Raw genomic sequence first — 69,620 nt, 5'->3', positions numbered from 1 at the left:
AACGTGGTTCAAGGGTGCCCACTCTCCCCTACTGCGCCTGTACCACACGTTAGTATCCCACGATTATTCGATAAGTACTAAAAGAGTACTGGTGGGAGTATTGGAGGGAGTACTGGTGGGAGTACTGGAGGGAGTACTAGAAGAAGTACTGAAGGGAGTACTGAATGAGTATTGGATGAGTACTGTGAAGGAGTACTGACGAAGTCAGTATGGTCGAATTTAGTAGTACTTTGAGTACTTATGTTTCCAGTACTTTCACCAATACTTTTTTCAGTATTAAAATTAGTACTACTTTTTTATAAGGGCCTAGTAGCTTTTTTAGCTTACTTATTTAATTTTTTATTATTTTGTATTAATTTTTTATTAGTTATTTATTAGTTTTTTATTTAATAAATTAATTAAAATTATTAAAAATATTATTTATAATTATGTAATAAATTAAAGAAAAATGAAATAATTTTATTAGTATAATAAAAATAATTAATTATTATTTGATAATTTAAATTTAATTAAATTGTGATTGATTAAATTAATTATTTTTATATAAAAAATTAAATTTTAGTTTAAAAAAAATATTTTATTTACATTAAAAAGATTTTGAAATTAAATAAAACAAAAAATTTAATATAATATATATATATATTACTCCAAAAGTATTTATGAAGGGGAGGACCCTGCAGGTACCGAGATTTTCTCGAAGAAACAGCTGCCCTGAACTTTCGGCACACTACTTTTTGAATTTATGTTTATATTCTCAGGTTTTCTTTAAATTGTTTGAAATTACTTTCAAAACATAACTTGTAATATCAATCAATCATTCTTTATTCACTCCCTTTCCGGGGTTGGAAGGCGTTTTTTTCCAGGAAAAACGTTCCCAAAACCTTTACATACTTCGGAAACTTACAGCACATAACCTCATTGGCGCTTTGAAGGGACGTACCCAACCCTTTACAAAAAAAAACTCTTTACTATCCCCTCACGTCCTGACTATGTGCGGCTTTACAACTATGTTCCCCTCCCTTCGTCTTCCATCCGGCCCTCTTCCCCCGCCACCCCTGCTTCCGCCATCTCTCCGCCTCCCTTCCATCTGTCGCTGCTTTTTCCCCTTCCTTCTGTCACACTCCCTCCTCTAGCTCGCCACCTTCTCTCCTTCTCGTTCTACTTCGCTCTGAAAATACAATGCGTTATACCTCCATCTTACTTCCATCTCATCTCTTCCCCTCCCTTTCCCCTGCTACTTCTCTCTCTGTCTCCCTTCCTCTCTCCTATCCATCCTGCATCCCTCTTACTTTCCTTCCTTCCTGCCGTCCTCGTCCTCGTCTTCGTCCATTATGAGTTTCTCCTCCATTTTCTTCGCGATCTCCTTGTCCATAGTCCTTTTTGTTCTATCGTCCTACTCCTCTCTCCTTTCTATTTTCCTTTCTTTCTCCACTCTTTCTCTCACCCTCGTCTCTACTAATTTATCCTCATCCATCTTTACTTTAAACCTGCTCCCTTCCTTTCTCCTCGCCTGTAGTACCCTCCGTTTATCCTCCTCGCTTCCCAACTTAGCTAATACCGTCACCCATTCCCCTCTCTGACCTATTACGCTCACTTCTTTCACCTCTACCCTTACCTTTAAGTCTTCCTCAAACATCTCCTTTACCCTCTCCCAATTCGTTCCCTTTCCAATCCATCTCTCTTTCTCGACCCTTTAAATTACGTTTCTACAGCCACCACGTGCGTTTCTTTCCTGTTCACCTCGCTCTATCGATTCCTTCCTTCGACCCTTCGATCTCACCGCTTGTCCGCCGATACACGTTGCGAACGCGTTGCGCATCCGCCTTGCTCCTTTCTGCCGCTCTCGCCTCTTGTGCCATCTCCTCGCCTCCATCGCCGGGCCTGCCAACCTGTCCCTTTGCACGTCCTCTCCGTCGGCATACCGATCTTCCACCTTACCGACTCTCCTTACATACGCTCTTATCCTCCTCATCTGCGTTCCTTCGCACCTCCACCTCATCCACCGCATCTGCCTGCTCTTCTCCGCCTTCCTCTCCTTTCCCTTCACCTCCTTTCCTTCTCATCCTGAGACCTGCTCCCTTCCTCACATCTGGTCTCCGTCGACCATAACCTCTTTCTTCGGGCTCCTCTTCTTCAACCGTTTTCTCTTGTCCTGCTCCACCTCTTTTCTCTCCTCCATTTCCTCCACCTTCTTTCCACCTTCTTCATGCCTTCCACTATTCCTCCTCCATCCTTCTCCTTCCTTCACCCTTTCACTCTGTTCTTCCCTTTTTCACATAACTTGTAATAATTTTAGTATTTAATTGACAGTAACATTGGTAAATAATAATAAACTTTTAACGAATAAATTTTTAGAATAAGTTATGAAAAACAATCATTTCTTACAATGAGATTTATATAGGATCGTGAATTTATTATTTATTAATATGTTGAATATATTTTCTTTGACATGAAAAAAATATTAATTGAATTAAATTTTCTTACCAAAACATAGATCATAAATAGATGGAGTAAATAAAAGTAATTATTAACACATCTATAAGAAAACTGTCTGTTCGTTAATATTAATAAAGAATATAATTGTCATGATTTGTGTTTGAGATTGCGCTTGTTTCCTTGCTGGAAATCGCATTAATCGCATGTCAAGTAGCCTTCAAGAATAAATTGTCGACGTTAATGTTCAGTATAGCATGGATCTTCCATCGCATCGGAAAGTTCGCTAATTGTTAGCAATAACACAGCCACGGCCGACCGGGCGCACAAATAAAGTCAAACAACAACGCTTTCACTAAGGAAGATCCATGCTATAAACACCGCAGTCGAAAACAAGTAACGATCGCTTCGGATCGACACTTGAAAACCGTGACGTAAGCACGGTGACGTAGGCCGCCGGTGGCCAATCACCTTCCCGAAATTATTCGTAACGAGCCTGGAGGGAGTTTCGCCTCGGAGGTGATAAAGGGATCGCCGCTGCGCCGCGGAATCGATTTCGTTCGAGAATCACCGCCAGTACACCGCTTCACACCATTCGCACTCGCTTGCTTCAATTCACCCGCTTAGAATCACCGCTCGTGCAAATCGCTTGAACGCTACTTGCAAACCGCTTAAACGTTACTCGCAATCCGCTCTCGACCCCGAATTAGCTTGCGCTGCTAAATTCTCTGCTTTTCGCTGTGATAGATTCAGTGCGCGCTATCACTCACGGCTCTGAACTCTGTAAATAATTGTACACATTAGACTTTGAATATACTTTGTTTTATTTTCGTGTACTTCTGGACTTGCTGTTTTATTTGTGGTCGTCTTTTACCTCGCGCTATCTCGCGCTACCGCGTGCTCTCGAACATTTCTGGTCCTTCGAGCCGGATTCGACCGGCAACCGCTAACTCGGGAGTGCTTCCTCAACGGACGACTGCAGCCATGAGCATGGATCAGAGCGCCTTGTTGAACGGTCAGCACGACATCCACAGGCGCATCGCCCACGCGATGACCAATCTACGGAAGCAGGGTACAGAGAACATCACCCTCGACGCTGTGAGAACTCGCCTCCGCATTCTCGACGACTTGTGGGCCAAGTTTGAGTCAAACCACGATCTCATTCGGGCATGCTACAGAGATCTCTACACCGAGAGTGAGTACTTTAAAACCGATTTCTTTGACACCGTCGAGAATGCGTACGTGCATCAGCACAGCTTGCTCACCACCTACGCAAGCACGTTGAAAGCTGCGTTGCCCCAGGTGCCAGCTGGGCCAGAGCAGGGTGGCGAACGCGCCCCCAAGACCTCGCTACCGCGTATCACGTTACCTTACTTCTCGGGCGCGTACGAGGAATGGCCGTCGTTTCGGGATCTCTTCCTATCGGTCATCGGTGAGAACTCGTCGATCTCGAATACGGAGCGGTTCCATTACCTCCGATCTTGTCTGCGAGGGCCCGCTGAAAAATTAGTGCGTTCGTTAACAGTGACCGGAACCAATTACGACCGCGCGTGGGCCATTTTAAGTAGACATTTCGAGAATAAACGGGAGTTGATACGCTCCAACTTCGCCACGTTTACCGCCGTGGCGAAAATGAAGGGAGAAACCGCTGACGAGCTGAGCCGCATCTTCAACGCCGTCACAACCGCCGTCAATGCTCAGGAGAGCATCGGGAGGCCCATCGAGTCCCATGGAATGGACCTCTTCAATCACCTGGTTGTCGAGCTCTTTGACCAGCGCACGCGACTCGAGTGGGAATCGTTCATCTCCGACTCCGTCGACCCGCCGGAGCACGAGAAGCTCACGGACTTTATTGCGAAGCGTGTCCTTACGCTAAACGCCGCGAAACCGAAACCCGCCGCGAAAGCCTCCGATTCCACTCGGTCCGCGAAGACCCACGTCGCGAAACAAGGGTCTAAAGACAGTGCCAATCCGCAGTGCGCCCTATGCAAAGGAAAACATTCGTTGATGACGTGCAACGATTTCAGATCCAAGTCCGCCACCGACCGAAAGACGGTTGTCGAGACCAGCCGATTGTGTTACAATTGCCTCAGCAATCACTCCGTCGCGAAGTGTCAATCCGCGAAGAATTGCTTCACGTGCAAGGCTCGGCATCAGACGATGCTTCATGAAGCCTACGTCCCCGCGTCGCCGTCCGCCGAGGTCAGCGCGCTGTCCGCCGTGCGTTCCGCTGACGACCGCAAGGCGATCCTCTTCGCAACCGCGCGAGTGACCGTCGCTAACCGCCATGGAGACCCTCATCCAGTGCGAGTCCTCATCGACCAAGGGTCTGAGGTCTCAATTGTCGCTGAATCTCTCGTGCAGCGCCTGCGCCTGCAACGATCTCGCTCCGCCGTGTCGATTTTCGGAATCGGGGGGTCGAAATCCGGGGCAACCCGCGGGAAGGTGACGGTGAGCCTTACGTCCGTGACAACCGGAGCCACGATTAACGCCGTCGCGTTCGTGCTGCCCCGCCTCTCTCTTTACCAAGGCTCGACGACGAAGAGCCCCGCTACGTGGCCCCATCTCAAAGGGCTGCCTCTGGCCGATGCGCGGTTTTCGGCTGGAGACCCGGTCGAGCTACTTCTCGGAGCAGAAGTGTGCTCCACCATCCTCGAAGAGGGCATTCGCAAGGGCGGACCGCTAGCCCCGATCGCGCAGAAGACAGCCTTCGGGTGGATCCTGTCCGGTGGCTGCGGCGCTTCAGCCCTCCACACGCACGGCAGCTTTCAAGCGACGGCCGACAACGAGTTGGCCGATCTCGTGCGCCGCTTCTGGGAGCAAGAGGCAGAGCCCTCCGCTCCCGCCGCCCTCACGCCGGAGGAACAGAAGTGCGAGGACTTCTACGTGCAAACGCACGCCCGCACGGAGACGGGACGGTACGTGGTCCGACTGCCATTCTCCAAGGAGCCAACGACGTTGGCTGAGACGCGCCGACCGGCCAAACGCCTGCTGACCGCAATGGAGCGGAAATGCCAGAGGGACCCCCGGTTCGGCGAGCTCTACCGCCAGTTCATGCGGGAGTACGAGGAGCTGAAACACATGGAGTTAGCTTCCGTTTCTCCAGACCACGAAGTTAAACCTGAGTGCTACCTACCTCATCACGGAGTGCTCCGAGAGCCGAGCACCTCCACCAAGCTCAGGGTAGTATTCAACGGGTCACAACAGACGCCGTCCGGCGAGTCGCTGAACCACCACCTCCTCGTGGGCGCCAATCTGCTGCCCGCTCTGGCGGACGTCTTGATGCGCTGGCGCTGGCACCGCTACGCCTTCGTTACGGACATCGAGAAGATGTACCGGCAGATCCTCATCCACCCGGACGACAGGAAGTACCAGTGCATCCTTTGGCGTTGCACCCTCCTCGCCCTCGTGTGCGCGTAGTGCGTACTGGCTCCTCACGGTAACGTACAGTCTCGCGTGCGCGCCCTTTTTGGCCATTCGGACGTTGCGCCAGTTGGCCCACGACGAACAATCGCGATATCCACAGGGAGCGAGCACGCTGCTCGAGGACACGTACGTGGACGACGTTGTCTCGGGCGCGAACACTTTGTCCGACGCGATCGCCAAACAGACACAACTCCACGGGCTGTGCACGGCGGGCGGGTTCCCGCTTCGGAAATGGGCCGCGAACTGCGACGAAGTGCTGTCGGGAATTCCTCCCGAGCACCGACTCCACCACGAACCGCACTCATGGGAAGACAAAAGTTTTTCCACTCTCGGGCTATTGTGGCACCCGAGCGAGGACACGTTCGCGTTCGCGATTCACCCGCGCTCGGTCGCAGAGCCCACCAAACGACGCGTTCTCGCGGAAACCGCTCGACTCTTCGATCCGCTGGGATGGCTCGCTCCCGTGGTGATTTGCGCGAAGATCCTCATCCAGTCCGCGTGGCTCCAAAGACTCGATTGGGACGACCCGCTTCCCGCCGCCGACGCGCACTGTTGGAGGAGCTTCCTCGAGGAGCTGCCTCTCCTCTCCCGCTTGCGCGTGAACCGCTGGCTGGGCAGCGGAAACGAGGACGCGAACGTGGAGCTGCACGGCTTTGCCGACGCGTCCGAGCGAGGGTACGCCGCGGCCGTGTACCTCCGCATCACCCGGAACGGCACCGTGGCCGTGTATCTGCTGGTCGCGAAGAGCAAGGTGGCCCCGGTCAAGCAGGTGACACTGCCACGGCTCGAGCTCACTGCCGCCGACTTGCTCACATCTCTCACAGATCACACTCGCTCCACCTTGCATTTGTTCACAGCACCCACTTTCCTTTGAACAGACTCGCAGGTTACACTGCACTGGATCCGCGGGCACGACTCCCGCTGGAAAACTTACGTGGCGAACCGCGTGGCCCGCATCCAGCAGAAGCTTCCGGACGCTCAATGGCGACATGTCCCCGGGCGAGACAACCCGGCTGACTGCGCCTCCAGAGGAATCGCTCCAGGCGACCTGATGGACCATCCCCTGTGGTGGACTGGACCCGCCTGGCTCCGCGAGGACCGAACCCAGTGGCCGAGCGAGGGTCGGGAGATGTCCGACGGAGAGCTGCCGGAACGACGAGTCGTGGCGCACGTTGTCACAGAAAAAATCGAGGCCGAGCCCGAGATGCTCCTCCGATTTTCCTCGCTGCACCGGCTTCTACGAGTCACAGCTTGGTGCTCTCGCTGGCGACGCGCCGCTTCCCGCACCACCGCACTCACGTTGCAATCGGAGGAGATTGACGACGCACTATTCCGCTGGCTCCGCGTGGTGCAAACACTGCACTTCGCCGCCGAGATCACTTCGATTTCCGCAAACCGCACCGTTTCACCTCGAAGTCCTCTGGCGAGCCTGAGTCCATTCCTGGACGACCACGGCGTTCTAAGAGTTGGAGGCCGGCTCAAGCATGCCCCGCTCTCCACCGATGAGCGACACCCGATGATCGCACCGCCTTCCTCGTGGCTCACTCGATTAATCATTGAGTCGTGCCACCGTCGGACGCTGCACGGAGGAGTGCAGCTTACCCTTGGCCTGCTTCGACTCCGGTTCTGGATACCTCGGGGCCGCTCCATTGTCAAGCAGCGATTGCATCGCTGTGTCAGATGCACCCGCTGGCGAGCCACGACTCCTCAGCCGCCAATGGGCAATCTTCCGAAGGGACGAGTCACTCCAGCACGCCCCTTCCTCCGGACCGGCCTGGACTACGCCGGCCCGATCCTCATCCGCACGAGCAAAGGCCGCGGACACCGAGCGCACAAGGCCTTTATCGCCGTGTTCGTGTGCCTCTGCACCAAGGCTGTGCATTTGGACGTCGTCTCAGATTACACGACGGAGGCCTTTCTTGCCGCTTTCCGGCGCTTCATCTCCCGGCGAGGCCTTTGCGAGGAACTGTTCTCTGATTGCGGCACCAACTTCGTGGGGGCCGACCGAGCTCTGAGAGAGCTTCTCCGAGCTTCTTCCGCCGACGGCCGTCGCCTTGCTCACGCCGCCGCCACGGAGGGCATTAAATGGCACTTCAACCCGCCAGCCGCACCGCACTTCAGCGGACTGTGGGAAGCCGCCGTGAAATCGACGAAGTTTCACCTCCGTCGGGTTATCGGAGAGACCACGCTCACGTTCGAGGAGATGAGCACCTTCCTCGCCCAGGTCGAAGCCTGCCTAAATTCCAGGCCGCTGCGAGCTTTGTCCGACGATCCGGACGACCTATCCTCTCTCACCCCAGGACACTTCCTGATCGGTGCTCCTCTCCTGGCTGTTCCCGAGCCCTCCTTGACTGACACGGCTGAGAGCTCACTTTCCCGGTGGCAACACCTCCAAAGGATGCGCGATCACTTCTGGTCTCGATGGTCGCGCGAATATGTAAACGGGATGACCGCACGCCCGAAGTGGCTCAAACTCGAGGATGCGCCTGCCGTCGGATCTCTGTGCCTGGTGCGAGCCGAAAGCACACCACCGAGCCGATGGCCACTAGCCCGCATCATTCGATTGCACCCCGGAGACGATGGCATCATTCGAGTGGCGACAATTCGCACCGCCACGTCAGAGCTGGTTCGACCACTATGCAAACTCGTGCTTCTTCCCGGAGCTGAGGACCAGCCGACGCCGGAGGATGCGTGAGCCCATCGACACTCTCCGTCGCTTAATTAATTTTAGAGGCCTTCCGCCTGCATTCTCTCTCGTTCACGTCGTGTAATCGTCCTTCATCGGCCCTCCGCCTCAACTTCACCTTCCGTGCGACACACAAATTCACTTTCACGTATCACTTCACTTCTCACATGTCACCGAATTCGCGTTACGTGCATCGCGAATGTTTATGTGTCTCGCTCGAGATTACCACGCGTTGTGATACTGCGCAGCCGCGCCGCGCCGCCATTGCTCGCCAGCACCACGCGCCGGAATCGCGATCACGGTGAATCGATCGAAAAATCGATATCCTGCCGCGACGTCGGTCGCACCGTCGAGCGCACCATGTTTCGTCAACACTTGCCGAGGCGGGCGGGATGTTTGAGATTGCGCTTGTTTCCTTGCTGGAAATCGCATTAATCGCATGTCAAGTAGCCTTCAAGAATAAATTGTCGACGTTAATGTTCAGTATAGCATGGATCTCCCATCGCATCGGAAAGTTCGCTAATTGTTAGCGAATAACACAGCCACGGCCGACCGGGCGCACAAATAAAGTCAAACAACAACGCTTTCACTAAGGAAGATCCATGCTATAAACACCGCAGTCGAAAACAAGTAACGATCGCTTCGGATCGACACTTGAAAACCGTGACGTAAGCACGGTGACGAAGGCCGCCGGTGGCCAATCACCTTCCCGAAATTATTCGTAACGAGCCTGGAGGGAGTTTCGCCTCGGAGGTGATAAAGGGATCGCCGCTGCGCCGCGGAATCGATTTCGTTCGAGAATCACCGCCAGTACACCGCTTCACACCATTCGCACTCGCTTGCTTCATTTCACCCGCTTAGAATCACCGCTCGTGCAAATCGCTTGAACGCTACTTGCAAACCGCTTAAACGTTACTCGCAATCCGCTCTCGACCCCGAATTAGCTTGCGCTGCTAAATTCTCTGCTTTTCGCTGTGACAGATTCAGTGCGCGCTATCACTCACGGCTCTGAACTCTGTAAATAATTGTACACATTAGACTTTGAATATACTTTGTTTTATTTTTGTGTATTTCTGGATTTGCTGTTTTTTGTGGTCGTCTTTTGCCTCGCGCTATCTCGCGCTACCGCGTGTTCTCGAACAATTTGACTATGTATTGCCATTTTGGCAACGTTTACCAAAGATTTAGCCACCTTTCAGCGGAGGTAGAATGTGATTTTTAATCAAAATAGTGCATACACTGCTTGTAGACAATAAATCAGCTTTGTAGATTAATATTCCACGGCGGAAAATGCAAAACTTCTCCGCGAACTGCAATGGCCCGGAGCGCAGCGGCCGCGGTCACGCGCTTGCATTCCAATGCGTCTACCGAGGCTTTAGCAACATGAAACGATCGGTAGACTGTATTTTTTGGATGTCTTATTCAATAAACTATTCCAGAAAAAAATTTTAGCTTTGTAGATATAAGTCAAAAATGTTTGTTTTTTCGACACTTTGCGTGGGTGGTAGACCTGACATGACAACGCTTCCGACGCGGTAGAATATTAATTTCCGGTATGTTTTTATGTCATCTGTGAGTATGTAAAATTTCAATCTTGTAGATATAATACATTTATGCAATAAAATTATAGAATGATTTTCGGGAATTACAATAATAGAGAAAAAGGGGCTATTAGGGTCTAACGCGGTTCTTCGTGCGTGGAATCAGTTTATTCGTCCTCTTGGAGTACATTGAAAATAAACGTTTCGGCTCATTTTTGAGCCATCCTCAGCATTAACAAGCGATTTGCCGTACGTTCCCCTTGTCAACTGGCGAGCTTACAGACTCGAATTAACGTGGACCAAATGATCCTTATCTGTAATTTTTATAAAAAAGTTAGATGCAATAAGAGCGAAAAAGCTTTATAGACTGACCAAAAGGTCGAGGTGAACGTGGGGCGTGAAGCCGTATACAATAAAAGTAGCGAAAGGACTTATCCGTCCCGTCCACACGTTACGCAGCAATGAAATGACAAAAATTTGAAAAGAAGGAGCGTGTCACAAGTCACGCCATCGATAACGTTTAACATAGATAGTTGTGTCAATAAGATAATGGATTGTTATGATATCTGGTCTAAGTACCAATGACAACGCCAGAACTCGACACGTCACCGAGTTCAGTTAGCCAGTGAGAAGCGTTCATGGGCATAGTTTACAATTTATTTAAAACGGCTATATATGCATGGTGTAAAAATTCGGTGTCATTCTGCAAATTAATACTATTTCTCTGTAATTTTATATGAGTCATTTCAGAGACTAATCTTCTGGATAAATATCTTACTTTATCAAGGATTTCCACGTTCTCCCAATCAAATTCGTGATCCAAATTTAATCTGTGTTCCGTGATGACAGATTGTGTCATGGTATTTCTGTGAATGTGGTTACAATGCTCTGAAATTCGCGTTTTTAATTGCCTCTTCGTCTGGCCTACATATGAAGCGTAGTTTATGCAATTTTTTGCAACATGTTGTTTAATTTTTTACTCATTTTTGCAACACTAAAAGTTTGGTAGACTTGCACTTTTATCATTGATACTGTCTAAACTATCATGGGAAAAAAATCTAGCTTTATAGATATTAACGCGAAAAATCTGTCGTTATCTCCCGAGCTATAACTAAGAACCAGCGCGGTAAATGATGCGCGAAAGTTTTATTTATATTTTTATTTTACATATTTTCCAACCTTTGACTGCGTGCCGACTAGATTTGTCAGACTTGAAACACAGCTCAGGTTGAAGTAGTAAAATCCCCCCCTTCGCCTAATTAAATCGATTCGATTTAATTTTTGATGCTATATGGATCTAAATAACTGTAAAGAAATCATTGAGAAAAATATTACCTCAGCCAGGGTTCGAACCTGGAACTTCTTTCATTCCGTGAAGGTGTCGTACCAATTCGACCACTGAGGCATGTGGTAATATTTATCGCAATAAAAAAAATATATAATAAATAAAACTTTCGCGCATCATTTACCGCGCTGGTTCTTAGTTAGCCCAGTTTATTCGTACGGATTTTCTATTGGAACCTATACTTCGAATTTTAAATCACGCTGGCTGAAAGTACGCGTAATATTACAACTAATAATAGGTTATTGCCCAACAACATGTCGATGGGATGAAAGGGCGGCAGTGCTGTCTAGTGGTAGAGCGCCAGACTCGTAATCTGAGGAACCAGGTTCGAGTCCACTAGAGCCATGTAAACATGGAACGTTTTTCCGAAGCTGCGCCCCTCCGTGCAAGATAGGCTCTTGTGCGGAGCAAACTGGGCTCCGTCTTTTGGAAAGAGACGTTAAGCCGTTTGTCCAAAAGGGTTAAAGTGAGAGGAGAAAGGGTAGTAGTGTAAAGATTTGGGTAACGTCCCTTATAAAAACGACTTGCAAACCCTGCGGGAATAAGCAATAAAGATAGTTTATGAGAGAGACTTACTGTGTTGAAGCTCGAGTCTGCTCGAGGCCGCGCGCAAGTCCGTGCGAAGCCACGGTACCTCTGTCTGCCTTACAAAAAAATCTATAAAAAATTCCCAAATTTTCTGCGCAACTTCGGACCGGTCTTAAAATTTGTCTAATACTCCCCAGAATATTGCTTATAAATTTCAAAAAAATAGAAAATGGGGTTTTTGAGATATTCAAATTTTTTTGTGTTTTTTTACTCTATTTGTTTAACAATATTATTATAAAAATTTTGAGTAATGTTTTTAAAAACTATGATTAAAATAGCGTATTTTATGATCAATGAATTTTTTTCTTAGATGTTGTCTAATAGGCGAGAAACTTCATTGAAAATCTTGCAGTCCTCATTTTGCGCAGACTCTATTTCGAAAACGCTACATTTATTATAGAAACGCTCTTACATGGGTATAGTACTCGTAAAGACCTGCTAAAGAACGAGCATATATATATGTAGGGGAGACCAGGGCGGAGTTGTCACTACAATTATCTCGAATCTGTATGTTGTGTGAACTCGCCTTTAATATTGTAAACACTACTTATGGTGCCCATGTGACCAACGGAGTTTAGTGAGATTATATGCCATGGCTAATATTTAACAAATCACTAAAAATGGGCTCATTTCCTGCTGTTTGGAAACAATGTCTTGTTTCTCCAGTTTTTAAAGGAGGTGAACGCCAATTTGTTACAAACTACCGTCCTATTTGTAAGCAAAGCATAATGCCTAAGATCTTTGACAGCATTGTGGCTTGCAAGCTTGGAGCGCTTTGCAAAAACCTTATTATAATTGTACAACACGGATTTGTTCCTGGACGATCCACGACTACAAATCTGGTAAATTACTATAATTTTTTAGCGAATATTGTTGAGAGTGGATCCCAAGTTGATTCTGTTTATACTGATTTTGCGAAAGCATTTAACACTGTGAATCGTACTCTTTTATTAAGTAAACTGCGAGCCTATGGAGTCGGAGGCTCTCTCTTGTGTTGGATCTCATGCTTTCTCTCAGATAGAACACAAAATGTAAAATATAAAAACAGTATATCTAGAAATATAACTGGCTCTTCCGGGGTGCCGCAAGGTTCGCATCTTGGCCCCCTTTTATTTATTTTATTTATTAACGATATCGCTATGTATATTAAATATTGCCTCTTTTTACTATATGCTGATGACTTGAAAATGTATCGAAAAATAAATGGACTTGCAGATGCATTATTGTTGCAACAGGATCTGCACAATCTTGAGGTCTGGTGTAAGAGAAACTGCCTTCGACTCAATGTTTCTAAATGTTTTGTTATACATTTTACCCACAAACATAACCCACTTCTGTATGACTACATTCTTGATGGTTTACCACTCTCAATAAAGCATAATGCTCGTGATCTCGGAGTTTTGTTTTGCGCCGACTTATCATTTAACAATCACATTCAACTTATTGTTTCATCTGCGTATAAAACACTTGGCTTCATCCTCCGCTGGGGAAAGTATTTTGTAAATATCTTCACTTTAAAACTGTTATATTGCGCGTTGGTTCGCCCGAAATTGGAGTATTGCTCCACTGTATGGTCTCCCTATTATAAATGTCATATTGAAAAGATTGAACGCATACAGCATAAGTTCTTACGCACGGTAGCCTACCGCATGGGAAGTCCTATGGTTATTACCTGCCATGACTATTATCCCATATCAAGAAGATTTAATTTAATCACTCTAGAGAGCAGGAGATTAATTTCTGACCTAACATTAATTTTTAAATTATTAAACAATTTTATCGATAGTCCTGACCTATTAAAAAATATTTATTTAAATATTCCAATCAGGAACTTAAGACAATCTCCCATTTTTTATGTTGAATATCACCGTACTTTATATGGCGTAAACTCATGTTTGAATAGGATGATTATCTCGGCAAATAATTATGCCAACTTGGTTGATTTCTTCGGCGGCAATGTGTCTTCTTTTAAGCGGAAACTCATTTGTTTACTCTCCTAACATTACTTATTGTTTTCTGACTGTATTTTTTATCTATTTTGTTTAAATTTTTATAAACTACATTCTCTCGTGTATATACTAAAGGGTTTTTTACCCGTAAATAAAGATTATTATTATTATTATTATTATTATGTTGTGATTTTCATTAAGGCAAACGTGTTTTCGGAGGTCAAAAGTAAAATTTTTTGCGGGTCGAAAATTTTAAATATGTTAAATATTATTTTCTCTCCGAATCTCGAGAAAAGTAATTCTGAAGAGTAATGCATGCTGAACACGAATTTAGTGAAATTTTTTTATTTTCGTTAATTTCTAATATTTGTAACAATGCGCCCCGAAACGCATCGTTCCCGGCGAGCATCAGCCGGATGCCGCCCGGCCGAATATCCGCCAGGCGAGACAAGGCACGGTGTACCCTTTATTAATTGTAATATCTTGCGTATAAGTCCGCGAAAGGACTTACCGCGGGAACCGATTCTGTTTAAAGAGAGAAGGAATACGCTCGTAGAACAGAGCTCCGCGAACGCTTTATAATCCTTATTCCGTAAACACACACACACACATGCACACTCACACAAGCACGCGGGTACACACGCGAGAAACATACACACCATAGAAAGAAAGAGAGGGCCGAGCCCTACGCGTCACTGCAGAACGGTCCACAGCGGTCGCACGGCAAGGGGACCGATGCGCACTCGTTAACGGCGCAGACCAGATATCACTCCGCGCTGCCATCGCGAGAAGACAGGACCGGGCAGAGACAGAAGCCATCGAGTCTCCATTACGATAACACGTCCTTAATCTTCCGAAATACATATTAGCGTTATTGAGGATAACGATACCGGTTATACACATCCCCGAGTTCTACACCCACGGAATCAGGATCCGAGAGATACACGAAGTATTCCATGCAACGGAGGGGTATTACTCGATATTATTATAAAGGAAGGAAGGAAGGAAGGAAGGAAACAAAGAAGGACTTTCTTTACGACGGCCATTACCACATCACGTCGTTGTCTAGTCCTTACCGGCCATTATGGCTACAAGGAACATTACTCATGTAATATATTACATGCTAATGTAACGCGAGTCGTTGTTACATTACGAGGTAAGTCATCGCATTCTGTATTATATCAAAGGATCATTCGACTGAGCTTTATGATTACTGTAATATCATTACAGTAACTCTCTCGATCTTTGATTGCAGAATTTTGGTGACTGAGAAAATCATCTATCGCGTTGAATGCATTCATTAACGAGTCACTTTCGATATTTATCTTCGAGTTGGTTTTATTGTAATTAATAAGTCCTCGAGGCATTAAAGTATTAGATTCTTAACTTAGATACTCAACCTCTTAATAATTTAGTTCACAAGATCCTCATGTAATTTCATAGATAGTCATATTAGAAAGAATACGTTTACGAGCATGCGTATAATATTCCGTTTTAGACATAAGCATTTTCGGGTATCTATTTACCTTGAATTATGTTACAAGAGGATTAATGCGTAAAGACCATATTTATAAATTCACTTTATATTACATACAATTAATATTAGAGTCGACCTCCAATTTATGTTTAATTTATTAAAAAACTATATATTAGTCCGTTGTTTTTAAGGAGCATTCTTCTTATATCACCCTTGATAATAATAGCATATTATCTTTAATATAAGCATTGATCCAACCTATAAGAGAATTATTTGTTTAAATATCATAAATGTTCCATCATCTCACGCCTGTAATTCGATATGTTTAACGAAGTTCTTAATAAATGTATATCGTCTGAGAATACAGTCCACTTAACCTAACGAGAATTTTAACGTCTTCTTTTCAAACATTAGTCATCTTTTCAAACAGACTCGGAGCGCCGAGCGGTGCCGAAAACGGCCGAGAGCCGCCGAACGCGATCGCGGCGTCGCTCGGGGTACTCGGATAATACCCGATCGCACCGCAATCTACCCCGGATCTCGCCGTCGCCGTCGCTGTGGGAAATTAACTCTCGTCTGATCCCAGGACGGATCCACAATCCGCTGTAGACGTGATGAAGGTAAAAGGTAGACCACACAGAATTAATGGTTGGAAAAGAACAGGTTTATTACGAACGTTAAGAACCTTCTCGGTCGAGCGCTGAACAAGGTCTCTTCTATCTAACGCTGCACGCAGGCAGCACGCTAACAAGAAAAGGCTCTCGATTCCCCCACTCTACGCTAGGGAGAAATGGCGGTAGCAATTCCCCACATACTCCCTCCCGAGTGACAACGAATTAATGCTACTATTTGAATAGCTTGCTTGTTAACCTAAATATATTAGTTAACTTAAACTTTGGTGTACATTGCTTCGTGAGGAACATAAACTTTTTGAGTACTTATTTGAGAGGCGAAGGTAACTTTCTTTTTAGGACGCGCGTATGTCCTTAACGCTGGTTGTGCCACGACGGACGGATTGAGTGATTGTTTGCACGTTGGCGTCGGATTAGCTAAGTCGTCGTGTACAAAGTATGCCGGTTTTAAGTTTTCTACGGACACGCTGCGCTCGGTGCCGTTTACATTTATATCGAAAACGCGGTCGGAAACTCGCTTAATAATACGGTGCGGCCCTGTGTACGGACGTTCGAGAGCTCTTTTAGTGCCTCCTACGCGAAGAAAAACATGTGTACACGATTGTAAGTCCTTGAAGTAGAATGCACGTTTTTTATGTTTGTGTTCTATTGGAACGGGTTTGACCTTACGCATGTGTTCGCGAAATTCTTCGATAAATGTGCGGGTTAGGAGTGAAATCGTCTGGAAGTACGAATTCGCCCGGAATACGCAGGGTTGTTCCGTACACAAATTCCGCGGGCGACGCTCCGGTGTCGAGACGGACTTGAGTGCGTAAACCCAGTAATACGGTTGAAAGCACATTAGTCCACTTTTCGTTTGCGTGACACATAATTGCGGCTTTAAAGGTTCTGTGCCATCGCTCTATTAGACCGTTCGAAGCAGGATGATACGCTGTAGTGCGAATGCGCTGACAGCCGATTAGTTGTAAAAGGGCTGTAAATAGTTGCGATTCGAACTGACTGCCCTGGTCGGTGGTCAATGTTTTGGGCGCACCGAAGTTTGCGATCCAATTATCATAAAACGCTCGCACGATTGTTGTAGCCTCGATATTCCTTAGAGGGACCGCTACAGGCCAACGCGAAAATCGATCGATGAGCGTAAGGCAATATTTGTACCCGTCCGACTCGTACATGGGACCTATTATATCCATATGTATATGTTCGAAACGGGCGTCCGGTGCGACGAATTTATTTGGAATTGTTTGCACGTACCGTGAGATTTTTTACTGTTGACAGTCAATACAATTTTTGCACCATTTTGCGATGTCACGATGCATGTTAGGCCACACGTAACGTTGGCGAATAACGCGATCTGTGACTTTGGCACCTGGGTGAGCCGTGTTGTGAAATAAATGGAATACGCGTTTGCGAAGAGATGCCGGTATGTACGGTCGGATGGCTTCTCCGGTCATCTCACAATAGAGCGTGGTATGGGTTGGACCCCATTGAATCCGTTTCATTGTTAGCGGAAAGTCCGGTGTCTCGCGGATAACTTGTAGTTCTTCGTCGCGTTCCTGCTGCTCTGCGAGCTCGTTTAATTCGATTTCGGTTGGCAAGCGAATGGTTTCAACGCGAGAAAGAAAATCGGCGACGACGTTGTCGCTACCAGATATGTGCTCGATACGCGTGGTAAATTGTGAAATGAACGAGAGTTGCCTTTGCTGTCGCGGCGAGGCTTTATCCGAACGTTGTAAAAACGCGTAAATGAGCGGTTTGTGGTCCGTAACTATTTTGAAGTCACGACCCTCCAAAAAGTATCGAAAATACTTAATCGCTTCATAGATAGCTGTTAATTCGCGATCATAGGCGCTATATTTTAGTTGCGCTGGACAAAATTTGCGCGAGAAAAACCCAAGAGGTTTCCATACGTTGTCAAGGCGCTGTTCGAGAACTGCTCCCATGGCGTAGTCGGACGCGTCACAAACAAGACGAGTTTCTGCCGCTTCCGCCGGGTGTGCCAGCATAGCTGCGTTGGCTAAGTTCACTTTGCATTTAGCAAAAGCTTCCTCCGTGACAGGAGTCCACGCGATTAATCGTTTATCGTTTTTGCGCGAGTCTCGAAGATACTCATTAAGTGGCGCTTGAAAGCTAGCCGCGTCGCGCAAGAGTCGACGATAGAAGTTAATACTACCGAGAAAACGGCGCAATTCAAGAATAGTGCGGGGTTTGGGAGCGTTGAGAATGGCTTGAACTTTCTCGGGGGATGGTGCACAACCCTCGCTATTAATAATGTAACCGAGAAATTCCATTTCAGATTCTCCAAACTGACACTTATCGACGTTGAGTCGTAACTGATGTTCTTGCAGCCGCTGTAATACAATTCGCAGATGCTTTTCATGCTCCTCCGGCGTTGAGGATGCTATGAGAATATCATCAATAAAAGCGAACACAAATTCCAGGTCGCCAAGCGCACAGTAAATTTTACGCTGGAATGTTTGACTGGCGTTTCTAAGGCCATATGTCATAAATTTATACTCAAAGAGTCCAAACGGCGTGATGACTGCCGTCTTGGGAACGTCTGCTGGCGCGACCGGAATTTGGTTATATGCTTGGTGGAGATCGAGCTTGGAAAATATAGTTTTTTTACGAAGGTTGGAGGAGCAGTCGTGCAAATGCGGAACGGAAAACCTGTCCGGATCGGTAACCGCGTTGAGACGACGATAATCTCCGCAAATTCTCCACGAACCGTCTTTCTTTCTAACCATATGGATGGGACTAGCCCAGGGGCTACTGGACGGCGCACAAATGCCGAGCTCGATCAACCGCTTGAATTCTGCTTTGGCGATTCTTAATTTCTCTGGGCTTAGTCTACGCGGACGCTCAGCAACGGGTGGGCCTGTTGTAATTATGTGATGCATGATTTCTTCTTTGTCAGTTCGAACCGATTGCTTAGGCCCGATAACCTCCGGAAATTCAGCTAAAATTCGCGCAAATTTCATGTTCGGGTTGATCATGCTGATAGGTAAGCTTGAAACCGTTTTAACAACGCCTCGAGTAAACGCGTTATTTATTGGGTCGTGTGACGTGACATAGTCACGTCCTCGGCCCGGATGGTAGCTCGGCCGAGGTGGGCGTCAAGGGTGGTGCTCCACCCGAGCGGGCGAGGCGTTGGCGTTACCGTTAGGCTAAATCATACCATTTAAGACTTACAGGTTATGAGCGAGGGTGCGGAGCAGCTGGCCAGGGATTTTTGTAACGGCGTAAGGTCGCACCGCGGGATTATTGCAGGTGGACAGCCGGAAGCTTACCGAGGAAGGACGGCCGACGGTCGGGTCACGCTGGGGCCCATAGCCGGGACAGCGAGCACCTAGCACGGAGAACGCGTAGCCGCACCGACGAATGGCGGCCCGGGATACGGAGGAACCGAGAAGGGGGACGCCCCGACGAAGGTCCCCGTCCCGAGATAAGACCACCACCAGAGTTCCGCCACCGGTCGACAGGCCACGGCCCGGCCAGCCTGGTCGTCGACGGATCGGTCTTTGAGTCGCGGCCTGGACAGCCGGACTCGATGTGGATTTGAAACACCCGCCGGTAGATGGAGGCGCATGCGAGAGGCGCCCGGGCGGGCGCAGCAGACGCATAAGGCGCAGCAGGAGTCGGGCGCGGCGGGCGCGCGAGGCGCGGCGATCGCGCGAGGCGGCAGTGGTGCAACCCCGGCGCGCAGGCGCGCGGGCCCAGCGTGGTCCCGCTGGACCGGAGAGAATTACTGTCGTGTGAGCCGCCATAGCGAACGGTACCATCCTGCCCCTGCGAGCGATTTCGGGATCAGGCTGCCGGCGAAGGAAGAAGGACGATTGTAAAGCCACTGCTCACGCACCTAAAGTAAGATCGCCGCGATACCGAGGCCCTCCCGGGAGTCGCGTTGTGCCGCGAGAATGTGTTATCCGTGTTCGAGTATCGAGAAGAATACCGCGGGAGGGCCCGGCTGAGAAAGCGAAAAAAAATACTGCCCGTCTCGGGGATTCGGATGCGCGGCCGCCGACAGTCAGCGTCTCGTAATTTGTGTGATTACCGCGTTAATTTTTATGATATCGTTTTCGTGAACGGGAAGATGCGCCGAGCGTAATCGAGCCGTTTTGGGCGGGGTGCTCTTCGCACGACCGGGCACCGTATCATCGCGGGGCCGTAGCGTGGCCTCCGCGTGATCGCGTCGCGGCGTGCGGGGCATCGTTGTGTCGTATTGCGGACCTCGCGAGGCTTCGTGCAGGAAGGCCGAGGTCAATCGCGGGGTCAATTCGGGACTCGCGTAATCCGAAGGGATTCGCGGTCATTTTTGGGAGATTATCGTGTCGTGTGTCGTTGCGTTCGTTGTAAGTAAGTGTGCGTCGATGCCGCGAAATCCGGCGTAATGTTCATGTATCGTTCGGCGTAAGGTATCGCTCGCGTTAATGTCTCGGTCCGCGTAATGTTAATGTATCGTTTGCGTAAAATGTATCGCTCACGGGAGCGTATCATTCTCGTGTCAATGTGTCGTCTCGCGTAAAGTATCGTGTCGCGTTAAAATATCAGTTGGCGTAGAGTATTGTGTCGCGTTAGAGTATCGTTGCGTAAGGCACACCCCGCGTTAATGTATCGTCCCGCGTTAGAATATTGTTCCGCGCTAGAGTTGATTCGCGCTCAGTCATTATTGAGTGGCAACGAGATACTTCGCCGATCTCGCGAAGCGTGGCGGGACGCGCTGTGACCGTCGTCGGTCCTTTGCGGAAGATCATACTCTATCCTGTCTTCTTCTCTTTTCTTATTAAATATACTCGTTACCCTTGTTATTTAATTTGCTTTATTTCTTTGTGTGTCGATTGCGCTGCGCTCCCTCTCCTCCCTTCATCCGAGATCCACCAGCGGTCTCGCTTATGGACTGCACGCCTGAGATACGTTAGGCTTTCGCGTGGGATTTAGATTTAGAGTAACGTGGTGCGCGTAACCGCACCTGGCGCCCATTATCGTTTTGGAGAAAAGTGTCTGTTCGAGCTACCATCTTGCTATAGAGATTTCGGGAAGCTTAAGATTAAGCCTGAGATAAGGCAAAGCGACGGCGCGCTCCTTTTCGGCCGGCAAGACCGAAGGGACATCGTCGTCGTCGTCGTAGTCGATAAGCCTGCGATGCTTAAGATCAGGCAGGAGACCGTAGTGTTTGATCAGATCGGCCCCAATGATTGGATACGGTACTGATGCTACACAAAATTTCCACGTGAGTGGACGTATGCCGAGGTGCAAGGTTCGAAATGACTGCCCATACGTATTGATTAGAGTGTCGTTTGCTGCGTATAATTTAAAATTACTGGGAGTTTGCTTGCCGCCGCTACCGACTGGAAGCAATGAGATTTCTGCGCCCGTGTCAATAAGAAATTGTTCCCCTGTGAGACGATCGCAAATGTGGAGGCGTACCAATAAATTGGGGCCTGTTTCATTCGCCTCCATTTTGGCAGACCCAACTATTCCCCCTTCTCATTTTCTTTCTCGTTTGTAATGGCTTTGCACTTCGGCTACGAACACGGGGACTTATCGGTGCCCTTGCATGCGCGCGCCTTATCTCCGAAGGTTCTGTGAGGCCAACAGAGTCTGGATCTGCTTTTAGAACGCGCGCGATTTTGACTCGAACCGCTGTCGGTACGTGACCTGCTCGATCGTTTGACTAATGTCGAGAGAGCTGCGAGTTCGGTAGCAAGGCGGTCGACCTTGCTTTCTAAGTCGGATGATTGTGATTTTTTAACGGACAATGTTGATTCATTAGTAGACGCAGCCGCGCAGTAGGTAGACTCGCTGGATGTTTCGGCTATCTTGTCGGCCATTTTGGCTAGCTTGTCCAATTCTGTATACTTGGAAGTTGCTATAATTCCGCGCGTGTAAGGAGTAAGATACTCAAAAAAAATTGTTTTCAAAACCGCGTCGTCACAACGTTTGTCCGGATTCAGATTACGTAATCTGCCGAGAATGTGCGACGATTTGCCAGAGGTCAAGACCTGCCCCTTAATTAGCTGACGCAGTTGACTTTCGGCTGACGCTGAGAAGTTTTCAATTATGCGCGCCTTTAATTTGTCATACGGTTCATGTTCATCAGGCTCTGCGATGAGATCTCTACAACAAGCGATAGCTTCCGCATCCAGTGACATAATAACGTAATGTGCCTTAGTTTTTTGATCGGTTATACGCGTGGTTTCGAACGTAGCTTCGACTTGAATAAACCATATAACCGGGTCTTTGATTAAGAACGGTGGAATTTTCGGAACCCGATACGCATCGACGCGCGGAGGCCCTACACCGGCTTGCTTTTGCACGTTTTAAAGCGCGGCCCGCATTTGCGCTAGCTGCTCCTGCAACTCTTCAATCGTGGGGGGCGGCATCGTGGTGCGTACGCGTTGTGCGGTTTGTTCTTAAATTTATCGCTCGCGAGGTCAATAATTTCGATCGCACTCGGTAGTGACGATAACGATGTCGCGTTGCGCGATGTTATTTTGCTCGAAAAGACGATCGCGTCGCGTTGCGCTGCGTTCTACTGTTTTAGCGACGTTGGACGCGCGAACTAGAACGAGAGCGTTGCCTGGGCGGCAACTGACATGCGCGGACTTGCACCAACACGCGCGAACATAAGATGGTTCGAAAATTCTGAGACGCAATGGCGGTACGCGCGACGCGCCAAACGAAAATGTTTTTTTTTTTTTAGACTGTTCACGAGCCGAACCTCCCGGTTGTACCTCGACCGTTGAAGACACTGGATCTACGGCTGCCGATGACGACGATGTCCTCGTATGCGCCCACTGCTATTGGCACCGCCGATGAGACGTTCTCAGCTACGATACGGCGTGCCCGTGGTGGATGGCTACGTATCATTCGTAGCGGCGTACTAGGCAGCGATGCAGCACTCCCGTGCTGGTGGATAGCCACGTATCTGAGTGGCGACGTCCTCTGCAGCGGTGCGGTATGCACGTGCTACTGCCCGCCGCGCGCTGTCCCGCGCGCCGGCGCCTGCTTTCGATGATAACGTCGTGGGCTCGCGGGAACGCTCGTTCTTGCCAAAACCTGGCTGTGTATCGCCTCGTTTTCCCTGACGAAAGCGTCCTGGTTCCTCCCTGCTCGCTGTGCGGTAATGCCCAATCGGCTACCGGCAGAAATCCGGCGACTTCCTTCCTGCCGATCACGTCGGAGTCACCAATGTGGGAAATTGACTCTCGTCTGATCCCAGGACGGATCCACAATCCGCTGTAGACGTGATGAAGGTAAAAGGTAGACCACACAGAATTAATGGTTGGAAAAGAACAGGTTTATTACGAACGTTAAGAACCTTCTCGGTCGAGCGCTGAACAAGGTCTCTTCTATCTAACGCTGCACGCAGGCAGCACGCTAACAAGAAAAGGCTCTCGATTTCCCCACTCTACGCTAGGGAGAAATGGCGGTAGCAATTCCCCACATCGCCGATACCCCCGCCGCCACCTGACGGTGCCGAGGGGTATATAAACGCCGGTCTTTTTAAAAACCGATCCGACCGATTTCCCGCTGCTCACGGATCCCGAAATCCTGAACTCGAATACAACCAGGAAGTAGAGAGTCTCTCTGGCTCCGCCAAGTGAAGCATCTGGGCGGTTGATTCGATCCTATACGATAAAGCATACGATACCGAAGTGAACCAGGGTAAGAGAGAGAGAGAGCTACTCTTTACTCGCCAAGGATCTTGGCCACCCGGTACCGCATCCAGCCTGACGTATCGGTGCGCCAGGGTTTAAAGAGTCCTTCTATATACTCGCTAAGGATCTTAGCCGCACGATACCGTCTCCTCGCACGGTCCTTACCGCGTACAATTATCACCGCATTCAACCGCGTTCAGCAATACACGTACTTCATTTCGCAAAGCCAAATGGCCGTAATCCGCTGCGCTGTACATATCGTTATCACGATATTCGCGCTTTCCATCGCCGCGATCTTTGTACATATCTACGATATTCACGCCCTCGAACTCCGCGATCTCTGTATATATCTCCGCTACGCTATTCGCGCTGTCGATCTCCGTGATTCTTGTACATATCTCCGCTACGATTAATATATCACCACTACAATATTCGCGCTTTCGATCTCCGCGGTCTCGCTGTACGACATCCGCGTATCTCACTGTACATATTCCGTTGCGATATTAGCACCTGCGATCTCCGCGATCAAACGCATGTATTCTCGATCTCATTAAAATAAACCTTGTTACTTTTTTGTTTTAACCGAGTCTTGTGTCTTCCTCCGCGCCTACTCCGAACCCTGACCAGCCGCGAGCTAGATCCGCGCTTCGAGAGTTAGGTTGTTTTATATTTCATGACCGATCAAACTTAAAATCTGTGTACGGGGCGAAGTCGTCTTCAAGCCATATCATGGAGGCTTCGGGCGAAAATCAAAGTCGAAGAAGCAGCAGTGGTCGCATTCCGGCGAGGACTTGGATAATATGTGCTGCGTGTGCTCAGAGATGACAGAATAGAGCTGACGAGAAATAGTGCGTTTCGTGCGAGAGTAGGGCACATAAGTGTGTGCGCTTTTTTGTAATTATTTTCCGCCATCGTGTTTTTAATTAATGTTTCAATTTTTCTATTAAAAAATGATTAATAAAATGTATCCTATTATGTTTTATGATCGGAATTATAAATTTTTATTTAAAATTCAGTCCGAGAATGGAGTGACGACTCCGCCCCGGCAATTTTGACATTTCAATTTTTGCACCTTTGTCGTTTTCACTCTATACTAGTTGAACAAAGTGACGTAGACCAAAAATATCCTTATACATTTTGTAGTCAAGGGTTCACTCTTTACAACGGTATACCACATTTTACTAAAATTATTTGTTTTGTTGTTAAAAATCGGCACCGAAAAAATAGTAACGATTTCGCCCCGGTCTCCCCTACTGCTAAAAAAAATTAGGGAATCACTTTTTATCAGTAAATTTTTGCCGATTTTTAAACTGTAATTACTAGCGAATAATTAACGTAAAAAAAGTTCAAAAAAAGATTTTACGGGGCAAACTTTCTACTATAAGGTGCTTTTGTTCAATTTTCACTCAGGTTAATATCAAAGGCGTAGTCAGCTTTGAATAACAACGTATTTAAGATATCCAAAATTTTGAAATTTGCAGATTTCCACCGCCTAACAAAAAAATTTGCGAACATAATCATTAATACCTTCTCAAAATATGGACTTTGCCCTTTCAAATTAAAAAAAAAACGTTGTCCTATGCCAATTATTTATCGAGATATTGCAATTTAAAGTAACCCCTGGTTTTTTACGATTTTAGCACGATACCTGATGTGCACCACGGACATGTTGCTCGGTCAAATTTTGCACATCGTGTATGTATGTGTATATGGAGTGTACATGTAGCGGTTTTTTTTTAGTAAAAAGTGTTGCCATTTTGTCGCCATATCACGCGTATCGTGCAATCTTGATCTCATATTGATGCATTTTTTTACATCAGATTAAGAAGGCACTGGGTCAAATTTGGAATAAAATTTCTCAATCTGATAAAAAAAATGAGTCAATATGAGAACAAGATTGCGCAAGGTAATACGGCAAAGAGATGACAACACTTCTTACAAAAAAAAACCTCTACGTGTACACATGTACACTCCATACACATAAACATAGGTACACATGCATACATACATGATGTGCAAAATCCGACCGAGCAACCTCCCCGTGGCGCATCAGGTTATGCAAATGCCGGCGGTATCGTGCTGAAATCATAAAAAAACAGGAATTACTTTAAATTGCGGTATTGCTTCCTCATGGAGGAAGCTTTGTTTTCGTAAATTTCGTATATGAACCTTTGATTGCGTATAAAGTTGGGTCTAACCAATCAAATTTAAAAAAAATTATATATGAAATAGGGGTAGAGAAAAAACCAAAGAAAAGATTGATTTTTAAGTTTTTGATGCTAATATGTTCAGAGTGTTCTAATCTTTTTCAAAAAAGGTAAAGAAAGACGCCAAGTACACGCGCAATGTATTTTGTAAATTCAAAAATCCAACCTAAGTGGTAGCTTTAATTTCTTCCTAACAAAATTATTATACAAACAAATTTGTGTTACCTAACTCAACCCAAGTGACATGTATTTTAAAAAAAAATGTGAAATCTTTAAATATCGCCAATTGCAAAGAGAATATATATATTACTTTGAAAAATAATTGTTGTGCAACTACTTTAAAAAAATATAACCCAAGTGGTACATATCTTTGTGTTCCCATTCAAGGGTCTTCCTATTCCAACCCAAGTGGTAGTAGCTTTAATTCTCCTTAACAAAATTATAATGTTACAAAGAATTATTTTAATCACAAAGAATTAAAGAGGTAACAGTACAAAATAAAAATATTTAATTAAAATAAAAGAAATAAATTTTTCTTGTACAAAAACTTGGCGCTGCTTTTTTACTCCCGTCGCATTCTTCCCTAAATTATGTTTACTGTTTTTTTATTTAATCAAAAATTTTAGTACTTTATGTTGAACTGAGCCTTCTCATATCCTTTGCGTGATGTAGTCGTGCTGAAATGGGACAGGTTAACAAATCTATGCTGTTATCTTTTTACTTTAGTTTTTACACTCTTTGGTTTATTTCGACTTGTAACGACTTGCACGTGAGCCGGTAGAGACAGAACTGAACTGAACTTAAGAAAAGTATATAGAAATAAAACTCGACTCTCAGAATGCAAAACCCGGCCATAGACTATAATAAATTAGTGACAACAATGCCGTTGCCGAATCCAGCCACTAACCAGATCGACCCTAGCGCCACGCTTCAGTGTGATTGTTATATCCAAAACTCCTCCTCAATCACACAAGACCGCAACCTTCTCGTAATGTCTTGAACCGATGTGCTGGTAGTGGCTTGGTGAGTAAATCGGCCAGCATAGCCTCTGTTGGACAGTACTTGCATTACACGTCCCTTTTGTTGACGAAGTCCTTCACAAAATGATACCTAGTATTGATATGTTTGGTGCGGTTTGACAGCTTCTCCCTCAATGAGTTTGAGGCAGCTCTGGTTGTCCTCGTAGATAGTGATTGTTCCGCCAACTGGATGCTTCATGTCATCTAAAATTCGATGTAGCCATAAAGCCTCCTGACAAGCACTGGACATAGCAACGAATTCCGCCTCGATTGTTGATAGTGCCACACACGTCTGCTTCCGACATGCCCAGCTCACGACTCGACCATTGACCAGAAATATGTAGCCACTGTTTGATTTCCGGTCCGCCTTGCTTTCAGCCCAATTTGCATCTGCGTAGCCGAAAACAAACTCCTTGTTTGCTGCCTTGCCCAACGTCAGCTTCAATTTCGAACTGCCAACCAGATATTTGACAACTCGCTTAAATTCGTTCCAGTCACGTTGCGTTGGTTTACTGACCTTTTGTGTCAGGATTGACACGCTCGCTGATATGTCCGGTCAAGTGCACACCGAAATGTAGAGCAGACACCCGATCAGACGTTGATAGTTTGCGTTGTTGAGCAAAACCTCCGTTTCGTCCTTTGATTTGTCGTAGTTCGGGTCGATTGGCACGTTTGATGCCTTGGCTTTATTCAACCCAAACAGTGATGCTACTTGATGGATGTAGTTCGTCTGACAGATTTGATAATATCCATCCGGATTCTTATCGATCTCCAATCCCAAATAGTACCGGATCTCGCCAAGGTCCTGCATCTCGAATTCCGAAGAGAGTGCTTTCTTCACTGAAGCTCCTTACTTGCAATGACCAAATCATCCACATAAATGAGTATAAAGCACCACTCGTCGCTCAGCTTTGCTGAATACATGCACGGATCCGCATTGCCTTGAATGAACCCGATCTTCTCCAGTGCGTCATAAATCGCCTCATTCCACGATCTAGCTGCCTGCTTGAGTCCGTATATGCTTCTTTTGAGTAAGCAGACAAGATCCAATTCGCCTTCTCGCTCATATCCTAGCGGCTGTTTCATATAGATCTTTTCTTCCATTAAGAAAAGCTGTTTTTGCATCCCAGTGAAACACCAGCATGCCCTGTTCCGCCGTAATAGTCAAGAGAATTCGGAACGTTGTTTGCTTCACCACGGGAGCGGACACCTGATCGTAGTCTGTCCCATATTTTTGCGAGAATTCTTGGGCGACTAACCGCGCCTTAAAACACTTGATGCTCCCATCCGCATTCGTCTTCAACTTAAAGATCCACTAGCATCCTATTGGCTTTTGATCGCTTGGCAGCTCGCACAGCTCCCAGGTCCCATTCTTCATCAGCGAGTCCATCTTGCTGTCCATGGCCTTGATCCATTCGGCCTTCTGTTCGCTACCCATGACCTTGGCCAACGTCTTTGGTTCTGCTACTTGAGTGCTTACTCTATTGATTTCCTCAATAAAGCGACGAGGAGGGACGCCCTTATTTACGCGCTGTGAGACGCGTACCTGTTGTTGCTGCTCTGCTTCGCCTTCCTCATTACCCGATTGTTCTGCTTGCTCATCTGCTGAATCGTACTCCGAATCGCTGTTACACTCACGAATATCGTTCCACTCCTCCTGAACGATTACTGATTCTGGATCTTGTTTGCTTAGGTCGATCTCGATGCTGGCTGACTCGTCCTCTGAAATTGTTTGCCCTTCGGATAAATCGATGTCAACCCTTGATGCTGAATACATTTTGCTAATAAAGCGCACGTTTCGGCTGATGACCATCTTCTTTCGAAGCGGATCGTAGCACCTGTATGCCTTGGAGTGCTCGTCATAGCCAACTAAGATCATTGGTGCCGCCACGTTGTCCAATTTGCGTCGCTTCTCTGAGGGTATGTGAACAAAACATTTAATTCCAAAAATTGCAAGATGTTTCGTACCTGGCTTGCTTCCAGTCCACAGTTCATGCGGTGTTCTGTCAACTGCCCGGGAAGGTGAACGATTCTGGATATAATTAGCTGTGTTCACCGCCTCTGCCCAAAAACTGTATGGCAGCCCGGCCTCAAGAAGCATACACCTCGCCATCTCGATAAGCGTCCGGTTTTCCGCTGTTTACGCTCTCGCGATCATGCGCTCGCCGTGTGGTACTGTTCTCGAATCTTCCATCTGCGGAAGCTTCGCGACGTTCCGCTGGAAACCACTCGCCTCCTGATGCCGTTTCCCCGGGTTGACAGCGTCTGTCCATGTTGCTCGGACCTCGACGTTAACCCCTGCGCACCGTCTCGGGGATGCTCCTCGATACGTTTCCGTTGTCGTTTCTCGGCAAAGTTCCTTGGTTTTATATCTCCGCGTTCGCAGACGACGTCGACTACTCCGTCGTGTCTCCTAGGTGGCTTAGGTATGGATTTTGGCCATTGCTCCAGGAGAAGACGTTGGTGCCGCCAACTCTCGGCGCCGTGGTCCTAGCTTGACGCCGACCTTATGGGCGTGTCTCTTGGGTCGCCCTTGTACCATTTCAGACGTTTGTTCCAGGAGATGACGTTGGTGCCGCCAACTCCTGGCCCCGTGTGTCGAGGATGACGCCGACCTCATGGGCGTGTTCCTCGGACCCTTTTGAAGATGTTTTTATGGTTTGTTCCAGGAGAAGGTGCTGGTGCTACGAACTCCTGGCCCCTTGCGTCGAGGATGACGCCGACCTCATAGGCGTGTTTCTCGGACCATTCTGAAGCTGTCTATATGCGTTATTCCAGGAGAAGGTGCGTGTCTCAATGACCTTTCAGAACTTTATTCCTGGGGAAGATGTCGGTGCCACGAACTCCTGGCCCGTCACCTCAGGATGACGCCAATCGCGTAAGCATGTGTTTCGCGTGCCGCGGGTTACGTTTCTACTATTTATTCCAGACGAGGACGTCGGTGCCTCGAACTCCTGGCCCCCTGTGACTACGGCGACGCCGCTTTTACGGGCGTGTTCGCCTTAAGAACTACCTTTGCTCTATTTATTGGAGACGCATTTATGCCTTCTCGGCCGTACGTGTCATTACTAACTTAATAGCTATCAAACGCAATGCCATATGGGCTAACCGGAGTGTAGTGACCTCCGTCAGTGTACTTGTGATACGCAAAAGAAAATGTATGCCTTATGGGCGGAAATGCTCGCTGGGACCTCTATCTCGCCGACCGTTTGAGCCGTGTACTGGAAACTTCCGGGCTGGGTGACCTGGAATCGCGAACTCTCTTTCTTTTACCGCGGACATATATGCCCTCGGTTTGTTACTTTCGCCCGTTGGCGCCCGATTGGTGGGCCGTCCTCCGCCTCTGGCTGCCTCTCCGGAGCGCGCGGGTGCAAGGTCTGCCTCCGGCCTTGTTTCGAGTGCCGTAACCAGCGTGTCGTAGCTTCTTGGCAGGCTCAATTCAATTCAATTCAATGGCGCAACAGTCCGAGTCGGACTTAGGCCTCCCTCAAAGTCATGTGCTTGTGGTGCGCACGCAGGTTGTACACAAGCACATGGGACCTACAGTTTTAACGCCGAATCCGAACGGCAAGGTAGAGGGGGTTTCTAGGCAAGGGATACTCCTGACGGGCTGCCATTCCGTCGAGGAGGAGAGACAAGCGATACAATTTATTTATTTTGGTTCTACCAGGACTGGATTCGAACCCGAGATCTTTGGTTTAGCAGACCAGGGGCCCGATTCTCTAACGAGAAACGTATGCGCAAACTCTGCTCTAACAGAAAGGCTGCAAATTGATTGGCTATCGTACAGTTTTTAGCCAATATAAGCTTGCAGCTTTTCTGTTAGAGCAGAATTTATGCATACGTTTGTCTTTAGAGAATCGGGCCCCAGTGCGCTGTCTGCTACGCCACGCTTGCTCTCCTTCTTGGCAGGCTGCTTAATATCATTCCGACGATCCAACTGTCCGAAAGTTCTTTATCGAGATCTGTTAATTTCTGAAACAAATCCGTCAGATTGTTTAAATGATCGTCCTGTTGCCACTTTCTTCCATTTTACTACAACAAATACGCCGAATCAGAGTCACTTTATTGCTCAGCGTGTCCTTTTCATGATACGCCTTGAGTGCGTGCTATATTTCCTTCGCTGTCGTCGAGTTCCTTATATGGCACAATTGACTGTCGTCGACCAAAAGTCCAATCCATCCGCGCGCTTGATCGTCTCGCTGTTGCCATGCGGCAATCTGTTTTGCATTTCTGCCATCCGCCCCTGCCATTGGTTTGTTCTCACTCACTACGCTCCACAATTTTTCTTTCATGAGTAACATCTCCATCCTGTATTTCCACACGAAGTAATTTTGTCCGTTTAACTTTGCTATGGTTGTCTTTGTTACGTCCGCCATTTTTGCCGTGTCGAAGGAAAAACACTTTATGCACGCACAAAATCTGGGTCCATAAGATGTTGAACTGAGCCTTCTCGTATCCTTTGCGTAATGTAGTCGTGCTGAAATGGGATAGGTTAAGAAATCTATGCTGTTATCTGTTTACTTTAGTTTTCACACTCTTTGGTTTATTTTGACTTGTAACGACTTGCACGTGAGCCGGTAGAGACAGAACTGAACTGAACTTAAGAAAAGTATATAGAAATAAAACTCGACTCTCAGAATGCAAAACCCGGCCATAGACTATAATAAATTAGTGACAACAATACCATTGCCGAATCCAGCCACTAACCAGATCGCGACCTAGGGCCGTATTCATAGTCGAATTTCAAATTTGCTCTTAAGACGATCTTGGTCAAGGCGGCCTTATTCAATCAAAATCGTCTTAAGATTGGTAGATTTCATAGTCGTGAAACAAGGCGATCTTCACGAAGAAGATTTCGCTCAAGGAAGTCTTATTTGATTTGAGATCGCCTTGGCGAAGACCGTACTTAAAACCATGCTTATTCTCGATCGGCTGTTTCCGTACTCTTTCCGTTGGTTCCTCCAATAGGAACTTTGGATTTATTATTATCCGCACTTTCATGTATGCAATCAATGGACAAGTGAGATAGTTTTGAAGTGAGGTTAACCGATAAACTCTTTCGATCGATACAAACGTGGGACAGCGCAGACCAGCACGGTGCAATCCAAGGCGTTAAGATATGTAAGTAATATTAATTTTCAAACAAATATAACTTTGGGCTACCGCACAAGCTTACTTTATGCTAAGTTTATTGATATTAAACTTAGATATGTATGTAACTTTAAACTTTAATCAACGCAGGCTTATTCTTTAACTCATAACGACAATTTGTTATCGTTATAATGTTTTACTACGTGAAAAAGCTGCGCAAAGACATTGCAACGATAACGAAGTGTCGTTAAGAGTTACAGAATAGGCCTACTGCGTAATATACGTTACGGAAGAGTTTGTGCGTAGTAGTTAAATTTTAATAAAAGAATACAGTCAGTGCATGTGTAATAATTAATACAAAATATTTTATTTTTACAGAAATCTTGTGACCGTTCTGACCGCCCTCCTGTTTCTCTTTGTGCTGTATCGGAGGCGGATGTGACGTTTCTATACATGTAAGTATCTCAGGTTAAACGATTTTTGTAACAGATTGCCATATTATATGTCTTATTAAACATTTTGTTATTTTTTCAGAAATCTTGTGTGCCCGTACCGGTCTGTCCACGCTTCCTGTTTGTCTTGCTTCGGGAGCGGCTGTAGCGAGTGCTGGCCTGTAGGCATTGGAAACTTGCGAGTCCTTCGTCGTTTGTATACACGTAAGTATCTCAGGTTAAACAATTTTTGTAACAGATTGCCATATTATATGCCTTATTAAACGTTTTGTTATTTTTTCAGAAATCTTGTGTGCCCGTACCGGTCTGTCCACGCTTCCTGTTTGTCTTGCTTCGGGAGCGGCTGTAGCGAGTGCTGGCCTGTAGGCATTGGAAAATTGCGAGTCCTTGTCGTTTGTATACACGTAAGTATCTCAGGTTAAACGATTTTTGTAACAGACTCATATTATGTACTGCATAAGAGAAAGAGGTAAAGTGTATCAAAAATAGTGTAGAAATTTATATTTTATTTATTACATTTATTATGAAAGCTATAGGTAACTGTGGTTGCAGTCGATTTAATGTTACAAATGCTTTGAAGCGTTTTTCTTTTTTCTCTATATCTTATATACCTTTATTGAAAGAAAGGAGAAGAAAACTACTTCAAAGCATTTGTAGCATCAGTCTTCCGCAACCTGTATCAAAGTTTTACACTACCTCAAATTGAATCTATATCGAATTGATATCGATTTGATGTAAATTCGATTTGAGATTATCTAATAATGTTATGTATAGCTGTTATAATAAATGTTATGATTAAAACATAAATTTCTGCACTATTTCTTTTAAATTATATTAATAAATATTGGAATCGAAATCGATCTTTAAATTGATATAATTTCGACAAACACTTTCGATGTCGAATTGATATCAATTCAAAATTACTGATAGATTAAAATCACCGGAGATTATTTCTCACAAATATAATTACAATTTATTCACAGAATGTCGTCCAAAGAAAATGTAAAGCCTACTAGTAAAAATAAACATTACACAACAATGGAAAGAAAAGTTTTCTTACAAATACTCGAACGGTATAAACATATTGTTGAATTAAAAAAAAGTGATGGAGCCACTTTAAAAGATAAGGATGTGGCATGGATTGAAATATGTACTGCCTATAATCAGTCTTCATTAATTGCACAAGAGGTTATAATTATTACTAAAATAATAAAGCGTTTTAACAAAGCATATATAATTGAAAACTCTTTTATTATTAGAGGACAGTACAACAACTAAAGAAATTATGGACAAATCTGAAACAAGGGCAAAGGGAAGCCTTAACTAAAGAAAAACAAGCATGCATGGCAACTGGTGGAGGACCACCAGAAGTAAAAATTGATATTGATCCTGATATTGCCAGAATCGCACCACATCTTATGAAGACAGCACCTGTTGCATTTACATCCAATATGTCTGATATAGAAATTAATGGTATGTATTAATATATTCTACGAAAATAATTTTATATACTAAACTATTTCTAATATTAATACAGTCACGTTATTTGTATAATAAATATATTTCAGATAAACGAGACTATGTTTTCGAAGTAATATCTACTGACCAAACTGTAGAATTATTGGATACTGATAATGAAGATTACAAAAACACACACAGCAAACATATTTTTCAAGGTAGTACTTATTCATGTTGTATATTTATATGTTAACAAAATTTTTTATAACGTATATAAATAAATGCTACATATGTATATGTAAAAGCATGTATTGTGTTTATGCTTTACAGATCCATGTATTTCTACGGAGAAAGATGATACGTTAATGACTTTATGCAGTGGAGAGGAACAAGAAAAAGATGTACGAAAAGAAGAATTATCAAACAAATTGGAAAATGAAAAATTAAAACACACACGTTCTTTCAAACGAAAGAAGGATACAATAAGTTACAGTCAATTGTCAAACACAGAAGAAACAATACGAATGAAACGCATAAAAAGAGTAATGGCTCAAGAAAAACGATTAGCGCATATTAAACAAAAACATGAAGAGAATATGAATAATATGAAAGAAAATTATTTGAAAGAAATTCAAAATTTAGAATTGCAACATTTGAGACGAATCCAGACTCTAGAAATAGAAATAAAAGAAACACAACTCAGATCTGAAAAGAAATAAATCTAATAATGGACATACAAACACAAGTATGTATATAAACAAATGATATATATGCATATGTAAAAAATATATGTTATGTTTGTGTTTTACAAATCCACTTTTTTTCTGAAGGATGACACACTCACGACTTTATGCAGTGGATTATGAATTTTTTTAAACGAGTTATATTTTAATTTTTTTGTTGCATTAACAACGATATGTCTACTAATAGATTATTTATCTTATGTTCTGTACTTTGTATACATATATGTACGTGTGTATATGTATGTATATAATATAATGTAAGTTTATGTATGCAATATTATATGTTATATAATATTATAAATTACAGATGTGTTTAGTTCAAAGTGCAATTATGTTCCCTAAGATGTTTGTTGTTGCCTAAGATAACATTTTGTGATAAAAGATTAAAAATAAGATTGTGATAAAAGATAATAAACATATTAAGTTTATGGCAAAGATGTTATTAAAAAAAAAACTTTAAAATTATGTTACTTTATTAAGTTACTTAAGTCACTGGTATGTGCCTTACATACATTACATATATTATGTTTGAAAAAAATAAATCAATGTTCTTCAATCCATTGTGTGTAATAACTTTCATTATAAGCTTCTTATCCTATCTTCTTATCCTAATTATTATAAAATGCGTACGTTATCTTCATTAATCACACTCAAGAGGTTATAATTATTACTTACATAATAAACGTACGTCATCTTCATTAATCACACTTAAAAGGTTATAATTATTACTAACATACTAAAACGTTATAATTATTACTTACATAATAAAATGTTTTAATGAAGCATGTGTAATTAAAAGGTTTTAATTCTAAGTATTAATAGTCACGTTACTTGTATAATAAATATATTTCAGATAAACGAGACGTTTTTGAAGTAATATCTACTGACCAAAGTGTAGAATTATTGGAATCTGATAATGAAGGGGTTACATAAACGCACACAGAAAAGATATTTTTCAAGGTAGTATTTATTCATGTTGTATATTTATATGTTAACAAATTTTTTTAAATGTATATAAATAAATGCTAGATATGTATATATAAAAGCATGTATTGTGTTTATGCTTTACAGATCCATGTATTTCTACAGAGAAAGATGATACGTTAATGATTGCAGTGGAGAGGAACAAGAAAAAGATGTACGAAAAGAAGAATTGTCTATCTGAACAGTCGTTCGATAAGAGCATCTCGTGCGAGAAAACCATCTCCAGGTTGCCAGTGAGGCTCGGCCACCGGGACTTCATTATTGAGATTTTCTACTTCTTCATCATCTTCTTCCAACTTATCATTTAAAATTAATGAAAGGTTGTGAAGAACAGCACATGCCACAACGATTGATGTGGACGTTAACAATTTTGTGCCAAGTCCTTTTGACAGACACGGAAATCTACGTTTCCATATGCCAAACGTCCTCTCAACAATTCTCCTTGTTCTTCCATGAATTGTATTATAACTGAAATTAATATATGTCATTAATAAACATAATACAATTAAACAACACACACACACACACACACACACACACACACACACACACACACACACACACACACATATATATATAAAATAATAATAAAAATTATATCCGAACAGTCGATCAATAAAAGCATTTCGTATGAAGAACCCGTTTCTAGGTTGTCAGTGAGGTTCGGCTACCGGGACTTCATTTTCTACTTTTTCATTATCTTATATATAAAATACACATATATCGAACCTCATTTCTTCATCTGTTCTAGGATTACCAATCGGTGTAAGTAAAAAAGGCAATGCGGGACATCCAGCATCTCCTACAAGGATTCCATCTAGTTCGCCTTGCTTATATCGCATATATATGCGAGAATTTTGGAACATTCGGCTGTCGTGCTCACTACCTGGCCATTCAGGAACAATATCTAGAATTTCTGTGCGTGGCCCAACAATAATCTGTAAAGAGAACAAGTGAAATGAGAATTAAGAGATAGTTTTTGCTTTGTATATCCTTTTGTATGGAATAATTTAAGAAAATATATGTGTATGTACCTGAACATTTAAAGAAAAGTATCCTTTTCTATTTCTAAAAATTTCGTCAACATTTTGAAATCTTGTGTGGACTAGACGAATATGTGTGCAATCTATTGCGCCATCGATACTAGGAAGGCCTATGCCTCCATGACCACGTCCAAGTTCTCTAAATAATCTTTTATTCTCAGAACGTGATTCTTCTGACGATGGTATTTTTATGTATCGGTTAATGTAACTCGCTAATAAAATGGACACTCTAAACACAATTCGTGAAATTGTTGGTTGTGATATTGTTATTATATCCCCTAAAACAAGCTGAGAAAATACATATTTATTAAATATTTTGTTAATTTATTGTTATATATATATATATATATATATAATGTACACACCTGAAAACTTGCTGTTGAATAAAATCGTAAACATATTAATAACTGTAAAATAGGCGATATTGGCAAGCCTCGATTATTTATTTTGGCAAGTCTTTTTTCTACTAAAGGCAAAATGCCAAACATTACTGAATTTTTGGAAAATCGAAATCTTCTTTTAAAGTCCCATTCACTGTACACTTCAAACGGATTTGGATAATCACGAAGATATCGCTTTGGAGCACGCATCGGCAAGTCCTCTACTTCTTCCTCATTACTCGAAAAATTTAACATCTCCACATTTCTCAGATTTTCCAAATCCATTTTTAAAATAACAGAAGATTTCTGAAAAAATAAAATGTTTTATAAAGCACACAATATCAGTCTGTTACAAAAATCGTACGACCGGAGGTACTTACGTGTAAAGAAACGTCGACAAATTTCGAATACTGCAATGCCTACAGGCCAGCACTCGCTACAGCCGCTCCCGAAGCAAGACAAACAGGAAGCGTGGACAGACCGGTACGGGCACACAAGAATTCTGAAAAAATAACAAAATGTTTAATAAGGCATATAATATGGCAATCTGTTACAAAAATCGTTTAACCTGAGATACTTACGTGTATACAAACGACGAAGGATTCGCAAGTTTCCAATGCCTACAGGCCAGCACTCGCTACAGCCGCTCCCGAAGCAAGACAAACAGGAAGCGTGGACAGACCGGTACGGGCACACAAGATTTCTGAAAAAATAACAAAATGTTTAATAAGGCATATAATATGGCAATCTGTTACAAAAATCGTTTAACCTGAGATACTTACGTGTATACAAACGACAAGGACTCGCAAGTTTCCAATGCCTACAGGCCAGCACTCGCTACAGCCGCTCCCGAAGCAAGACAAACAGGAAGCGTGGACAGACCGGTACGGGCACACAAGATTTCTGAAAAAATAACAAAATGTTTAATAAGGCATATAATATGGCAATCTGTTACAAAAATCGTTTAACCTGAGATACTTACGTGTATACAAACGACGAAGGACTCGCAAGTTTCCAATGCCTACAGGCCAGCACTCGCTACAGCCGCTCCCGAAGCAAGACAAACAGGAAGCGTGGACAGACCGGTACGGGCACACAAGATTTCTGAAAAAATAACAAAATGTTTAATAAGGCATATAATATGGCAATCTGTTACAGCACAAAGAGAAACAGGAGGGCGGTCAGAACGGTCACAAGATTTCTGTAAAAATAGAATATTTTGTATTAATGATTACACATGCACTGACTGTATTCTTTTATTAAAATTTAACTACTACGCACAAACTCTTCCGTAACGTATATTACGCAGTAGGCCTATTCTGTAACTCTTAACGACACTTCGTTATCGTTGCAATGTCTTTGCGCAGCTTTTTCACGTAGTAAAACATTATAACGATAACAAATTGTCGTTATGAGTTAAAGAATAAGCCTGCGTTGATTAAAGTTTAAAGTTACATACGTATCTAAGTTTAATATCAATAAACTTAGCATAAAGTAAGCTTGTGCGGTAGCCCAAAGTTATATTTGTTTGAAAATTAATATTACTTACATATCTTAACGCCCTGGATTGCACCGTGCTGGCCTGCGCTGTCCCACGTTTGTATCGATCGAAAGAGTTTAACGGTTAACCTCACTTCAAAACTATCTCACTACTGATTGCACACATGAAAGCAAAAAAGAAAGAACAAGATATAAGCCAGACCAACTCGATATTGTCGTTACAGAATTATATTTAAAAGTACGGCACAAACAATTGTTTGCAAAATTTGAAAGTACATGCGTAAATGTCCCAAAAACGGTTGCTTAAGACGTCCTCGGACACGTCTTGACGAAGATCACCTCATTTAGTAATATGTTTGTGAAATAAGATGGTCTTAAATGACTATGAATTCACACTAAATAAGGTAGCCTTAAGGTCATGCTTAGATGTGTTTATAAATCACATCAAGACATTCCCAAATAAGATCATCTTGAATAAGGTACGCCTTGAGCGTTTGCTTAAATCCCGCCTTATTTTTCAACTATGAATCTAGAGGGCATCTTAAGACGGTACTTAAGGCGATCTTAAATATAAGAACGGACTATGAATACGGCCCCTAGAGCTCCTTATTTCACGTGTACACGGGTACACGAATTACACGTGTAATTAGCATTTACGTGTATAAACACGTGTATCGTGTACCCGCGTGTATTACACGTGTACACGGGTTACACGTGTTTTAAAAACACGAATAAATAAATTAGTAAATAAATAAATAAATCAATAAATAAATATTAAAATTAATGAATAAATAAGTAAGAAAGTTCGAATTTCACACTAATCTTATATTTATATGACATAACATTTACTAGATATTTAACAAAGAAAATAAGATTATTCGCAATTAGCAAAGTTATTTATCATTGCTTCATAAAGAAAAACTTAAAATTTAAAATTTTGTATTTTATAATAACAATATAAATTTAAAATTTTAAAAGTAAACATTTTTTTAATTGCAAATAGATATAAATTTCTATTTATTGGCCATTTAATACACACATTGGTAGAATATAATAAGAACGTATCTTCAAAAATAACAAAATTTTATAAAGTATTTATTAGTCGGCCTGACTGGCAATAATTGAAAAATTATAACGACGTTTCGACCTCTATTTTGGGTCCTTATCAAGTTATGCTGGAACATTATAGTCACGTAAATTGCCGGTAATACATTTAAAGTGGATACAATGCCAATTACAAATTCAACTTACATGGATCAATGTGCGTCAAAAGTTATAAAATTACAAGTCATCGTTGATCTTTAACGGGGCGGTTGAACAGAATGTAAACTTCGTGAGGCATGACCGTCACGTGTGGCGCCCGTTCCTATCCCGTATGTTAAAACTTTTAGTGAGGGTTTACGACGTATTTTCAGCAATTACGGCTTGAGTACCGTTCCAAAGAAACTTGACGCACTAATTAAAAAAGGGAAGGACAAATTAGAGAATGGTAAATGCACGGGCGTTGTCTACAAATTAGATTGTTCAGATTGCAATGCTTGTTATATTGGTCAGACCAAGCGCCATTTAGAGACTCGCATTAAAGAGCATTGCGCGGACATTAACAAGCATTCCAGTCAGCAATCGGTCGTCAGTAAGCATAGAATTGAATTTGACCATAATTTTAAATGGCAAGAGGCCATGATCTTACACAAGGAGCAGAATCTCAAAAAACGTGAAACTTCCGAAATGATATTAATTAAAAAGCATACCGACGCTATAAATTTGCGGAAAGACACAGAAAACTTGCCATTGGTTTACGATCGGATAATAGCTTCTCTTTAAACTTTACACTTTATGTTGTTTTATGTATTTGTGATTATTCGCGACATGACACAATTTATCAGTCGTTCGTCGGGCGCCACACGTGACGGTCATGCCTCACGAAGTTTACATTCTGTTCAACCGCCCCGTTAAAGATCAACGATGACTTGTAATTTTATAACTTTTGACGCACATTGATCCATGTAAGTTGAATTTGTAATTGGCATTGTATCCACTTTAAATGTATTACCGGCAATTTACGTGACTATAATGTTCCAGCATAACTTGATAAGGACCCAAAATAGAGGTCGAAACGTCGTTATAATTTTTCAATTATTGCCAGTCAGGCCGACTAATAAATACTTTATATTATTTTATTACTGGCGAAGGATTATTTTTTAACAAAATTTTGTATTGAAAAATATATTTTTAACCCTTTACCTGCATACGTTTTTTTGGAACCTTCCTAGTTCCACATGGGTCTGACGTGTCCGATGTTATTTTTCCTACTTTAAAGTATTTTAAAAAATCTGAAAAAATTCACAAAACATCTGTCTACATTGTAATTGACGATTTTATATTTATTTTAATAAACATTGTTTATTTAATATTTTATTTTTAATAAACTTTAAATAAGAATAAAGGAAAGAGATGGATTTGTTTAAAAATTTGTAATTTCTTTTATGCAGTACCTATAAAAAAATTTATTTAAGATTTTTTACTTCAGAGATAAGTGTTAAAAAAAATAATGCGGATTGATATCTTCAAAAAAGTTGAATTATTCAGAAGAATCAAAATGGTACTTTTTAGGTAGGAAAAATTATTGATAAATAAAAAATTGAAGATAAAATTATATAATATAGCATATATGACATTTTTTAATAATTTATTACAAATTTATGTAATATAGGGGAGAATGGGGGAATGGCGGTCAGTAAGAATTATTTCTTATTTTCTGAAAAAGAAATGTCTTTAGAACTAAAATAGAATAGTTGACGGATACTTCATCAATCATTCTTCGAAAGTAGAAGCATAAAAGTCAAGTAAGCTAATAAATAATTAAACCTGCATTGATTATAAAAATCTCTGAATTGACCGCAATTGTCCGACGTGTGGGGTAATTACGGTCGCCTCTTGGATAACCGTGGTCAGCGGAATTCCAGCTTTTACTGCCCCGATAGCTGCTCTGAGCTCGTCTGAGGACCATTTTCCTCTTTCGGTTTTTCTTGGTCTACAACGAGGCATCTTAAATTAAAAATATAATTACAATTAATGATTAACACAAAAATTGAAATTTTAACCTAAAATTCCGGCGTTACGCTGTCACTCGACGTTTTCAGGCATGTGCCCGATGGTTAACAAGTGCGCCACGACTGCAATTTTCCCGTGCGAGCGACTACCGTTACCCCAAAAACCGAGTGAATTTGTTATATTAATAATAATATATTTATACGATGCCATCGTTTTAATATGGGCGAAATGGAAGCTAAAAGAACCAAAAAAGTCATAAATAACGATTAGATGTAATTTTAACTACTAAAAATTTTGCAAAACCCTTATTAAAAAATTAAAAGTACATCGATTCTTATAAGAAAAAGGGCGTAAAATAAGAATTACCAGATTTTTATTAATTTATGTTGGTTTAATAGGCACGGCATAATAAATTACTCGATAATCATGTATGTAAACGGATAGAGACAAAAAAAGTTTGATATAACTGTTGGATTATGTAAAATACAGGTGACCGGCATTGCCTGATGACTGTCATTCCCCCATTCTCTCCTAATGTTGAATATGTTAAAAAAAATTATATAATATGTCGAAAAAAATTTGTCTGCCGAGCTTCGGCCGCTGTCCAAAATATTCCATTTCTTGGGAATAACTAGTGTATACCTGGGTCTGAGACGTACATACGTACGAAATTTGACTTGCTCGGCATTCAGCGATATGTCTATTTTTCGAAGTAGCTTTGGGTCCTTGGATTCCTTCCCCCACCTACTTTTTTTAGAAGAGGATCCCAGACACACAGGCTTGCTAGTTCTCATTGTTCTCAAGTTACGAGCAGATGTTTTGGCATGGACATCGTAGACCCACGTATACAGGTGGAGGGTTAATATATTTAATATGTGTTTCGTATTTTTTAAACAAATTTATATGTTAACATAAAAACACAAAATAAAAAAACGCAAACAAAAAGGTGAACATACGGTAACGTATTAGCAGATAATAAACTTATTAATGAAAAAACAACTATAATATAATAATAAATATGCATTATTTAAATATAAATTAACTCTTAAATGCCACACCTCTCAAGAATCTCGTAAATTACACATGGGGTCTAAAAGAAATGCATGAAAAATGTCTCCTTACTTATTGATTTTTTGATATTTAGTTATGAAAATTATTTTCAATGTTGTTCAAGGCTTAGAAAAGAGAATAAAATGCTTATATTGTTAAAATTTCAATTTCAACATAGTATAAAAAATTAAGATCGCCAACAGTTAAAATGTTGGCTCCAAAATCAAAAAAATCAAAAATAATAAATAAATAAATATGAGCTCCATATTTGGCGGAAACATTTGAAAATATATCATTCTAAAGGGTCTGGGGTCCGCTGGACCCCGGGTGGCATTTAAGGGTTAAATATGCATTTGTCACAAAAATAAATTGTATAAAAATTTCTATTATTTTTGTAAAAAAAAATGGCAAGGGGTATATCGCTAAATCTGAATCAGTGAAAAGTGTCACTGAAGTAACATACTTTACACTGATATCACTGAATAGTCACTGAACGCATCAGTAACTATTCACTGATATATCAGTGTAAAGTATGCTACTTCAGTGACTTTTCACTGATTCAGATTTAGAGAGGAACTTATGTAATTTGTTGCACTTGTTTGTTTTGTGATTTACACTGTCGGCGATGTTTCTGTTACTGCTGTAATTGCTTCGGCTTTTTGATTTAATAACCTTCGATTTTGATACAAAAATACTAACATATTGACATTGTAAGGAAGCAATGATGTTCTTTTGAACATAACAATATTTCCAGCAGTGGAAAAGCAGCGTTCAGAGCATACAGAAGTAGCTGGTATACACAAATATTTTTTTGCAAGAAGTGCAATAGCTGGATATTTATCTTTTCTACTTTTTCACCACTCACACGGATTCATATCAAATTTTAACAGTGGCTCAGCCAAGTACGCTTCCCATTGATTCTCTACTTTATTTATTTTGTTGCCATTTTTTTTATATAAAAATTCCAAAGCAGTTTTTTTTTTTACAAACTTCGCTTTCTGTATCCTGACATACAGCACTTTCTTTCAACAACTCTTTAACCGCATTGCGAATAGCTAGTTTTGCATCATGACTTTCATGATCGAGGTCTTTGTACCTAGGATCCAGCATGGAAGTAATCTGTCTTGTAGAAATAATATTGAGTTCAGAATTCCACTCTAAATCAAACCGCCACTTTAAACCACCCGACAAAGTATTTTTAAAGACTTTAATCATCTCAGAATCGCTATCAAGAGGCATCATATGTTCTTGCAATAGTTTTTCCATAAGGGGTCGAACCATGTATACAGAAGCGTCTTTGCTACACAGAACTAAGGTTACCATTTGAACAGGCTCAAGGACTCTTGCAAGATTTTCCATAGCTATCCACTCTCTTTCTAAGATTTCAAGTTTTTCAGCTGCAGCGCCAGTTGTGATTTCCCGATCTGCTAAGACGTTCATCACTGGACTTCTGTTTTGAGTGAGCCTTTCAAGCATTAGAAATATAGAATTCCACCTTGTATTGCAACTCTGCAAGAGTGTTAATACCGGCAAACCTAATTGCTTTTGTTTTTCCTTCAGGGCATACTTTGCAACATTCGAATGCTTAAAGTGGCCCACTATTTTACTGGCTTTAGTAACTAAAAACTGAATATCCTCAGAAAGAAGTGAGTTATTCACCGCTAATTGCAAGCTGTGAGCAGCACACGTTACGTCAAATTTTTCCTGAACTTGCTCTATAGATCGTACAGCTTTAACTACATTTGCAACATTACCAGTCACAATAGCTACAATTTTGTCATTTAATTTCCATTCTTCGAATATATTTTCCATTTTATTAGCGAGATTTTCTGATGTGTGGCGCTCATCCATTTCAGTTGTGTTAAGAGTGAAAGATTTTTGTACCCAATTGTCATCAATTAAGTGCACTGTCATAGTGATATACGATTCCTGAGCGGCAGACGACCAACAATCTGACGTACAAGCTACTCCACAAGCTTTACTCAGTTCTGCTTTTATGGATTTTTCAATGCTTTCTTTAAGAGCGTGCAACATCTTTTTTAGTGCATCTTCCTTTATAGGTTTGTAATTTGGTTCCACAATGGCCATAAACTGAAGAAAACTCTCGCTGGTACAAAAAGAAATAGGCATTTGATTTAATGCGATCATTTTTGTCAAAGCCTGATGGATTTCTTCTGCTCTTACTGGCGAGCAAAAATTGTTGTTATGAGTTGATTTTCTTGTTCGGACTCTTCGACGCTTAAAACATGACGATCCTGACACAATTGAAATATCATTGTTTTCATTGATTCTTTCTTGACTTGATTCTTCATGCAAATCATCATTCGTGGCTAAATTGTCCGAGCTGTAAAATAAAATGTAATATCAATCATATAAAGCTCAACTCTGTCATATTAAATTGATTTTGATTAAAAGTTTTAATTCAGAGTCAAATAAAAATAATCATTTTGTATATACAATATTTGAATATTGTTCCGTAATTTTCTCGCGATCACGGATCAATACCGTACCGGTAACGCCATCCGTCAGTCGCCCTCCGAACGAAGGGATTTCGCGCCGCTCCCCCCGTCAACCCTCACCGCGAAGTCTCTCGCGGCACGTATCGATCCTGTCATGCCGTGATCGCATGATCCCGGAAACGCAGGTGATTGGTCGATACGCGTCGTGCAAAGGAAAGCTCCCGAAACACGAGAGTTCGCGGTCAGTAGCTAAAAGTACTCCGGTTCACGAGGTCGTATACCGTCGTGCTTCCGTTAACGTACCCCGGTTCACGCGGTCTCAAAAATACCGTCGTGCATCCGAGTTTACTGCTCTGTCAGAGCACCGCTAATTATCGCGCCGTTCGTGCGTGCTGCAATTCGCTCTCGCCTCCGCGAGCAGTGAACATTCGCGTATAAGTCACCCTGCGTGCCTCGCCATTGTGCGCTCGATCATCGTGATCGAGCCGACTTTTGTGAACATTCTCGCGTCTTGTGTTACGAACAAGTGCGACTGCTGTATAACGCCTCAAGTGCGTTCATCGCGTGCAAGCTACATTGCGCGTCTTAATTGCCATCGCCTCCGCGCTCTACGAACACTTTCGTATCACGTGACCAGCGCTCATCGAATCACGTGCGCGCCGAGTGTCGTGCTCAAATGAGAGCGCGTCAACCAGCATTTGTATTAACCTGACGATTAAATGATATTTGTGCATTCCTCCCAAATCAAGTGTCTCATTCTAACCGCACGTCGGATCCCTGTCGGGGTCGACCCGGCATCTTACGCCAATTGGCGAACCGGAGTTACGCCCGGAAAACATAAAATTCGCCAACATAATTTCTGGTCCTTCGAGCCGGATCGGCGTGCTTGTTGAGGACGAGTCAAACCAGCTGGTGCGAAATGGCAGAGCAATTGGGCGGTCAACCGCAACTCCAAAGAGTGATCGAGCGTTGTCTTGAGAATTTCAAGAAGCTCGGGCGAAGCAACCTAACGCCAGCAAAGGTCCGTTCGAGGATCTCCGCTCTCAAGGAGACATGGAATCAGTTCGTCAGCGGACACGCCGCTGTAGCCAAGACCATCCCTGAGGACCTGCGAGCATCGCTGTCCTACTTCAAGGACAATCACTTCGAGACTACGCACAACGCCTACCAAGCAGCCTTGGACTACATGTCGGAGAGCCTGGAGGAGTTGGAGCCAGTCGTGAGTCACAACCAGTCATTTGCCGCATCGACGATGCGCACGGATCAGTCCGCGTTTTCTCTTTCGCACCTGCCGCGTATAAGTCTTCCTAAATTCTCGGGGGAGTTTCGCGAGTGGGAAGCGTTTCGAGATCAATTCACAGCCTTAATCATTGATAATCGCGAATTGTTAGACGTTAATCGCTTGCAATATCTGCACTCTTGCGTGAAGGGTGAAGCCAGCGATGCCATACGCAATCTGGCATTAACTGACGCGAATTTTAAGATAGCTTGGAGTTTGCTAATAACGCGATATGATAATCGCCGCCGCTTAGTACATGATCACATCCACGCTCTGCACACGCTTCCCCAAGCGACTTCTGATTCCGCAGTGGCTCTCACCGCGTTGCGCAATAAAGCGAACATAGCAATACAGTCATTAAAAAACCTCGGTCGGTCTGTTGATGCATGGGACGACATTTTGGTTTATTTGCTCGTTCAAAGGCTGGATAAATTCACACGAAAGGCCTGGGAATTGCAACTTGGCGATACGTCAGAGTATCCTACATACGATCGACTTGATAAATTTCTTCTATCACGAATACGTGCGCTCGAGAATGTTCTCCCGGCTTCGTCTCAAGTCAAGGACAATAAACAAAATTCCTCTGTTCAGAGTCACGCAGCGAACGCAAGTTCGACCAAATGTCCCATGTGTCAAAAGACGCACTTCTTGTCCGCGTGTCCGGACTTTCACAATAAGAGCGTCGCTCAACGGCGTGATCTCGCGAAGAAATATCATTGTTGCTACAATTGCTTGAGTACACGGCACACTCGCGATGCGTGTTCGAGCAAGAACACATGCCGTCAGTGTCAGCAGAAGCACCATACGTTGCTTCACACGACCGATGTAAATAATAATGGTAGTTCGACAAGTGAGAGCTCACCTTCATCTACAGAAACGAAAACAGACTCAACTGACGAAGTAACTTCGCATTTATTATCTCACACTAGCTTTTCAAAATCAAATATTTTATTAGCTACGGCCTGGATCAAGGTGAGCGGGCTCAACGGTCGACATAGTATAGTCCGCGCGTTATTGGATCAAGGTTCGGTCACTACTTTGATCACCGAACGTTTAGCTCAGCGACTGCGTCTCCCGCGTACGCGCGTCTCCGTATCTATCACTGGGATCGGCGAGACCGCTGCCACCGCACGCAGCGCAGCTAAAGTTCATGTGTCAGCGCGTGACGGCACGGGCCCGGCGCCCTCCGTTTCCGCTCTTGTTCTCAAGTCGCTCACGACTTACATTCCGCAACGCGTTCCGGATATAACGAAACTGTCGTACATTCGCGAACTTACGCTAGCTGATAACGATCCGACTAGCGCGGCGCCGATTGACGTCATTATCGGTGCTGATTTGTATGGCGCGATTTTACTGCCGGAGGTCCGTAATCGCGCCCCTCATGAGCCCGTCGCTCAAAAATCGATTTTTGGATGGTTCCTGTCTGGACCAATGCCTATGCCGTCGCAGTCACGGCCGACTCGCATTCAAACGCACCACTGCACGGTGTTGTCGGAAATCTCCGATCAGCTGAAACGGTTCTGGGAGGTCGAAGAACTTCCTCAGCAAACTCATCTCTCACCGGAAGAGAGTCAATGCGAAGAACACTTCGTGTCTACACATTCTCGTGCCCCCAACGGGCAATATATAGTGCGGCTGCCGTTCAAATCGGGGCCCCCTATCGACATTGGCGACTCAAAAAAGTCTGCAATCGCGTTGTATTCGCGTCTCGAGTCACGGTTAAGGTCGAATCCCGACCTTGCGAAGGAATACCACGGCCCGTATTCATAGTCAGAACTTATTTTTAAGTCCGCCTTAAGTTTGATCTTAAGACGACCTCTAGATTCATAGTCAAAAAATAAGGCGGGATTTGAGCAAAATCTCAAGTTAAAGCTTATCGAAGACGATCTTGTTTCAAAACGTCTTGACATGATTCATAAACACATCTTATTTTACATAAGCATATACTTAAGACTATCTTATTAGTTATGAATTCATAGTCATTTAAGATCATCTTATTTGACATATATGTTGTTAAATAAGACGATCTTCGCCAAGTCAAGTTGGAAGGTGACTTAAGCAAGCTCTTGCAGTGTCAGAATAGATGTGTACATAATGGATATGATAAATATTAGTGAAATAGAGGACATTAATTTGTCAAGCGAAGATGAAGAAGTGCAAATTCGTGTTCCGAAACGATATATCCGCGATGGTGAAAATCCTTTCGAGTTTTATAATGAATCGGAATTCAAAAAAAGATTCCGTTTTGCAAAAAATTCAATTATGTTTGGTATTTTACCGTTAATAGAAGAAGGACTTTCAAAAATTAACAATCGTGGTTTACCAATAACACCAGTTTTTCAATTATTAATTTCTTTACGATTTTATGCAACAGCAAGTTTTCAGGTTAGTAATGAAATTGTGTTACAGTTTAATTAAATTCACAATTATATAAATATTAAAAATCTTTTATATAAGGTAAAAATATGTAAATATGTATAAATATATATTTTTATAGCTTGTCATGGGAGATGTAATAAAAGTATCGCAACCTACAATCTCAAGAATTATTTTTCGAGTGTCAACTCTGTTAGCCAGTCATATTAATGTATACATCAAGATGCCACTATCAGCTGTAAAAAGGATTGAAAATAAACGTTTATTTGAAGAGCTTGGACGTGTTGGAGCTATAGGTTTACCTTCTATCAGTGGAGCAATCGATTGCACGCATATTCGACTGACACATACCAGATTTCAAGCCATTGATGAAATATTTAGAAATCGAAAAGGATATTTTTCGTTAAATGTTCAAGTAAGTATTTTAACAGTTTTAATTTAATTTTAAAGTAATGAAAATTAGACATTTTTTTGTTCTCCTTGGAATTATATTCATATATATTATATTTTTTATATATAACATTTTTTAAATTAATATTTTATTAAAATTTAGTTAATATATATTTTGCAGGCTGTTGTTGGCCCACATACTGAGTTTTTAGATATAGTTCCAGAATGGCCAGGAAGTGAGCATGATAGTCGTATATTTCAAAATTCACGTATATACATGCGATACAGACAACGTGAATTAGACGGGATGCTAGTCGGAGATGGTGGTTACCCTTCTTTACCATTTTTATTGACACCAATTAATAATCCTATCAGTGATGAAAAAGAAAGGTATACATATAATTTAAAATTACAATTCTAGCAATAATAATACTAGTACAAATATATATAATTGATTGTATTTTTGTTACAGTTATAATATAATTCATGGGAAAACACGAAGAATCGTCGAAAGGGTCTTTGGAATTTGGAAACGTAGATTCCCTTGCTTATCAAGAGGTCTTCAAACAAAATTAATAACATCTACAACAATTGTTATAGCATGCGCTGTCCTTCACAATCTCTCGCTAATATATAATGATATTATGGAAGTAGAAGAAGAAGAAGTAGAAAATATAAATCAAGATGACGAAGTTCCGCCACTTCCACCTCACTGGCAACCAGGAGACGGCTTTCTTGTGCGAAATGCTATTATCGAACGAATGTTCAGATTAAATGTTTGACTTCGACAATAATTTTGCAAAATATATTTGTAAATATTTTGTAAAATATATTTGTATGAACATGTGTTGCTGCATATAAAATAAGTTAAATAAAAGATGCATAAAATATGAATACAATTTATTGTATTATTTAAAACATACTTTATTTTTGTACCATATAAACGTAATATTATTTTTAAATAAAAAACAAAACATTACATAATATCATTACAATGTTATATTGAATATCGTCATATTTTTTAATTGTAGAAAGAACATTTCATTACATACTTACATTGTTAATATAAAAAAAAAACGTTACATTAGTAATTACATATTAGTACATAATACTAATATTTAGAGCAAAATAAAATTAAACAAAAGAAAATAAAAATAAAATAAAATGTATATAATTTGTACATGGTTGTACTTTATTACACGCAACTGACTAAAGTGGGGAGCACAGACTTTTGCATAACATAAATGCAAAAGTCTGTGTTCAGGCTTTAACATTCTAACATTAACATTAACAGGGACTGTCTTTTCTTATAGCAGTATAATTTATTTTTTTACGGATAAGTCCATATTTTCCTTATCTAATTCGGTACTTTTGAGCTTTGATTTCTTTATTCCTATTTCTATTTTTTGTATTTCTTTTAAATGGTTTAATTGCAAATCGTTAAATAATTTTAAATGCTCTTCTTTCATAAGTGTTATTTTTTCTTCGTGTTTTAACTTAATGTTTGCTAATGTTTCTTCTTGTTTTATAATATTTTTTAATCTTTGTATTCGTAATTCCTCTTCTTCATTTGATACTTCCAGCAAATCTTTTCTCTTTCGTTTAAAAACACGTGGTTTTTTCATATCATTATTTAAATGTACTTTTAACATATCTGTACTGTGTGATGTCATCAGTTCTTTATTACAACCTTCTGCAATAGTAACTGTGTCTACAAAACATAAAAAGATAGTGTTGCAATTGTATTTTGTACTTGTCGTAGTCAAAGAAATACGCTTTAATGGATAAATATATAATAAAAATTTTTTAAAATAATACCTTGCGAAACAGTAGTGCTTTCTATATCATCTATGTTTATCACATGTTCCTTTTCATTATTAAATAATACTTCTACACCTTCGTCAGACATGATATCAAATACAAACTCACGTTTATCTGAAATGCACGAAATAATGAAAGTTCATATTCATGTTTGATATATCAAAAGCATGTGTTGCTGAGACAGCTTAGCATTAACTTTAACATACGGTACATACGACAATGTCTTACTTTTGGTGACCTGTAGTATAAGAGTTAAAAAATATTCTTAAAAAATATACGAAAACTTTATTCTAAAGTCTAAAAGTCTAACAGTTAATTAATATATAATATACCATTAATTTCTTCTTCCGTCATATTAGATGAAAATAATACTGGTGCGGTTTTCATCAAATGGGGTGCAATGTTGGCAATATCAGGATCAACTTCTGTTTTTGCCTCCTGTGGTCCTCCACCCGTTGCCATAAGTGATTGTTTCTCCTTTGTTAATGCTTCTCGTTGACATTGCTTTAGATTTGCCCACAGTTTCTTTAATTGCTGAACAGTTCTCTGTTATCAAAATTATTTAAAGATCAACTATATATTTTATTTCACATAAAATTGTATGTACCGAGAGAAACAACACCAAAAAAAAAATAATAATAAAGCTACAGTCATTAAAATCATAAACTCGACTTTAGATGCTAAGCACTATCAGCTGGACAAAGAAATTAGTTTACCAATGATTAATCATTACTTTTTCTCTTTAGGCAGTGCTTACCTCGTGACAAATTAATGTTGATTGATTAAATTCATTGCATATTTCGCCCCATGCAACGTCCTTATCTTTCAATGTTGGGCCGTCATTTTTCTTTAATTCTATTATATGTTTGTATTTATCAAGTATTTGTATAAATACTTTCTTTTCCATAGATGTGTAATGTTTGCTTTTGCTACTTTTTTCTTTAGAAGCCATTCTACAAATAAAATTGTAGAATGGTTAAGATTAAAAAATCTTAAAATAAATAATTATCACAAATAATCGTTTACTTATAACTTACTTATAATAGACTTATAACTTCAAGAATTACTGGACAACAGCTACGACTAAACACAAAATGATAATCAAACTGCGCCGCCTGGCACGGTCTTGGTTAATGATGTACAAGATGTGCACACACTTTATAAAAGATTCGACATTCTTATTGGAGGAACCAACAGAAATAGTACGGAAACAGCCGATCGAGAATAAGCATTGTCTTAAGTACGGTCTTCGCCAAGTACGATCGTACGATCTCAAATCAAATAAGATTACCTTGAGCGAAATCTTCTTCGTGAAGATAATCTTATTTCACGACTATGAAATCTGCTAACATCAAGACGGTCTGGATTGGATAAGACTGCCTTGGTCAAGATCGTCTTAAGTGCCGACTTGAGGTTCGACTATGAATACGGGCCCACGACTTCTTGGCGGAATATGAACGTCTTGGCCACATGACCAAGGCACCTCTCGATGACCCCCCTGATGGTCAAGTAGTGTATATACCGCATCATGCAGTTGTCCGCGAGCATAGCGCAACAACTCGTTTGCGCGTTGTCTTCAACGCCTCTCAACCGACTTCCAATGGTCTCTCGTTGAACGACCATCTAATGATCGGCCGTAAATTACAACCCGAATTATCTTTCATTCTTTTGCGATGGCGTCAATTTCGGTTCGTCTTCACCGCCGACATCGCCAAAATGTATCGCCAGATTCTTGTCTACAAAAGCGATGTAAATTATTAAAGGATCTTATGGCGACCCACGCCAAACGGGCCCTTAATAGCATACTTATTGCTTACCGTCACTTACGGTAATGCAAACGCGCCAAACGTCGCTCTTCGCGTGGTCGAGCAAGTTGCCGAAGACGAAGGCGCTGATTTCCCTTTGGCAGTTCCGGTATTACGGCTTCACACGTACGTCGACGACGCTGTGTTTGGCGCCGATGACATACCGCTCGCGCTTCAGACGCGAGATCAACTGATTTCTCTCTTGAAACGAGCAGGATTTCACCTCCGAAAATGGGCGAGTAACAATCCCGTATTGCTCGAAGGCATCGATCCGCAGGATCATGGCCTTGCTTCCGCAAAAACGCTCGAATCTGACGAGCGTCTCAAGATACTGGGTATCAAGTGGCATCCTCACACGGACGTCTTTCAATTTGACGTCACGCTTGCAGAGTCGGTTCCCGACACGAAGCGCTCAATTCTTTCGACAATCGCTCGAATTTTTGATCCTCTTGGGTGGATGGCCCCAGTGGTCATCACCGCAAAAATCATGATGCAGCAGCTCTGGCTTCTTCGCTGTAAATGGGACGATGTAATCCCTGATGATCTTCTCCGTAAGTGGAGAGATTACTATACTCGATTACCTATACTGCGACAAATCGTCATTCCGCGTTGGACCGGTTACGGTTCCGATACACTCACCGCGGAGATTCATGGGTTTGCCGACGCCTCCGCCTCCGCATACGGAGCGGTTGTTTATTTAAAAGTTACGCATCTTGACGGAACAGTCGAAATTACGCTACTTCTATCGAAGTCGAAAGTAGCTCCGCTCAAGCCCATGAGTATTCCTCGTTTAGAGTTGCTCGCCGCGGTTCTGCTCGCGCGGTCAATCGCCGCCGTGCGATCCGCGCTCACGATGGCTATTTAGATCTACCATTGTTGGACAGATTCAAAGGTCACTAAAGCCTGGCTCTCGCAACCACCCTCACGTTGGAAAATGTTCGTCGCGAATCGGGTGCATGAGGTTCAGACCCTCCTGCCAAACGTCGAATGGCATCACGTGCCATCACAGCAAAACCCTGCCGATCTCGTTTCGCGGGGCGTCAAACCGGAAAATCTGATTCAGCAATCTCTATGGTGGACAGGGCCTGACTGGCTCAAATTATCGGCAGATCAATGGCCCTCCGAGCCTCAATCAAATTTGCAAGAATCGCTACCGGAAGAGCGAGCGCACGTTTCCGTGCACCTGGTGCACCCTTGCCAACGATGGGAGCTCGGAGACAAATTCTCCTCGTGGAACAAGCTGGTGCGCGTCACCGCTTATGTAAAGGCCTATCTACATAAGACGCAGAACGCAAGTCGCAAGTCGCAGGTCGCAAGAAATAAACGCAGGTCGCAAGATTTTTGCGTCTACGTAGTCTACATAGATACGCAGCGAGTACTTTTCCTGAGAAAAATAGAGTATTATAATATTAGGTACATACATTCTTGGCTATGTTGTGTGAGCAATATATAAAATATAGATAATATAGATATATAATATAGAACATATCCCGCGTTACTTTTATATCTGGTCTCTCCTAATATCATAACCTCTCTTTCAGAGGCAACAATTGTTTTTTTGAGCAAAGAAAGATGAGTACACGGAGACGTAAATTACTACTATTACTGTGTGCAAGTTTAAGTAATCTGTCTGCCGAATTATTACGATTTGGTATATTGAATCGTTCGAGGAGAAGATGGTGGGTTCGACCTATAAATCGTCCACGTGATGATTTGGGTCATTTTCGTAATCTCTTTTCCTATATGCAAGAGGAAGATCACGAAGAATTCTTCGAATTTACAAGAATGGTGCCAAGTCAATTTAATAAGTTATGTGATCTTGTGCGTCCTCTCCTTACGAAAAGATCTATTCGCCCCAGCCTGCCAGTTGAATTACGTGTAGCCATTACTTTATCGTAAGTGTTGTATTGTATTCCTTATTACTGATTACGTGCACCACGAGAAAGAGAGGAAAGCATCCTGATAAAGACTAAATTGCACGAAGACTAAATTCTTATTTTATTTGACAGATATCTTGCTCATGGTTCTAGCTTGCGAACTCAAGCATGGGATTTTCGTATTGGACGTTCAACCATTTATAAAATAATTCCTGAAGTTTGTGATGCTATTTGGCAAGTTCTTCAGCCAACTTATTTACCAGCACTGAGGAAAAATGAGTGGGAACGTATAGCTAAGGAATACGAAGAGGAATGGCAGTTTCCAAATTTACTTGGTGCTGTTGACGGCAAACATATTCGGATTAAAGCACCCATCAACTCCGGATCCTTATATTTCAATTATAAGAAATATTTTAGTATAGTTCTTCTCGCTGCTTGTGATGCCAAATATCGTTTCACGTGGGTAGATATTAGACAATATGGTGAGAAAATAATAAAATATTAACATAGTTAGCCTTTTTTATATTTACTATTTTTATATTTACTATTTTTTATTATATTTAGTATATTATATTTACTATATTTTTATATTTACTATAATTTTTTATATATTTATGTTAAGGTTCACTTAGTGATGCAAGTGTATGGAATAACTCCGATTTTGCCAAAGTTTTGGAAGAAGGATTGGTTGATATACCTCCTCCAAAAAATTTGCCAAATACAGATATTACAACACATTATGCTTTTGTGGGCGATGAGGCGTTTCCTCTAAAGTTATATATGTTACGCCCATATCCAAGAGACAGACTAACAGATGCACAACGTATTTTTAACTATCGTCTGAGTCGTGCAAGACGAGTAATTGAAAATTCATTTGGAATTTTAACAGCAAGATGGCAAATTCTTTTGAATACTATATGTGTAAATCCTGAAAATGCTATTGCTATTACCAAAGCTTTAGTATGTTTACACAATTATATAATGATCACAGACGAAGAAATGAGTATGCCTAATGCGCGATTATATTGTCCTCCTAATTTTGTGGATAGCATGGATAAAGAAAATGGAGAATGGCGTAACATAAGAAGAGATCATGGTGTTCTTGCCGATATAACGCGTTTGGGAAGCAATAATGCATCACGAAGAGCAACGGAACAACGTAATATTTTAAAAGACTACTTCGTCTCACCTATTGGAGAAGCACAGGCACCATGGCAATATAATTATACTTTTAGAGGAATAAATATTAATTTGCCAGAGTAATATAAATCTTATGTAGGTCGAATAAAGAAATGTGCGATTTTGCGATTCGAAAAGCACTCGAGATTTTATCTAACGACTACGTTTATTTGTTGCAGGCTTCAGCCTCACGCAGATACCAGAACTAAGCTAATAGCGGACTAGAAAAGCTTGCATGGTGTTTGAATAATAACGCATCACGAAGCAAGCGGTCATCTGTGCTCCCCTGGAACTAGGTCTTCGTTCAGACTTATTAGATATAACAAAGTTTAATAGTCCTCTGGAGCTGCTTTCTGACTTGAAACGCGTTTCGGACGCGAGTACATTTCAGAACATGAAAGACTTTGTAAACGCTTTAGGGAATATTTAGACTGATTCGGAGATGCCGTACGATTTTTTGGCAGCCGAATACTCACAATATCTGACACGTCCCTTGACGTTGTTTTATGCTATGCGATTGTTGAACTATGTTCCAAAAGGCAAAGATTTAGTCATTCATGTTGTAGGGCAAATTACGCCGAAGAAACCACCTTCTTGCCGTGGCGAGTTTTGCCGCAGTTAATGGAAACCGTGATGTCAGTCGTGGTTATGACAGGCCCGGGATTAAAAGATAAATTCGATCCGTCACGCGCTTGTAATAACTGTTTATTGCTTAAGAACAAAAGTTTGTTTTTTGAGTACCACAATGTGTCATACGAGAACTATGTGCGCAGTCCGTCATTCGTAAAACCGGACTTGATTGTAGGATTTAATTTGAGTATTGAGGAACATGAACTTGAGTCTAATAAGAAAATATCGGCGTCGTCCATACATGCGGTAGCAAAGCAGAATTGTCCGTCCGTCTTAACGTTTTTTACGCTACGGGACTTTGAGGAGGGGACAAACAAAATGAACGCAATAATGGATAAGGAGGTAGATTATCTATACAGCGGAAAGAACCCATTCGCTAGTTTCAGACCACATTAGAGTCTTTGGGCCAGAGCGCGTGTATTATCATAATCAGTATGTAGTTATCTACCAAAGTCTTTGTTTATAACTGATATGCGTAATTCTACGACCGATACAAACTAAATGCTGTGTTTTATGCCAAAGAAAACGTATCGCGTGCGAAATGACACACACGAATTAACTAAACTTAACGTTTAATAAATGTAACGAAAGAAACTTAAGGAACGCAAAGAAAATTATATAAACATCTATGAATCGCGATGTGTCTTCACGAAACAAACTCCAAAAGCGGAGTCCGACACTCCGAAATGTCTGCTTATATTTATAATCCAAAAATCCTAGAGCACATTATTCACTTGTAGAATCGATTGCATCGAGCACAGGATTGTAGATACAGCGATTATAGATATAACAGGACACATGGCTGCGGTAATGTAAAATATTAAATACAATGGTTGTTGTAGGATTTAACTTGAGTATTAAGGAACCGCAGGTTATTTAACAGCTGATATTTTTGAACATTTATTGCACATTTATAGCGTCATCCATTACATATTAAAGAAAAATATTGCCCACTCTTTTTAACGTAAAATAAAACACTTTCCAATGACGTATATGCATAGACCAAGCATTTCATTCGTAGAGTAAAGTTGGAAGTTGAACTATCTCGCTCTATCTTAAACTGCCAACATCTGCAGGCTTTAGCTCCCTGCTATAGCAGAAGTATAGAAATGCTTGGTCTATGTATATACGTCATTGATACTTACATATTAAACTTAAAATAATATTTAACTTAAAAATCTTGAACTTCAAAATATATTATATGGAAACTTGAAAAACAACACATAACGTGAACACTTTGAATTGTAATATGTTATTTGTCCTTAAAAGAACTCTTATATATGCCATTTAAATAAATGAATGTCACTGTAGATATCCAACAGTGATAAGTGATAACATAAAAATCGGTGGCACTGGCATAAAATATGAGCAGCGTTACATGCAAAGTGTAACAATAACTCTCTGTGAAGTTTAAGTGATAATAACGCGTTAAAATATTTATGTGCTATGTAAGATACTGTTGTAAACAAAAACTGTTTTTTAAATCGTATAAATCTCTTTCAAGGTATTCAGTCTCTCTCTCTCTCTCTCTCTCTCTCTCTCTCTCTCTCTCTCTCTCTCTCTCTCTCTCTCTCTCTCTCTCTCTCTCTCTCTCTCTCTCTCTCTCTCTCTCTCTCTCTCTCTCTCTCTCTCTCTCTCTCTCTCTCTCTCTCTCTCTCTCTCTCGCCCTCCCCCCCTCTCTCTCTCTCCCCCTCCCTCCCTCCCCCTCTCTCTCTCTCTCTCCCTCTCTCTCTCTCAAAACGACTAGAAATTTATTGAGAAATAAAAAACTTTGCTCAAAGTACTTTGTATTGAGAAATAAAAAACTTTGCTCAAAGTACTTTGTATCGATGCAACTTTTAGACTAAAATAAAAGACAAAGAGAAAGGAAGTGACATGGACACATTCAAAGTTGAATAAAATTAATCATCAATTTCAGATATTAATGGTCGTTTGTTTTTTCGATATATATCACTAATACGCAGTACGTCTATCATGAATGGTAATTTAGAATCTGCAGGAATAAATTGTAGTGCAACTTTGAATGTATCCAAGTCAGTAGTTCCTTTCTCTTTGTCTTGACATAGCTCTGACATACAATTATTGGCTATGTTCTTAAAGGCGTCAATACTATCTGTTATTGAGTCCAATGACTCATTCTTTTTCTTTTTTCGCATGATATCGCTGGGAGGTACCTTGTTCTCACGTTTCAATGTCACCTTTTTCCTTATACATGACAGTGAGCTAGAATCATATCCACTATTACTTGTCACTAGAATTATAAAGAAAAGAAAGACAAATTTAATAATTATTTGAAATTTATAACTTGAATTAGAATAAATGTTTTAACAGTTTTTATACTTATATTTATTAGCACTTTGTTCATTTAAAATAAAATAGATATAGATATATATAACCGAAAATTAAAGAACACTTTTTTGTTACCTGAAGACTCCGCTACTGAATCTTCGTTAATTATATCTCCTGCATCGATGATCACATCATATTTATCAGTTGAATGAAGTGGTTCTTCCATGTCTTCCACAATTATAGAAGTCAGTTCAGAGACATTAGTTGTCATTTCATCATTCTCATTGTTTGTGCCCACTTTCGTGATATATAATATTTTGTTCTCCTTTTCCTCATCACATTCAGATAAACTCTGCATATTGACAGAAGTTTTTGATGATACAATGTTTGAGCAAGTCCTAAAATAAAAAAATATTTTTACAAAATAACACAAACTTCAAATATAAATGAAATATATACTTTAAAGAAACAGAGAAAGACGAACTTACTTTCTTGGCTCAATATGATCTACTAAAAAGAGTAGATCTGAATAATAATCCCATGTGGGTTTATATTGAGTTGTAGCACCAGCACCAGATCTAGGTTGCATATTAATGATTTTCCTCCTTTCTTTACAAAAAATATCTCTCAGTGACTTAAATTTTCTTGCTGCTTCTTCTCCTAAATAAAAAATATATAGGATAAATTATTGTTTACATATAGATCAGAGATTAACAACTTAACCTATAATTTCACCAATATTTTTGAAGCTCTGAATAAAATAAATGATTGTAATAAATATTTATTAGAATCTTATAAATTAATTGAAATCTTATAAATTCACTTACCAGAACAAGGAGGACGAAAAGTTTTTCCCAACTCTGTCCATGCCAAGTTTTTTTGTTCTTGGTTTTTGTATACTTTGGCACTTTTAGCGTACAAACCGGGATTTCTTTCTACTTTATGAATTAACTCCCGCGTTGCCGCGGAATCCCACTTATATGTCATTATTACAGAGAAATCACCTCGTCTCTCGTCTCGCCGAAACACTACGATGTACGATGTACTGAGTTGCCGCGTTATAACACGATATATACTGTGACGATACGCTGATTGGCTGATCGCTTCGACGCAAGACGCGAAAGTTAAAGTTCGCCCAACTTCTGTGCGTCTTGCGTATTGCAGCCTGCAGCCGGAAATACGTCACGCTGCGTCTGTCTTGCGACCTGCGACCGGGCTGCGACTCGCGTTCTGCGTCCTATGTAGATAGGCCTTAATGCGATTCGCTCGCCGCGCTCGCGAAATGAGTTGCTCAAATTCCGTCAATGCGACCGCAAAACCCGCGTCGATATTACTTCTTCCGGAAGAAATTAATCTCGCGCGCGAATTCTGGCTCAAGAAAGTGCAACAAATGTTATTCCCCGTGGAATACGCTCAATTAGAGTCATTAAATCGAATTTCGAACAGCAGTAAACTGCTACCGTTAAACCCGTTTCTCGATAAAAACGGACTTATTCGCGTCGGAGGCCGCCTCCGCAATTCTGCGTTTCCGGACGACAAGAAACACCCGGTCGTGCTCGCTGCACACCCGTTAGTTACCGCGCTAATACGCGAAACTCATATCCGTGCCCTCCACGCTGGGCCGCAATTCACGTTGCACCTGCTTCGTGAACACTACTGGATCTTGCGCGCGCGTCAAACGATACGAGCTGTTCTCCATAAATGTGTCAGATGCGCTCGTGAAAGCGCCAAAGCCGCGCACGAGTTAATGGGCGACCTGCCCTCGTGTCGCGTCACGTCGACGCCTCGCGCGTTCCTACACTGCGGGATAGATTATGCCGGACCAATACAGGTCAGATCTACTCCCGGTCGAGGACACACATCAAGAAAGGCGTACATCGCGGTGTTCGTCTGCATGACCGTCAAAGCTACTCATCTGGAGTTGGTTGGCGATTGTACGACTCCCGCGTTTATCGCTGCATTCGATCGATTTTGTGCACGTCGCGGCGTTCCCAGTGATATGTATTCGGACAACGCTACGACTTTCCACGGCGCTCAACGCGAAATCTCCGTCACATGGGGTGAAGCCATTCGCGATTCGAATTTTCAAAGTAGCCTAGCAACCCAAGGCGTTCGGTGGAACTTCATTCCTCCGTCCGCGCCGCATTTCGGCGGTCTTTGGGAAGCGTGCGTCCGCAGCGTCAAGTTTCACATGAAACGCGTCATCGGGGCGCACACGCTGACATTCGAGGAGCTAAGCACGCTCCTATGTAAAATCGAAGCGTGTTTGAACTCGCGACCGATCGCTCCCGGTTCAGACAATTTCGATGATTATAATTCAGTGACACCGAGTCATTTCTTGATAGGATCGGCGCTGACAAGCGCTCCCACCCCCTCGTTGCTTGAGGAAAAGGAAACGCGTCTCACTCGGTGGCAGCTACTTACACAGATGCGCGACAGCTTTTGGAAGCTTTGGTCAAATGACTATCTGCATACATTGCAGCAACGCCCCAAGTGGCGTCAAATTCAGAATCTAGCTCGAGTCGGACGCTTAGTACTTCTGCGAAATCCTCTCGCTTCTCCCAGCAGATGGGAATTGGGAAGAATCGTCGAGTGTCACCCCGGCGACGACGGACTCACGCGAGTCGTCTCGGTTAAAACAGCGCGATCCACGTACAAACGGGCCGTGGTCAAGCTATCATTTTTGCCGGTCGATATAAACACTCCGGAGTGACATTCCACGATGCCTATACGACAATAAAACTTTGTAAATACTTGTAAATATTCCTATGTATCATGTCTTATGTAAATTGATCATTCTAGTTTAAGTTGTTTCAGCACTCGCAGTGCTCCGCATGGCAAGCGGCTCGAGATCAACAATTCGTCACGGCGGGCGGCATTGAATTGTTGCGAATTGTTATTCGCGGCGGGCGGTTATGTTCCGTAATTTTCTCGCGATCACGGATCAATACCGTACCGGTAACGCCATCCGTCAGTCGCCCTCCGAACGAAGGGATTTCGCGCCGCTCCCCCCGTCAACCCTCACCGCGAAGTCTCTCGCGGCACGTATCGATCCTGTCATGCCGTGATCGCATGATCCCGGAAACGCAGGTGATTGGTCGATACGCGTCGCGCAAAGGAAAGCTCCCGAAACACGAGAGTTCGCGGTCAGTAGCTAAAAGTACTCCGGTTCACGAGGTCGTATACCGTCGTGCTTCCGTTAACGTACCCCGGTTCACGCGGTCTCAAAAATACCGTCGTGCATCCGAGTTTACTGCTCTGTCAGAGCACCGCTAATTATCGCGCCGTTCGTGCGTGCTGCAATTCGCTCTCGCCTCCGCGAGCAGTGAACATTCGCGTATAAGTCACCCTGCGTGCCTCGCCATTGTGCGCTCGATCATCGTGATCGAGCCGACTTTTGTGAACATTCTCGCGTCTTGTGTTACGAACAAGTGCGACTGCTGTATAACGCCTCAAGTGCGTTCATCGCGTGCAAGCTACATTGCGCGTCTTAATTGCCATCGCCTCCGCGCTCTACGAACACTTTCGTATCACGTGACCAGCGCTCATCGAATCACGTGCGCGCCGAGTGTCGTGCTCAAATGAGAGCGCGTCAACCAGCATTTGTATTAACCTGACGATTAAATGATATTTGTGCATTCCTCCCAAATCAAGTGTCTCATTCTAACCGCACGTCGGATCCCTGTCGGGGTCGACCCGGCATCTTACGCCAATTGGCGAACCGGAGTTACGCCCGGAAAACATAAAATTCGCCAACAAATATGAAATTAAATATGTAAATTAAAATTAATGTTGAGATATTCAAGTACTAAATATAAATTTAAAAATAGGTAAAATTTATTTTTTTCGTACCATTTTTAATTTTAGATAGTATCTACATCATTTTTACTATACGGAAAGTTACAAAATAATGTGCTCTTTAGATAAAAATTTAAAAAAACATTTTAAACATTAGAAATAATTTTTTTTCTAATTTTTTTATGTCTGAATAAAGCAGAAAAAGCAAAAAATAGCGAAAAATAGTAAATAGTTTAATGCCGTACTTCAAAAAAGTTAATCAATCAAACCCGCTGCACATGTCTATGAGCAGTTTACAAATTATATAGCAAAATTGAGAATTTTTTTATATATCTATGTCTTATCACTCGCTTTTACATGCTAATAGCAATATCAAACTTAAATCTATTTGTCTACGTTTCAAAACCCTAAATCTCTATTATTTCCTCATTAAAAATAAATATTTTTATATTTTTTATTTTTTACAAAATCTAAAAACGTAATATACTCACCTCCTCTTTGTAGATGATGAGTCTTCTTGGTTACTTGTAAGTCCATGAATACCCTGCAAATGGCGGCTTAATGACCCGGTCGAACCACCGCGGCAGGAAAACTCATTGTTTGCTTCATCGGTGCACAAATCACAAAGTGCTTTGTCTCCTTCTCGATGAGCATATTTCCATACCCAACTTTTCTTCATATTAATTAAAATTAACTGTCGTAAAAGTAATTTACAAGCTACACCACAAGGCGAAAAAATATTTTTTGACATACGGAAAACTGTCGAACGAGTCACATTGCGATGGATAAACGAAGATTACCGCTAACGAGAAAAGAATAACAAAATGAACAGAGCGTTCAAAAACATCATCAGAGTGCCTTCAGCAGCCCAGAGCGACATTTTGCTAAGACATAGGATTATTTGCACGTATTTTATAAATATAAATACGTTAAAGTATGTTGCGTGACACACGAACGCAAACATACACGCGGGTAATTTAAATACACGGGTACACGTGTACCCGCGGTGATCCGTGTCAGGTGTAACGTGTAGTACGACTACACGTGTCACGTGTACCCGTGTATTTTAAAACACGTTTCTGACCGAGAGCTCTAATCGCGACCCTTTTTTTTGGACGGGGGGAAATCCTTATTGGATACCCTCGCCCCCGGGGCGGGGCGGGCGGTTATGCCGGACTCTTACCGGCTAAAACTCCCCCGGGTGTCCCTCGCGGCGCTATGTAGGGGAGGCCCCGGGTAACATACTGATCTGTCCATGAGCCTTCCCACGCCTTGCCCTGCCGGGCTAAACTAACTTGTGGCGGGTAGGTGACACCAGCCCTACCCGCCACATCCCCCTTCGGGGTTGCTGGTTTAGCAGCAGCGGGCGCACGGTGATCCCCGACCGTACGCCCACACCCCGGGCGAGTGAGGGGAGGGGTGACGACGCGATCGCGCGCGTCCGGGAGCTCTCCGAGGAGGTGACCCAGGAAGGGGGAGTCGTGCTTGCGGTGTCATTGGACATCGCCAATGCATTTAACTCTCTCCCCTGGGGTAAGGTAATAGAGGCGCTGGAGCGAGGCAATGTGCCTTGCTACCTCATCGCCACCGTCGCCCGGTACTTCGGCCGTCGTGCAGTGGTATTCGGCAGGCGGGACGGAGAGCTCCAGGAGCGGAAGCTGACGTGCGGGGTCCCACAGGGGTCCGTGTTGGGACCCCACCTGTGGAACGCTACATACGATGCCGTACTTAGGGCGCCACTCCCACCCGGCTGCTCGGTCGTCGGCTACGCCGACGATACGATGATTATAGCCCCGGGCAGGGATTGGCGCGACGCGTGCGCAACGGCAAACGTGGCGGTCGCGTGTGTGGTGGGCCGCATCCGAGCTATGGGGTTACGTGTAGCTCCACAGAAGACGGAGGCGGTCTTTCTCCGCGGCGGCTCCGGGCGTAAACCGCCTCAGGGATTCACCGTTGTGGTGGATGGCGTCTCCGTAGAGGTTGGAGCCCAGGTCAAGTACCTGGGCCTCAACATAGATGGGGGATGGAGCTTCGGCGAGCACATAGCTCGTCTTGCTCCCCGCATCGAGGGGGTTGCGGCCTCCCTGGGGAGGCTTCTGTCCAACGTGGGTGGTCCGGGGGGTCGCGCCCGTCGACTATTCGCGGGGGTGGTGAGTTCCATCGCCCTCTATGAGGCGCCCATATGGGCGGGGAGGGTCACCGCCAATCGCACGCTATGCAAGAAATTGCGCAGCGTGCAGCGGAAGGTGGCCCTTCGGGTGGCGCGGTGCTACCGCACCGTGTCGTACGAGGCGGCCACGGTCCTCGCGGGCCTTCCGCCTCTGGAGATGGTCGCGGAATCGTACGCGTTTGTGTACGAGCGCATGCGCCAGCTCCATGCGGAGGCAAGGGGTAGAGGTGACGTGCTCGCCTCTAGCGTGCGCGGTGCGGTAAAGGCACCCGCCAAACGGGCCATGCTCGCGAGGTGGGCGGAGCAATTGGCCGCCCCAGGGCTGTCCAATCGGACAGTGGGGGCGGTCGCTCCGCTCCTTTGCGAGTGGCTCGAGCGGTCGAGGGGGGGGTCTCCTGCCGGATGGCACAGGTGTTCACCGGGCATGGTTGCTTCGGTGACTACTTGTGTTGGATCCGGAGAGACCCCACCCCGCAGTGTCAGCACTGCGGGGATGAGCTGGACACGGCCCAGCATACGCTAGCCGTGTGTCCGGCGTGGGGAGCTGAGCGCGCGGCACTTGAGGCCCAGATAGGGCAGGACTTCTCTCTCCCGGCGATCGTGAGAGCGATGCTGGGGGGTGAGGCAAACTGGAGGGCCTTTGCTTTTTTCTGTGAGGTCGTCATCTCACAGAAGGAGCAGGCCGAGCGGGAGCGCAGGGGGAAGGTGCCCGCGGCTGGGCGCCAGCCGCCGCCGCTACAGCCTCCCCCACAACCGCCTCTTAGTGGCGACAGGGTAGGCGGGGGGCTTCCGGGTGATGGGCGTGATGACAATCGCGCCCGCCCGGGACTAATTAGAAGGGGCGGAAGACCTCCGGGCGGTGGGCGCGGCGCAAACCGCGCCCGCCCGGGGCCCCCGTGGAAACCGCGCACGGATCGCGCAGCGCATCTGCGCGACTACGTGGCGCTGCTACAGCGCCGCGGAGAGGGCGGATGACGGGGAGGTGGGGCGGGCGCTTAACCGGGTTTAAAAGCCGCGCGCGGCCCCCGATCAGTCCTGCCCGCCCCACCCCCCGTGACAGCATCCGGATATGGGGGAGGGCCGTTGCCCGTGGTGCGTGCGTTAGCGCCGCGCACGTGGCGCCACGGGCATCGGCCGGGGAGAGAGAGGGGATGTGGAGTGGGGTAGGGCTCCACCTCTCTGATGCCTCCCAGGAGTTGGGCGACAGAGACAGAGGTGGTGTCCCCGACCCGTCGGGGAGTAGGAAGGATGCGCCAATAAAAAAAAATTAATTGGGACTGGGGGGAGAGGTACTTCCCAACTGGGATACTTCCTCTTCCTCTTTAGGGATTAATTGCGCGGGGGGTGCCCGGAAGCATGCTGCTTAGCGATTCCCGGGCACCCTCCAGCTAAGTGCCAAGTGGACACCCGCAGGGGTTTTAGTGGGTAGGCCCGTATGGGAGAGTTCCACATAACCCCGGCCCTATCCCCCTAGGGCTGGGGTATGCGTAAAGCATTTCCCCTGCAATTAAAAAAAGGGGGGAGGGGTGTTGGGCCCCTCCCCTTCTCGCGCCTCCACTTAGAGGGCAGGTGGGGCTAGGACCCGGGAGCGTTTCTCGCCACCCCCAGGCCCCAGCCCCTACCCCTTACGGCCCGGGGGGGGCACTTGTGGCGGAGACCCCATGGGGAGTCCGCCCGAGCCCCCCCCTCGGACCGCGACGAACGCCGGCTAACGTCGGCTTGACGGACGGCGGGGAGACCGTTCCTAAGAATCGGGTCCCCGCCGCCCGTCCCCTCCTGCATGCAGACCCTCGTCTGCACGAGGGGGGGAGGAGAAACCGCCTATTGCGGCCGCCCTTGTCCCCCCCTGCTCCCACTCTCTATGTTCTGACGCCCCATTCTTTCCGGATGGGGCCAGCGCGGGGTGAGGGGAAAGTGACACCCGCGTTGGCAAGTGACGCCCCCCCCCCCGGTTGTTGTCTTAGTCCTTTGCCCCGTCTAGGTCCGCAGCGAGGGCACCGACGCGAGGTCCGCGCCGTCGCCTTCTAACCGGCGGCGGTCTATGTTGCGGCCTCGGTGCCCCGTTATCGTCCTCGTCGCTGCTGTCAGCTGGAGGGGGGACTTCCCCCCTCTTAATCCTTTCGTCCGCCTCCTTCTGCAACATTACGGTGCCGCAGAAGGAGACGAACGCCCTCCACTTATCATCACCGTCTCTCCCTCTCTCGACCGTCGCTGCAATGACGGCTGGGAGGGAAAGATCCTCCCCGATCTCTGCCCGGAGGACACGGCGCTGTTCTTCCCACGCTGGACAATGCTCCAGCGTGTGTTGCGCCGTGTCTGCCTCCCCCGGGCAGTGGTGGCAGCGCGTGGTGCGCTCCTTCCCAATACGGCACAGGTAATCACCGAAGCAGCCGTGCCCGGTGATCACCTGTGCCGCGTGGAACGTAATACCCCTCCTTCTACGTTCCACCCACTTTTCAAGTACCGGCTGGACAGCCTCTCGTACCCTCCTGCCCGCTAACTGCGGGTCCGCAAGAAACTCCTTCCATTTGCGGAGGAGGGTCTCTGTGGTTTGGAGCTTCAGCTCCCTCCTTGCCCTCGCCGGGACCTCCCCCAGCCTTTCCCTGATCGCCTTTACCGTTGCATACGTTTCGGCATACGACTCCGCGGTGTACCGGGGGAATTCCGGCGAGGGTGGTCGCCCCCACGTGCGAGACGGTCCTGTAGGCTCTGGCGGCCCTGTTTGCGATTATGCGCTGGGCCGCCGCCATTTGCCTACTTAGGAGGGCATTCTTGCCCACCTTTTCCCACCATATCGGTGCTGCATAAAGCAGCACCAAGTGGACCGTCGCCACGTAGAGACGCCTCACGCTCCCGCTGGCCCCGCCGATATTAGGCAGTAGCCTAGCCAAATTATTGGCTACCTTCTTTGCCTTGGGGGCCACGCGGGCGACGTGCTTGCCGAAGCTCCGTTGGCTGTCCAACCACATTCCCAGGTACTTAAGATGAGGAGTGATCGGGACTTCTATTCCTTCTACTCGGAGGCTGAGCCCCTCCGGTGGTGGCCCCCACGCTTTGCGATCATAGAACAATGTCGCTTGCGTTTTTGCAGGGGCCACCTCTAAGCCCAGCCTCTTTATAAAGCGCACCACGTATGCTGCTGCCACGTTCGCCAGCCTGGCTAGCTCCTGCCAGCCCTCTCCGCTGAGGCTCCTCAGGTATATGTCATCGGCATATCCCGAGAGCCAGCAATTGTTGGGGAGGGCAACCCTGAGGACCAGATCGTACGCGATGATCCATAACAGGTTCCATAGTACTGACCCCTGCGGAACACCGCACTCCACGATCCTGATCCTCAGGACCCCGTCCTGGTCCGTGTACATCAGACCTCGTTCCCGGAAGTAGTTCCGGACGACCTCAATTAAGTAGGGGGGACTTCTAATCTTTCCAACGCCCCCCCCCCCTAACACCGGCCAGGGGAGAGAGTTAAATGCATTCCGCACGTCAAATGAAATGCCCATCACTACTCTCTCCCCCTCAATATCGGCCTCCGTGCGGGAGAAGACGCGTTTGATCGCGTCGACCGTCGATCTTCTGGCACGGAAGCCGAATTGGTCGTCCGAAAGATCTTTGGCCTCCCTCTGTGGATCAAGTTTGCCTGTAGGACCCTTAAGGACATTTTACTCCGTCCCAACAGGGTCCTCCACCCTAGTCCTCGTCGGTTCTGCTGCTGCAGCTTCCACCTCTATCGACTCGTCTAGCCTCTGGATCTCAGTTGAGGGGTCCACCCGTCCCTCTGACTCCTCCCTGGCCTTATCTACGTCCATAACTTCGGCTATGGGTTTCGCGGCCTTAGTGCGCCTGACCTTGTCGCCGTCGACCTTGTAGCCAGCGACCTTTTCCGACTTAACGACCTTGGGCTTGGATTTTGAGCCCGAGGTTGACACTGGCGCCTTGCTCTTCGCGTCCAAGGTCGACGCCGCCTTTCCGCCTTTAGCAGTACCGCTTTTCGTGCTGGTTGCCGCTGTTTGGCTCGCTTTCCCTCCGTTTTTCGGGGGAGCTGCTCCTTCTTTACCTTTCTTGCCACCGGGGCATGATTTGCTACCCACCCGGTGGTTGCTCGGTAGCCCCCGACTAGCACAGACAGCACATTTAAACAGGGCCTCGCATGTTCTGGCTTGGTGGCCAGTTTCGCCGCACCGGTAGCAACTACCGGTGCGGTCTACTTCACTCTTACAGGTGGCCCTGGTGTGTCCTTTTTCCAGGCACCTGTAACACTGCAGCGGGCGCTTTTCGATTTTAGTGCCCGCCCAGCCGATCAGTATGCGACTTTCTTTTGTGAGCGTATTCGCCGTAACAAGTGGGCATTTCACGCATGCGGTGCAAAGACCGTTTGGTGCCCGTCTTATCGGCACCACCTCTATGCTGGAGGGATAGGTGTCTCCCTTTACGGCCAGGGTGTTCCTAATCTCCTCCTCAGTCACGGATTCGTCGAACCCGCTGATCCGGAGTTCGGCGGACATAGTCGGGCGACCGACCCGGACTCCCTCTTTCCCAGCGAGCACTTCCGCCATTCTGCTCGCCAGGGCATCCGCCTTGACTTGGCTGTCTTGTCCCGACAGTTCCAGACACAAGGCCCCTGTGGTCGTCTTTCTTAGATTTGGGGATTTCTCGATCCCCAAATCTGACAATTTGATGACCCGCCTCACCAAACTCATATGCTCGCCGTACTCGCCATCCGGACACGTAAGTGTAACGGCGGCGGTACGCGGAACCTTCCTCTTTGTGCCCTTTTTGGGCTGTGACGCAGTGGCAGTTGAGCCTCCCGCCTTGCCCTTGGACGGCGTGT

The 69,620-nt window shown here is 44.0% G+C and overlaps 9 protein-coding genes across 11 annotated transcripts; 6 read left to right on the top strand and 3 right to left on the bottom strand.

Annotated features, from left to right (window-relative positions):
- Window positions 1–3,417: 3,417 nt before the first annotated feature.
- On the top strand, window positions 3,418–5,853 carry LOC139783838 (uncharacterized). Its single transcript, XM_071722993.1, has one exon. The coding sequence runs from the start codon at window positions 3,418–3,420 to the stop codon at window positions 5,851–5,853; it is 2,436 nt and encodes an 811-aa protein (XP_071579094.1).
- Window positions 5,854–6,988: 1,135 nt separating this feature from the next.
- On the top strand, window positions 6,989–8,554 carry LOC139783837 (uncharacterized). Its single transcript, XM_071722992.1, has one exon. The coding sequence runs from the start codon at window positions 6,989–6,991 to the stop codon at window positions 8,552–8,554; it is 1,566 nt and encodes a 521-aa protein (XP_071579093.1).
- Window positions 8,555–28,990: 20,436 nt separating this feature from the next.
- On the top strand, window positions 28,991–36,731 carry LOC139783832 (uncharacterized). 3 transcript variants are annotated; one of them, XR_011721389.1, is made up of 10 exons: window positions 28,991–32,085; window positions 32,434–32,510; window positions 32,590–32,711; window positions 32,791–32,911; window positions 33,491–33,695; window positions 33,767–33,980; window positions 34,076–34,183; window positions 34,296–34,710; window positions 35,562–35,668; window positions 35,780–36,731. XR_011721389.1 is itself a non-coding variant. In XM_071722986.1 (9 exons), exons 5-8 carry the CDS (start codon window positions 33,492–33,494, stop codon window positions 34,682–34,684), a joined length of 915 nt encoding a protein of 304 aa, XP_071579087.1. In that variant the 5' UTR covers window positions 28,991–32,085; window positions 32,434–32,510; window positions 32,590–32,711; window positions 32,791–32,911; window position 33,491; the 3' UTR covers window positions 34,685–34,710; window positions 34,796–35,266. The 3 variants fall into 3 exon arrangements, 2 of the variants coding, with proteins under 2 accessions (XP_071579087.1, XP_071579085.1); XM_071722986.1 differs by lacking the exons at window positions 35,562–35,668; window positions 35,780–36,731 and adding an exon at window positions 34,796–35,266; XM_071722984.1 differs by lacking the exons at window positions 35,562–35,668; window positions 35,780–36,731 and having other exon boundaries at window positions 34,296–35,266.
- LOC139783833 (putative nuclease HARBI1) lies at window positions 35,658–38,936 on the bottom strand. Its single transcript, XM_071722987.1, has 8 exons — window positions 38,665–38,936; window positions 38,098–38,219; window positions 37,898–38,018; window positions 37,697–37,818; window positions 37,101–37,617; window positions 36,727–37,023; window positions 36,422–36,630; window positions 35,658–36,160 (listed from the first exon to the last, which is right to left on the bottom strand). Exons 5-8 carry the CDS (start codon window positions 37,398–37,400, stop codon window positions 35,866–35,868), a joined length of 1,101 nt encoding a protein of 366 aa, XP_071579088.1. The 5' UTR covers window positions 37,401–37,617; window positions 37,697–37,818; window positions 37,898–38,018; window positions 38,098–38,219; window positions 38,665–38,936; the 3' UTR covers window positions 35,658–35,865.
- LOC139783836 (E3 SUMO-protein ligase ZBED1-like) lies at window positions 37,552–44,867 on the bottom strand. The gene is made up of 3 exons (XM_071722990.1): window positions 43,734–44,867; window positions 41,544–41,663; window positions 37,552–37,617 (listed from the first exon to the last, which is right to left on the bottom strand). Exons 1-3 carry the CDS (start codon window positions 44,865–44,867, stop codon window positions 37,552–37,554), a joined length of 1,320 nt encoding a protein of 439 aa, XP_071579091.1.
- Window positions 44,868–46,097: 1,230 nt separating this feature from the next.
- On the top strand, window positions 46,098–48,227 carry LOC139783835 (uncharacterized). The gene has a single exon (XM_071722989.1). The coding sequence runs from the start codon at window positions 46,098–46,100 to the stop codon at window positions 48,225–48,227; it is 2,130 nt and encodes a 709-aa protein (XP_071579090.1).
- A 321-nt stretch (window positions 48,228–48,548) lies between these two features.
- Window positions 48,549–50,122, top strand: LOC139783839 (putative nuclease HARBI1). The gene is made up of 4 exons (XM_071722994.1): window positions 48,549–48,842; window positions 48,955–49,248; window positions 49,405–49,613; window positions 49,696–50,122. The coding sequence occupies exons 1-4, from the start codon at window positions 48,552–48,554 to the stop codon at window positions 50,003–50,005; spliced, it is 1,104 nt and encodes a 367-aa protein (XP_071579095.1). The 5' UTR covers window positions 48,549–48,551; the 3' UTR covers window positions 50,006–50,122.
- Window positions 50,123–50,133: 11 nt separating this feature from the next.
- Window positions 50,134–52,815, bottom strand: LOC139783840 (uncharacterized). The gene is made up of 4 exons (XM_071722995.1): window positions 51,802–52,815; window positions 51,377–51,590; window positions 51,042–51,158; window positions 50,134–50,934 (listed from the first exon to the last, which is right to left on the bottom strand). The coding sequence occupies exons 1-4, from the start codon at window positions 51,994–51,996 to the stop codon at window positions 50,546–50,548; spliced, it is 915 nt and encodes a 304-aa protein (XP_071579096.1). The 5' UTR covers window positions 51,997–52,815; the 3' UTR covers window positions 50,134–50,545.
- LOC139783834 (uncharacterized) lies at window positions 52,515–54,411 on the top strand. The gene is made up of 4 exons (XM_071722988.1): window positions 52,515–52,680; window positions 52,846–53,400; window positions 53,734–54,224; window positions 54,391–54,411. Exons 1-4 carry the CDS (start codon window positions 52,515–52,517, stop codon window positions 54,409–54,411), a joined length of 1,233 nt encoding a protein of 410 aa, XP_071579089.1.
- Window positions 54,412–69,620: the final 15,209 nt, after the last annotated feature.

Source organism: Temnothorax nylanderi, unplaced genomic scaffold, assembly GCF_030848795.1.
Source record: "Temnothorax nylanderi isolate EJ_2023f unplaced genomic scaffold, tnyl_v1.0 TNYL_tig0548_pilon, whole genome shotgun sequence".
Taxonomy (NCBI): domain Eukaryota; kingdom Metazoa; phylum Arthropoda; class Insecta; order Hymenoptera; family Formicidae; genus Temnothorax; species Temnothorax nylanderi.
The sequence above is the reverse complement of the archived record's forward strand: the minus strand, read 5'-3'. Positions and strand labels throughout refer to the sequence as shown.

Bases quoted from the DNA above. Each gene is read 5' to 3' on its own strand.
- LOC139783838 (XM_071722993.1), top strand. From the start codon at position 3,418: ATGAGCATGGATCAGAGCGCCTTGTTGAACGGTCAGCACGACATCCAC.
- LOC139783839 (XM_071722994.1), top strand. From the start codon at position 48,552: ATGGATATGATAAATATTAGTGAAATAGAGGACATTAATTTGTCAAGC. The intron at 48,843-48,954 runs GTTAGTAATGAA...ATATTTTTATAG, and splicing joins ATGCAACAGCAAGTTTTCAG to CTTGTCATGGGAGATGTAAT. The intron at 49,614-49,695 runs GTATACATATAA...TTTTTGTTACAG, and splicing joins ATCAGTGATGAAAAAGAAAG to TTATAATATAATTCATGGGA.
- LOC139783840 (XM_071722995.1), bottom strand. From the start codon at position 51,996: ATGGCTTCTAAAGAAAAAAGTAGCAAAAGCAAACATTACACATCTATG. The intron at 51,591-51,801 runs GTAAGCACTGCC...TTTTGATAACAG, and splicing joins CAACATTAATTTGTCACGAG to AGAACTGTTCAGCAATTAAA. The intron at 50,935-51,041 runs GTATTATTTTAA...TATGTTTTGTAG, and splicing joins AAGCACTACTGTTTCGCAAG to ACACAGTTACTATTGCAGAA.
- LOC139783837 (XM_071722992.1), top strand. From the start codon at position 6,989: ATGTCCGACGGAGAGCTGCCGGAACGACGAGTCGTGGCGCACGTTGTC.
- LOC139783833 (XM_071722987.1), bottom strand. From the start codon at position 37,400: ATGGATTTGGAAAATCTGAGAAATGTGGAGATGTTAAATTTTTCGAGT. The intron at 36,631-36,726 runs GTACATACACAT...TTCTCTTTACAG, and splicing joins ACTTTTCTTTAAATGTTCAG to ATTATTGTTGGGCCACGCAC. The intron at 36,161-36,421 runs GTTCGATATATG...TATTAATTTCAG, and splicing joins AGAACAGATGAAGAAATGAG to TTATAATACAATTCATGGAA.
- LOC139783834 (XM_071722988.1), top strand. From the start codon at position 52,515: ATGACCAAGGCACCTCTCGATGACCCCCCTGATGGTCAAGTAGTGTAT. The intron at 52,681-52,845 runs GTAAATTACAAC...GGCCCTTAATAG, and splicing joins CGACCATCTAATGATCGGCC to CATACTTATTGCTTACCGTC. The intron at 54,225-54,390 runs GTACTTTTCCTG...CCTCTCTTTCAG, and splicing joins TCTACATAGATACGCAGCGA to AGGCAACAATTGTTTTTTTG.
- LOC139783835 (XM_071722989.1), top strand. From the start codon at position 46,098: ATGGCAGAGCAATTGGGCGGTCAACCGCAACTCCAAAGAGTGATCGAG.
- LOC139783836 (XM_071722990.1), bottom strand. From the start codon at position 44,867: ATGATCGCATTAAATCAAATGCCTATTTCTTTTTGTACCAGCGAGAGT. The intron at 41,664-43,733 runs GTATGTCAGGAT...TTTTAATTTAAG, and splicing joins AGTTGTTGAAAGAAAGTGCT to ATGCCTCGTTGTAGACCAAG. The intron at 37,618-41,543 runs GTAATTACCCCA...TTATTTTTTCAG, and splicing joins CGGTTATCCAAGAGGCGACC to AATTCTTGTGTGCCCGTACC.
- LOC139783832 (XM_071722986.1), top strand. From the start codon at position 33,492: ATGTCGTCCAAAGAAAATGTAAAGCCTACTAGTAAAAATAAACATTAC. The intron at 33,981-34,075 runs GTATGTATTAAT...AATATATTTCAG, and splicing joins GTCTGATATAGAAATTAATG to ATAAACGAGACTATGTTTTC. The intron at 34,184-34,295 runs GTAGTACTTATT...TATGCTTTACAG, and splicing joins CAGCAAACATATTTTTCAAG to ATCCATGTATTTCTACGGAG.